The sequence below is a fragment of the Hemicordylus capensis genome, chromosome 6, assembly GCF_027244095.1.
Source record: "Hemicordylus capensis ecotype Gifberg chromosome 6, rHemCap1.1.pri, whole genome shotgun sequence".
NCBI lineage: Eukaryota > Metazoa > Chordata > Lepidosauria > Squamata > Cordylidae > Hemicordylus > Hemicordylus capensis.
Window position 1 is genome coordinate 149,243,747 of NC_069662.1, and position 72,089 is coordinate 149,315,835.

Here is a 72,089-nt window from a genome sequence, read left to right on the forward strand (position 1 = left end):
TAAAAATGAAAGCACAGCACATGCTTCACAGTTTTCACTCAAACCTTCTGGGTTGCAAACCAACTTGAGCATAGTGTGTATGTTGGGTATATGTGTGTGTGTACACACACACACGTTGTTTATTCCAGAAGTTTTTGTAATTATCTGCCATAAAACAATCCACTTGTAGGACTCTTTGGATGGTTTTTTTTTTAATTCCAAAAAATATTAAAAACCAACAATTTGTCCAATCCACTTCAATGTAAATATAAATGTTCCTCCTACTCTGCCCTACATCTCTGCTCAATATCAAAGCCCTATGCCAAGTCATTCCCGGTGATCTAAAGGGTGGGGCATAAAGGGGGATGTTTTACCCTTTTTTATTATGGCAAAGGGCAGATTCCTCCATACGGGGGTGGAATGATGGTCAAAGAGGGGGGGGCCTTCACTTCTGGACATTTTTTCTAATTTTCTGCCATGAAGCAAGCCACTTATAGGACTTCTTTTTGACTTTTTTTTAAAAAATTAATTTTTTAAATTAAAAACCAACAAATCCCCCAATCCGTTTCAAATTAAATATTCCAAGAGGCTATTCTCATGAGCAGCGGGAACTGGACTAAGGGAGCCCAGCCTGGTTCCTACTGATTGTGTGTAGCAACAGGAACTGCACAGCTCCGGTCGGCGGCTCAGCGGCAAGCCTGCTTATGGAGCCCACCGCTTAATTCGGGTTTGGGGTGTGAGAGCACCTGAAAACCGGGTTAAAAGATCATGTGTCACCACAGCATGGCTTCACGCTGCAGCAACTCACGAATACCCTCCCAACTGGGAGGCTCCCCACAAGGCACCATGTGCTTGCGTGGCATCTTATGGGATTTCTGGGTGCCAAGAGGCCCCGAAACCTGCCACGCCAACCAGCTCCATGACGGAGCCGGTAACCCTCAGGGTGGCCAATCTTGCCACCTAGGGAGGGCTGCCAAATCATCTGCAGGGCAACCGGGTCAAGCCCGCTCTCCTCGCAACCCCCCTGTAGTCTTCCCAATCTTACCTACATCAGTGCCTGATATCAAAACCCTATGGCAAGCCATTCCCCAAATATTCAAAGGTGGGGGGAATCACACAGAAAGGAAATCACATTATTATTATTATTATTATTATTATTATTATTATTATTATTATTTTTATATCCCACTCTTCCTCCAAGGAGCCCAGAGCAGTGTACTACATACTTGAGTTTCTCTTTCACAACAACCCTGTGAAGTAGGCTAGGCTGAGAGAGAAGTGACTGGCCCAGAATCACCCAGCTAGAGCTAATACCTCTAATACTAAGCCTGCAGAGTCAAAGGCTGGGCTGGGCAGAGGGTCTGTACAGAGTTGTAGTGGGCATGGGCAGCCAGCACTGGCCACTATGCCTCCCTCCCTCCCTCCCTCCCTCCCTCCCTCTCCTTCCTTCCTTCCTTCCTTCCTTCCTTCCCTGTAGCAGGTAGCCTGCCTAACAGCCAGCAGTGGAGACAGTGGAGAGAGCTTCAGGCTTCAGTGAGGCCTGCAGGAGATGCCTCTCTGGAAGCCCTGCCCACCCACCAAACAGCAGAGAGGGAAAGAGGGAAGGAGCTGTAGCAGGGAGCCTTTCACTAGCAGGCAAGCTTGCATTGCACAAAAAAAGAAAACAAAGAAAAAGATCAGCTCCTGGCTGGGCTGCACGGGGAAATATAAACTGTTCGGACTGGGACTGGGAGATAGAGCAGGGCAGGCTACAGTGTGCTTGTAGTGTGGCACAGTGTGCCCAGAGTAGGGCCTGTGCCAGTGCAGGGTTTGGGGCGATCGCCCCAGTCGTCCCTCCCTAAGGGCGGCCCTGAGTGCCAATATTGCAGGAATGCAGGCAGATGGGCTGTGTGAGTTATCGACTGTTGCTATTATTTAATATATAAACATATGAGAAGAACAGCACACAGCAGATCTCTTCTTATAACCTATTTTTGCTTACAATTCCTTGGAACATCCAATTGCATAAAAAACTTATGTTGGCGAGGGGAGAAGCCAAGCACAACTCATCTCTTGCTTCTAGCCCATCTGGGCCTTGGCCTGTCCAGGCCCCTGCAAAAGATTATACAGGCCCAAGGCATTTGTAGCAAAATTAAAATGGTTCACCCAGTCTTCTCACATGGCCCTTTCATCCCAAGGCCTTCTGGAATGGCCTCTTTAAGAGGCATTACACAGCAGTTATTGGCAATTGTTACACTGTCAAAGATGGGTTGAACAGAAGAAGTTAAAGGGTGGAGGAATATCTACTGGCTTGGAGCAAAATTGCCAGCCAGAAGAAGAAGGAAGGGCAGTCCTCAAATGTATAAAAAACAGAGAGAGGGAGGAAAAGCCTCAGGTTATTGTGACATGTATGTCCAACATGTTACGACAATAATCTTTTTCAAGGGCAAAAGAAACTTGTGCTGTCTTATTGTGATGGTAACAGCTCTACAACAACTTGCTTACAGAACATTCTGTAAAAGAAAATGATGCAATCATTTTTTACAACATCTATTTCTTTTAGAGCGCAGTCTTAACCTGTGTCACTATTTTTCTTTTTCTTTTTGCCTGGTTGGCAACCACAATCAGTGTTTTAGTGGCCCAAGCCAGCTCAGTCACTCAGGGAACTTGGACTTGATTTCTGAAAAACTTTAGCCAGAAGTGCAGTAGGTAATTTTGGACCCCAGACCTAATCAGCTCACATTGCCTCCACCCCCATGTGCGCCCACCCCATTCAAAAGGAAGAACAAAAGGAAGAACAAAAGAAGCATCCTGTCTGTATATATACATTTAACCACAAACCCATAGGTCTAGGCCAGAGTGCATCTGGGGTAGGGAGGGGGAACTACACAACCCCCAAAGGTCCATACATCTTGATTATTCACAAAATAACTGGGACACAACACATGCCCTTTCCTTCACAGTTCTCATGTAGATCTAGTGCATTTGTTAAAAACAAACTCAACCACCACCAATTGTTTGTTTATTCAGATGTAATGGTGAATTCCACTTTAACTATGTACTTTATGGGTAAAGAGAAGTCTTTCTGGCAGCTTTACTGCAGTATGGGAAAAATTCATTAAAAATTACAGGATTTACCTATTTCCTTGAAATAAAAATACACAGGATCCTGTCATTGTGGACTACTTGTGAGTTAGAGTTTCAGAATTCTAAGCCCAGCCATTCTGGAAATGTAAGGGGTTGGCAAAGGGAGGGGGCTTTTTGCACTTAAAAAAAAAAAAATGAAGCCAAAGGTCAGAATCCTTCACATGGGGTGGAATGATGGTCTGAGGTGTGAGTGGGCTTCAGTTCTAGAAGTTTTTGTAATTCTGCATGTACAGAGGCTGGAAGTGGTGTGCCCGCTGGCCTGTGGTGCCAGATTGGGGCAGGGGGATTGCACTGCCACCACAGTTGCCACAGCCACAGCAGGTAAGGTGCTCCCTTGAACCCTTTAGGTAGGGAATCCCTCTTTGCTTTTAAAGGAGAAATGGGATTCCCATTTACAAGCAAAATACTTGAACCACCAATTCTATATCATCTGCTAAGTGGCAGCAGGGTAGGAGGGCTGTTCCTATTACCTCATTGAAGGGCTGGGTACAGCTGCTGGGTAGGAGGAACCCTACTACCCAGTGGACACTTAGCTGACATCATGGGGCATGACTCCTACCTTGTTTTTCACTGGCACATGATCATTCAACGGGCGCCTGTACAGCTCCCGAACTTGGATAGGACATTTGTCCTACCCGATATAGCCCCTGGTGGCGCAGTGGTAAAACTGCCGCCCTGTAACCAGAAGGTTGCAAGTTCGATCCTGACCAAGGGCTCAAGGTTGACTCAGCCTTCCATCCTTCCGAGGTCAGTAAAATGAGTACCCAGAATGTTGGGGGGCAATATGCTAAATCATTGTAAACCGCTCAGAGAGCTTCCAGCTATAAATGTAAGTGCTATTGCTATTGCTATTGCTATTGCTATATCTGATCATCTGAACTGACCTAGTATGTAGAATCAGTGAGTCCAGAGATACCGGAACTGCTGAGGGACAACAATTATCCCACATCATCTGAAACATGGAGGGAGGTAGTCACAGGTGCAGGACCCCTGGAAACATTTGAGGAGTTCCCCCCTTATTTTACTTAACTCCCCCTGCCAATCCTGATAACCAATATTTACTACCCTCAAAACCCTCAAAACATGTTTTTCTTTCTCCCAAAAGTGCCTTTCCTCCCTATAAGAACATTTAAAACAGGAGTTGCTCCTCCAGATTTCCCTCTGCCTGCACCCCTGTTGGTAATGCTGGGGTGATGGGCCTCCCTCCCATTCCTCAGTGCCTTCCCTGGTATTCATTGAACAAGACTGGAGTTCTGTCATGATGTGTGTTCTGTCATGACAGTCGAAGAATACAGATGCTTCAAGTGTCCTCATTTATTATGGATGGTCTCCACATTCTGGTGCCCGTCTCTGAAATATTGCTGTCCCTATGTCTTTTGTTGCATTAGCGCATTTTCTGTCATTGTTCTTCTTAGGATTAACAACTTCCACAGAAGCTAAGTCTTTAGATGGGTGGGTAGATTCATATTGTTGCTAGTATCCATGTAAAACAATGGATATACATGAATGCTATGGATGGGATGGGGATGGGGATAGTTCAGTGGTAGAGCATTTGTTCTGCACAAATAATTTCCCAGGTTCACTCCCTGGCATCTCCAGGTAGGGCTGGGAGAGCCACTGCCAGTCTGTGTAAGCAATACTGAGCTATATGGACCAATAGTATGACTTGGTAATAAGGTAGCTTCCTATGTTCCTAGGTAAGCACATACTGCAGGTGTATGTTTTGAACTAAGGATGTACAAATCGATTCGAGTCAAATCTATCTGAGCTCGAAGCGGGGTGATTCAAGTGATTCGAAGGCAAATAGAATCACCCCTAAGTTGGACACCCACCCACCCAAACAAATTTTTTTTAAAAGCCTGAAAACGGGAAACAGAAAGAGCCTGGCAAGCTGGGCACCAGACAGAACATACCAGTCTACAAAACCCAAGAATTAATCCACCAGGCACACAGACAGCAGCAGCTAAGGTGTCGGGGCTGCACATTTTTTTTTTTAATTTTTTAAAAGGTAAGTACAGCACCCCAGTTATAAAAGCCACTGGAGGATGGCTACAAGCAAGAAAAAGAAATTCAATTTTTTTAAAAAATTCCAAACCACCCAATTAAAGCCACTGGGAGCTGCTGGTACAATTTTATAAATGGGGTGGGGTGGGGATAAAAGCAACTGGGAATGAAAAGATTTTTTACAATAGAGACAGATAAGCCAGCAGGCACACTCTGGCTTTCTCTCTCTCCACTCACTGGGCCAGGCAGGTAGGTAGGCAGGCAGGCCCAGACCACCACCACCATTATCTGCTCTCAGTGCTGCTGCTGCTGTCTCTCTCTCTCTGATTTGGGGAACGGATTAAGTGGGTAGTGTCAGTACTGTAGGAAATGAGTGGTGGGCTTAGATTAGCGAGGCCACAACCACCCCCTGCCCTCCTTTGCCTTCCCTTGCCTTAGACTTGCCCCATTAGTTGCTCACGGTCACTCCCTTCCAAACACCCCCCTCCCCAATAAATCCTACTTCTTTCTTTGGAGGGATTTAATTTTTCTAGTTTCTGTGTGTGTGCACCATAGTACTATAGATGGTGCTGTGTGTGGCACACAGAGCATAAATAAACCATCCCTTAAAAGCCGCTTATTCCTGACCCCCATCAGAGTTAGGGCTTTAAAAACAAAACAAAACCCCAAGATGTCCAGGAGGGTGCGACACAAAACCAGGAGCAGAGTGGCAGGCAGAGGGAGGGGTGATTATTATTATGATGCTGCTGGTGGCTGTGGTGGGTAACAGTGAGAGTGGCCTACTCCTTGAGTCGTCCCTGTCCCTGCTGATGTGGTTGGGGGCATTGTCGTCCCTGGCCCCACTGATCCATTCCGGAGGAGCCTGGCCCTGCAGTGCAGCCACCTGTGGCAGTTGAGGGAGAAGTAGTGGGGAGGTCCCCTGTCAGGAAAAAAGTTCTTCTTCCTGTGGCAGCAGAGAAGGAGGTGTTGTCAGCTGCTAGGCCAGCTGGATCGCTCTCTCCCACCTCTCCAATCCCTGTTGGCAGTGCAATGCCCGCCCGCCCCCAACATCTGAGACTGAGGAGGAGCTGGAACTACTTCTGCTTCCTGGACCTTCTCGGACCCCGATGGATGGAGGTGATGTTGGCCCCCAGAATGAAGGAGCAGCCCCAGTAACACCACCACCAAAGTGGTCCCAGACCGATAGCAGCCTGGTATGGGAACACTTTGAGCTCTGCCATGCTGACCCACAGCACCGTGGGACACAGGTCAGCAGGGAGAAGGACCCTAAGCATCTTATAATGAGGGGGTTGCTGCAGCACCTGTGATGGCATCACCGTGGGGTCCCTACTCCTGATTGCAGCAATAGGCCTCGTATGTGCTCAGTTAGTGGCGGCAAGGCACTCCTGCTCCCAAGCAGCGGAAGTTGCCTACACAGTGGGTGCTGTTGGTGGGCAAGCAGCCTGGTTGCCCAGAGCCTCATCTCATCACCCAGACCATTGGGGAGATGATCACTTTGGACGACCAGCCATATCAGGTGGTGGAGGACGCCGGCTCATGAGGCTGCTCCGACTGCTTGCCCCCGTCTACAAGACCCCCTCATTCAAGACCTTCAGCAGTTGGGTGGTGCCCTCTCTGTACTGGGTGTGCAGGGAGGCCATGTCAGGGCTTCTGTGCGCAGCATCCCCTGACTCCAGTGTGCCCTTTACTGCAGACCTGTGGAGCAGTCCCAGTGGGAGGCAGGCTGCTTTCATGTCCCTTGTGGTGCACGGGTGGGGGCAGGAAAGCGAGGGGACACCGGCTGCTGGTGGTGTGGCCAGCCCCTCCCATGCAGCAAAGTACAGGTGGACTGTGCTGCATGAGGAGGTGCCCGACACTGACCACACAGCAGATGAGCTGTTGGTGGCCATGGATCTCCAGATGGGGGGATGGCTGTCCGTGTTCATGCTCACAGACAATGTTGCCAAAATAACTAAGGCAGCCAAGCAGGGCCAGTTTGTGTCCATCCGTTGTGTGGTGCACACTCTGAATCTGTGCCCTTCTGGGGCTGTAGCCAGGTGAGACATCCCTGCAGCTGGTACTAGGCACCCTCCTGCTGCTGCCACAGCTGCTCTTGTGGAGAAGTGCTTCAGCATGTGTCTCCAAGGACAGCACTGAATGAAGGGTCCTTCATGGGCTTTGGAACCATGGCTGGTTAGGACCCCTCCCCATGTTTGGTTCTGCCTTTTGCAGCACTGAGTGCGCAGATACCTGAGACATGGCCAGCAGATGCACTGGTTAATGGGTGTGGATAGATGGTGCACTCCTACCATGCTTCATGTGCTCAGTGGATATAGGAGGGTAATGCCTGGATCAGGCTAAGGAGTAAAGGTAGAGTGGGCAGAGATCACGGATTGATCCTTGACATGGGAATGGGTAAAGGTTTTATCAGCATGTCACTATTGGATCCGTGGTTCTCAGAGTGCAGTATGTTTTAAATGAAAACAATTATTCCATAAATAAACAGCATAGGGCTGGTTCAGACGATACTTTGTCCATCAACCCTAGCATGTGCAATATGGATGTGCATGCATAGTGAGTGTGCACGTCTTCCCCTGAACTGTGGCAGCCCCCCACTTCTGGAACACTCTGTCTCCTGAGATTCGTAAAGCCCCCTCCTTTCTGTCCAGGCTTTTAGTATTGTGTGTGTGTGTTTGTGTGTGGTGGAGTTCTTCCCCCTCCCCGTCCTTTTCTTTTTTCTCCCCCCCTTCTTCTCTTGTATTTGTTGTTGTTATTTTAATTTATGTAAACCGCCTTGAGTCTAAGGAAGTCAGGCAGTCAATAAATTTGCTAAATAAATATATTTTTTTAAAAAAACCCTACTTCCCGACACATATTACAGAGTATTGTAGCATGTCTGGTGGTGGGGGGATGTATGTGCCCACAATGCCCACACATTTTTATTGTGTGTACTAGGGCCAGTAGATGAAATACTGTATTCTCTTAACTGTATTCTCCTGTTTTCTCCTAGTTGGCCCATACAGTTCCGAACTAAAGCATTTTTATATTGTTTTCATATTTCTCTTGCAACAAGCCGCCATATGAGGCTTTATTGGTTTGAAAGGTGGTATAAAAGTCTTTTTATTAAACAATACAAATGAATTTTCCACCAGATTGACAACTATTTAAATCACAAATTCAGTATACAATGAACAGAATCCATTTCTGTAACGATCCAACGTACAGGATGATATGACTGGGGACTATCGAGATTCTGTTGTAAGTGATTGCAAATAAACGCCTGTACAGTTTGTTGGACTGTATTCTTCCTTACAGGAAAAGGCAGCTGTCCAACCTGGCTTTATGCCATTGAGGTAAGTCACTCGGGGTTCTGGCATACTGTCAGTGGAACATGGAACTGAATAAAGAGTCATTGCTCCTCCCTTATCAAAATCTGGGCTTGCATTATACAGACTTCGTAAGCATATTTTATTCTACTTTTGAGCCTTTTAAAGAAAGTTTAAGCCACACATACACAATTTGACCGCATAACCTGCTAATAATGGTGGCAATTTCTAATGGACTGATAAAGCATTGTGTATACCTCCTTGTTCTGGGAACTTGAGTTACCAGCTAATAGATTTCCTTTATGCTTCTCCTCTGGGAGTGGACTGAAATTAAAATGCAGCCAGAGGTTAGATGATTCGGAGGATTAGTGAACACGTCTGAGGAGTCGGGTGTTCTGCTGGTGCTGCTGTCTGTCGAGATCTGCCTGTTACACAATCTCCATAAAAAGTCCAGGAGTGCCCGAGGGAGATCCAAGACCAAAACAGCAAAGTGACTGAAGGTCAGTATTCAGTGCATTAGCACAACTGGGGGAGGAAACATATGTGGCCTCTTCCTTGCCAGTCTTACTCCTGGCTGATGGCAGCCCTGTTAGCAATTCTATTAAAAAGCATTAAAGCAATAACAAAGTCATCCTCTACTATCTGCTGGAAAGAAAAATGAAAACATAAGAGCTTTGTAGTTTTAGAGTCTGTTGGCTACTTGGGTATCCTTTTGACAAAATAACAACAAGAAGAACAACAACATCAACCACCACCACCACCTTGGGCCCGTGCTAACTTGGCAAAGAGGCAACTTTTAATGCGGTGATTCTTTTTATTTAGCAGGAGGAGAGTAACTGGCCATATCCACACCCAGCACAGTACTTCCAGTGCTGGTGTCTATTTTATGGTGGTGGTAGTGGCTGTTGTTTTTTTTAGTTTGTGAGTCCTTTGGGGACAGGGATCCATCTTATTTATTTATTATTTCTCTATGTAAACTGCCCTGAGACATTTTTGGAAGGGTAGTATAGAAATCAAATCAAATCAAATCAATAAATCAATAAAATCAATAAAATTACAACACATCAACTACAGAAGGCCACACTATTTGGGACAGTGTGAATACTACAACGCTGTCTTTAATTTTTCTTTAGTTATCCTAGACCCTTGGAAAGAGCCCAATGATTAAAGTACCAAATCCAGTCCATAACATCTGGTAAATTGTGTGTAAATAGAATAATGATGATAATGATGATGATGATGATGATGATGATGATGTAGTATTTATATAGCCTACCCATAACAAATTGTTCTCTGGGAGACTTACAAAAGAGGAAAATAAAATATGCAATTAAAAACACACATTACAACAAACAAAACAAAAAGTACCAAATATGACTAAAAAGACAAAAGCATTTAAAAATATTTTAAGATCACTATGTATGTTTAAAATAAAAACAACAACACATGTTTGTTTTATGCTAGTTTAAATTGTTATGGCTTCTTCCAAAGCTGACAGCTGATAGGTGAGGGTGCTGACAGAGCTCCAGAGCTCCCCTCACAGAACTCCAGCTCCCAGGATCCTCCAGGGAGAGGGATGGGTTGTTAAATCAGAGTGGGTCTGTACTAGTAAAGCAATTGTAACTATGGATATTGGCTAGAGCAGGGGTCCCCAGACTTGGGTCAGCAGATGTCGTTGGACTACAGCTCCCATTATTCCCAGCCACAATGGCCAAAGACCATGATCTGGGGATCCAAGATTGGAAATCTCTAGGCTAGATCATTATTAGTCTTGGATGTGGGAGACCCAGGTAAAATTCCAGCTCGGCACTCTGGCTGCTGGATGATCTTGAGCAAACTTCCATTCCTTAGATTACACACACACTGCAGATATAATCATTCATAAAAAGTGCATGAATAGGAATTTCAGTAGCTCAACTTAGACTGAGTCAGTGTTTTTAGTGCACTGATTACAGAGCTGTAGAGTTGCTGACCAGTTCTTGCAAAGGACCCAGATATCTGGCCACTTGGTTGTATTTTTGCTGTTGGGAACTTGCTAACAGCAATATCTTTCTCATTAGAGGAATACTATTTGCCCTCAGCTAGTGTAACTATTGCAAGGGGGAGTGCTGTCTCTGGAATGTGGTGGCACAAGTGTTAAAAGGATCAGTTGGCCAGTACCTATGCATCCCTAGTGACCAACTTCCATGCCTGTGCTATTGTGTATGCTTTGAAAATGTCATATTTTATTCTATAGAATTAACTGAACTTGTGGACAAAGATAATGTGGCACATAGTGCAGAACACAGTGATCTGGAAAATCACAGAGTGAGTTTTGGGCAGTGCTATGTTGGCTGATCCGTGCCCATACAATAAGCATGTCCATGCACCATAAGCTTGCAAATCCTTCCCCCCTTCCAAGGTGATGGGATGCCTTTGCATAATCCTGTGGGGAATGCAGTTTGTCTGAACCAGTCCTCTACATGTGCCACAAATATTGGTTCACATACCACTCAGTGCAATGCACAGCTGCCCATGTAGAAACACTGTTGACGGAGTTGCGTACCAGGATGGCTCTGCTCCTGCTCAACACTGCATAAATGTAGCTGCGCGTGGGAACTTCCACTGGAAATAGTGGGCATCCCACTGCACAACTGTATTCGTGCAACTTTTCACTGGAGTGGAGTGAAAACACCACTCCGTCAGTGGTGTTCACATATGCACTGCAACATGGGTGGTGCTCTAACCAGGGGTGTAGTTATAATTGAGTGGATGGGTTCAAAGAACACAGGACACACAGCTCCTGAGGGCCCCAACTCCACCCCTCACTATTTTTTTTCATTATCTCTCTCACTCCAAGGGGCCATGGTGGAGAGGGGTGAACACGGGCCCCCTTCCCCTAGCTACACCTCTGGCTCTAACCACCTGCTTTGTATTGTGTTGTATGTGAGTCTTTATTTTAAATGGACAAGCCAAGCCCCTATGTAATTAGGGATAGGCACCCCTGGACATTGTGAGGATGGATACCTGGCAACTCCAGGTAGGGCTGGGAAAGACTCCTGACTGAAATCTTGGAGAGCCAGTGCCAATCAGAGTTGACCATACTGAGCTAGACAGACCAATGTTCTGACTTGGTATAAGACAGCTTCTTGAGTTCCTATGTAAAACTTAAAAGTATAGGCACCAGGAGAGTCTTGGGAAGAGCATTCCATAAGTGGGGGCCCACCACTTAAAGGGCCCTTACCCCAATAACCAGCTTCCATGCTCCTGAAGGTGAGGACACACCAAGAAGGTAGATCTCTATTCTTGGGCAGGCTCATATGCATTTTATGTTACCTCCAAGCTAGTATGGCTGGATATTGTGACCTGGGCAGGTCATGAAAACCCCTGGGTGCATCTGTATAACTCATATACCATGCTGGGCAGCTGTAGACTGTCTTGAGTACCCCATATAAAAGTCTCTGTGTGTCCATGTGCGTCTCTCACTGCATATGTCCTTTCCCCCCCCAATAACCCTTGATTATCCAATCTCTACTTTTTGACTCAGTGATTACTGTATTAAGTACTTGTAAAACAACCATATTATGCTTATTTGTGCTTCAGGAAGAAGGAAAAAAACCCTAAGTGTCAATTTGTGGTCTTTTAAATATGATTAAGCAGAGAGAAAGATAGCAATTGCCAGTGTTTGCTTGCTTGGTAAGATGCGTGAGAATTAGCATTACTCTTGAGAGCTGCCATTGGTTAGCTGGAGGGAAAATGGATATCAATTATACATAATCTAAGAAGCCTCTGCATAATAATCAGGCCCAGTAGGGGCTTTGGGGCAGCTTCGTTATTCTCTTGTAAACACAAGAGCCCAGATAGACATGTCAGTCAGGAGTAGCGGCTGCAATTCTTCCCTTTTTCCCCCCTTTTAAAAAAACATCTTCACATTCTATTGCTGCAATATGCAAACAAGGCTGTTTAGCTGAGGGTTGAGGCTGTGCTAATGAGCTCCCCGCACTAACCCTGAAGTAAAAAGGTTCTGTTTCACAGCTGCTCAGAGATGGGTTCCTCTGGGCATGCTCAGGTACTGGGGGAACCCCCCCCCCTTTTCTTTAAAAACTGAGAAAATACTAGTTAGGAAGTCCTATGCATTTTGCCCTTTCCTCCCATGCGTTAATGTAATTACCTCAGCACTTGCAAAGTTTCTGACAACAGAACACATACATGCAGAGTGTTTGTCTCTGAATTATGTATTTTGGCCCCTGACAGGAAAAAGGGCTTGAAAAATGTAGCAGATGTAAAAATCGCTCCCTTTCCTTGATTTCTGGAGACTGCAGCTCAAGGCTATTTTTCTCATTTCCTGCTTAATGGTGGACAGTTCTTTCATCATTTCTCCCCTCAGCATTGCTCTCCTGGTACCATCCTTTCTCTTTCCCCTTTAGTGGCCAGTGTCATTTGGATGACATGAGTGACAGAAGAAGTTTCTAGAACAATGTGGCCAGCACAATTCCTGCTTGACACCAGTGTGCCAAACTTCTGTTGCTTTAAGGTCAGGGATCCTTCTCTCCAAAGCTGAGGTTTTAGGCCATGTTTGCTACTAAGCAGCAAGATAATTGCTCTAGTAGAGGAGCACAAATGGCCACAGTAATCCTTCTACAAATCCCCATGTTTTTTAAAAAAATGACATTTACAAATCACTGTACAACACATGCTCCCCCCATCTTGAATAGCCAATTATTCTCATGAATTAAAGAAAATCTCCTGGTCCAGAATAGCATACGTATCCCCACTGGGCTAATTTAGGGACCACCGAGTTTTTTTATTTTGAACAGGACAAGGTATAATTTTCACATCATGAGTTGCCATGATTTTGTTCCAGGGCCATGGCTTTCCAATGACATGGCATCACCAGAGGCCATGCCCTTGTTGCACAGTTGCATGCAGTGTGTGATGACTTCCACTCCCAGGGCCTGTGAGTGTTAGCACCACAGCTGTGAAGGGAAGACAGACTCACTGTAGATTATTTAGCAGTGAGAGAGGGTGAGCTTTCTTTTACGCTTGGTTTTTCAATGGCTGTCTCTTTATATGACATTCCGTATTATGCAGTTGGTGAGGGAGACTTTCAGCCCTTAATCATTCAGTGCTTCAATTATTTATCATCCTAGTGTTATGGCGCATTAGATCCCCCCTTTCAGACATGCGTTGCCAACTCCCTTCTGCCTCGCCCGAAGCTCATTAAATGGCCATCATGACTGGACAGCCTTAATTGCATTACATCCAAGTGTTTCTCTGTCATTTGGATTCAAACCCAAGTCAAAACAACCTACCCAGAATCTCAAGGGCTATTTGATCATGATTTGGAAAAGGATGAGGATGCCCCACAAGCCATTTGCTTTGGGACCACTGGTGAAAATTTACAGTCGAATGAATTAATGAACAGTAATAGTGATGCATAAACCAGAGGAATAATCATTCTGCAGTACTTTAGCATGCAAAGCTCTTTATCGCCCTGGATGGTTTCATTCTCTGAAATATGAATAGCTCAGAAACCTTCATTGTAGTGGAGAAGATGCACATTATCTTGTTTTTGTGAATGCTTACAGTCTTAAATATGAGCATCACCAGGTTCACCTTAAAAATAAATTGCACCTGGCTTCCCCTTTTAGAAGAGAAGATGGTCTTCTGAATTATTATTATTTTTACATTTATATCCCGCTCTTCCTCCAAGGTCTATCTTGGCCTAAGGTCTATCTTGGCTGGCATTTTCCACCAATGGCCATCCAAATGCCCCAGGGAAGTAAGATATGGCAGCAGGGCCGGCCGTTGTCTTTGTGGGTGGGCAGGCAGTCATCATTGGCCTAACAGGTGGGTGGGTGGTCCCTGTTGCCTTCCTTCCCATCCACTTGCTGTCCTCACTGCTTCAGGGGAGCCAGCCTGCTGCTGTGCATCATAATGAAGTTGCACTGCAATGTGGCAATGTGGTTATAATGCAACGTCGCAGGCCAGCTGCCCAGAAGCAGCCAGCCGCAGCAGGAAAGATGGGCAGAGGCAGTGAGGAGAGCAAGTGTCTGGCTGGACGGGTGATAGGGATGGGGAGCACCTGTTTGGTTGTCTGTTTGGTCACCTGAAGGGTGGTGCATGTGCCTGCCTGTGGGGGGTGGGGGCGCCTGTGCAGGCAAAGGGGGCGGGTGGTACAACAGCACACCCCATAGGTTGCTGCCCCAGATCTGCTTAGCGAGTCTGTTGGCCCTGCTTTCTGCTTGCTGGTTGGCATGTGATCCAGGTCATCAGAACCCCTCCACACTTGGTGCCCTAGGTGACCACCTAGTTGATGGGCTGTCCCTGCATGGCAGGGAAAGGTGACTCTCGAAAAACTACTTTGAGGGAACAAATAAGTGGCAAAGAACATTATTAGGGGAATGAGGATTTGGCATCTGCACGCTGACATGGGGAGAAGGGCATGGTTGGTGTGAGAGAGAAAAAGGAAGCATCCAGCCAGTGAACAAAGTGCTTGCTGATTGGAGAGAGAACGGGGCCGCCCTGCATTTGTATCCGGCATGGGCGGGGGCAACTTTGGACCTGTGTCCCTGTGCAGAGAGGCTGCTCTGAGCTTAGCCAGAGTCTTCCTGAGCAGCAAAGCATGTGGAAGGAACAGGGGAACATTTTTTGCTTCTCCCCTCTGCCTCTCATTGCTCTTTGCCTTCCAAAAACATGACCTTCTGGGACATATTTCTGGAAGGCAAAGAGCACTTACAGGGGCAGGTGAGAGATGTGAAAATCACCCCACCCTCCTTCCATGTGGTCTGCTGGTCTGGAAGACACCAGATGAGTTCAGGGCAGAGGTGTAGCTGTAACTGAACAAGGCTTGGGGAGACAAATGTCCCTGGGCCCCTGAGGAAAGGGGCCCAGCAGGTTCGTTCTTCACTCTCACCCTTCCTCCTCCCTGACCTACTAGATGCTATTGGCTCCTAGGACTAATTTCAGATTCAAAAAAGAGGAGCCCTCTCCAGGAGGTATATATGTATGTTGTAGGTATTTATTTATTTATGTATTGCTATATTTTTATACCGCCTTTCATTAAAACAACTTCAAGGCAGTTTACAAAACACTTAAAACAATATAAAACTATAAAAGTTAAACAATAAAAATATCAAATTGGAAGAGAAGAAATTCAAATCTAATTATTATTATTTTTTAAAAATGTACACAATGAGACCATAAAATACAGAGCAGCAGGAAAAATGAATGAATAAATAAATAAATACTCATATAAAAGCCTGGGTAAAAAGCCAAGATTTTACTTGCTTGCTAAAAACTGTAATGGAGACTGAGGAGAGGATGCCCACTGGGAAAACATTCCAAAGTCTGGGGGCAATAACTGAGAAGGCCCTGCCCCATAGGCATAACAGCCAAGCCCCCCTCATTGTCAGCATGTGGAGCAGAGCACCCTCCAATGACCTTGTCAAGTGGGCATAAATCCTTGGGGGCAGGCGGTCCCTCAGATACCCAAGGCCAAAACCAGCATCTTGCATTGGACCCGGAAATATATATTGGCAGCCAATGTAGCTCTTTCAAAACGGGTGTAATATGGTCGCAGAGGGCAGCTCTTGATAAAATCCTAGCTGCCCCATTTTGCACTAGCTGCTGTTTCCAATTATTCTTCAAGGGCAGTCCCACATAGAGCGTTACAGTAATTCAGCTGTGATGTGTCTAAGGCATGTGTCTAAGGCATAACTGTGGCCAGATTTTCCTTCTCAAGAAAGGGATAAAGCTGGCTCACTAGCTGAAGCTGTGCAAAGGCACTGCTGGCCAGTAGCCACCACCTCCACCTGAGCTTCCAAAAGCAGAGCCGGGTACAGCAATACCTCCAAGCTGCACATCTGCTCTTTCAAGGAGTGCAACCCAATCTAGATCTGGTCAAATCCCCTCATCCTGATTGGCTCTCCTACTGACCAACAGCACCCTCATCTTGCCCAAATTCAATCTCAGTTTATTAGCCCACATCCAACCCATCACTGCCTCTAGCTCCCAGCTCAGGACATCCACTGCCTCCCTAGGATCAGGCGATAAGGAGAGACAGAGCTGAGTGTCATCTGCATTTTGCTGACAACTCAGTCCAAGTGACTGGATGACCTCAACCTCCAGCTTCAGGTAGATGTTAAAAAGCATGGGGGACAAGCCCGAACCCTGCGGGACCCCTCAGACCAATGGCCAAAGTGCTGGGCAGTAGTCCCCTAGCATCACCTTCTGGACCCTCCCCCCAAGAAAGGACTGAAGCCATTTCAAAGCAGTACCTCCAATCCCTATACTTGAATGATGGTCCAGAAGGATACCATAGTTGATGGTATTGAACACTACTGAGAGGTCCAGCAGAGCCAAATAACAGGGAAGCACTCCCTCTGTTAAGGTCCTGGCATAGGTCATCCACTAGAGCAAGCATTTTAAAGACTTAAATAAATAAATAAATTCTGAGCCAGGGGAGTGTTAGTGTTAGTGTGTGTGTGTGTGTGTGTGTGTGTGAAAAAGTGTTTGCATGCATAGGCAGTGTGTGATATTTGCACAGGAGTGAAAGAAAGATGTGTTGAGAATGTTTTGTTTTTTTCCACCATGTCCTCCTATTCTTCTGCAAAAAAAGACATGTGTGGGGGGCAGTTTCACTTTCCCCCCAGCGCCCACTCCAATCTTGCTACACCCCTGGTTCAGAGCAGTCTCTCTGCACAGGGACACAGCTCTGGAGCATCCCCAGATAACCTCAGAAAGCAGACTTGCTGTTTAGAAGGTGATTGGATGTAGTGAGCCCATGTAAAGTTGCCTGGCAGAATTGGTGATGGCAGAATGGATGCCGTTTCTCTCCTCCCCGGGTTTGTTTCCTCTCACTGCCAGCCATCTGGCTGTTTTCAACAAATCATTTCGAGGATTCACAATTTGATTCAAGCTCAAATCAGATCGCAACTTTGATTTGGGCACAGCCCTCATCTCCAGGTTGGGCTGGGAAATACCCCTTTCTGAAACCTTGGAGAGCCACTGCCAGTCAATGTAGACAATACTGAGCTAGATGGACCAAGGGTCTGACTCAGTAGAAGGCAGCTTCCTATGTTCCTTGGGTTCCCAACCCCCAGTTTCTATGGGGGCCAAGAAGTTGCTTTCTTGCTTTTGTTACCATTCTAGAAAGAAGGAGTTAAATGCAAGGGAGGAGCCTTTGAAATCCCAGTTCTTGGCACTCACTGAGATGACTTTATTACACAGTAAAATTGCCTTGCATTGTAATTTGCTTTAATGATGTGCAACTGGTGGTCTCTGCAGGAAATGCAACCTGAGCAGTAGAAAGAGAAGTGTCTAACATCCTTGTAATTAACAGAGCCATAAAGTTAAGGTGTGTTGAGATTAACATGCTTTATTCCATGTAACAAAGGGAGGGGCAGAATTCTCTTGGCCTGGCTATAAACAACTATAGTCTGCATTTTTTAACAGCTCCAGAGACAAATTCTTTGATTCTGCAGCATTTTTCCAGGAGGATGGAATGAGCTCATGATGGTACAAGCTGCCTTGCTTGGAAGATGAATAATCAAAAACAAAAGGACAACTGGAGACATTTTTTTCCTGGCACCTGGAAATTAATCACATATGACAACCTATCTATAGGTTAATTATTATTTCTTTCATTGGATCTGACAGTACTTCACAGATAATGGCACTTCGGTGTTTATTTCTAATGCGCTCTCTCTCTCTCTCTCTCTCTCTCTCTCTCTCCTCACATACCAAATATATAGTGGGAAAGAACTTGCTGGGCAGCGGGAGGGAAGCACAAACACAGGGAATTGTAAACAAATAACAAAAGCCCATTTCTAGAGTAACGTAGTGCAGCACAAATAATTCAAAGGCCCAAACTAGACCACATGGAACATTTATGTGTATTTTATGAATGTATCTGCCCTGTTCACATTTAAAACAAAATGGAGGTCTAGTGTTTTTTTGCATGAAAAGCAGGAGCGGCCCTTTCATGAGGCAAGGTGAGGCTGCCGCCTCTGCCGGTGGATTATTGGGGAGCCAGCATGGTGGCAAAACACCCCAAATGCTGCCATTAGAGAAGATCTTCGGGACCAATATGACCAAGTTAGGAATGCCTGTCCACACATTCCTTGCAAAGTTTGCAAGAAGCTTGAGGAGAGGAGAGGTGACTTCTGGCAAACCTCCATCTTCCTTGTTCCTGTGTGACTTGCAAAGCTTTGAAATGAGGCTGGTCCCCATCAGGGACATGGCGCAGGGCAGAATCTGGCACCTTGCCTCAGATGCTGTAATAATTTGGGTTGCCCTTGATGATGATGAGTGTCTGGGGAACACAGCTGAACTCGCCTTGCTCCACAAATGTACTTCACTGCACTCTGCTACTTTAACTCCCCCGCCCCACAGTTCTCTTCTGGTACGGGGGCTGGGTTGGGGGGAAATGCAACATTCTGGAGCAGAGTGAAGACAGTGTATGTGTGGGGGATAGGTGGGTAGGTTTTGCTTTGCTCTCCAATATGCTCCCTGTTATTTATTTCATTTTTACCCCACTCTTTCCCCAAGGAATGTAAGGCAATGTACATGGTCCATTTTATCCTGACAACAATCCCGTAAGGTAGGTTAAGGAGAGAGAGAGAGAGAGAGAGAGAGAGAGAGAGAGAGAATGCTTGGCCGAAGATTACCCAATGTAACCATGACAGTGGGGATTTGAACCTGGGGCTGCCAAGTCCCAGTCGGACACTCTAACCACTACACCAGTGCAAAGAGTAACTCCCTTCGTGCCCTGCTTTATATGTGAATGGAGAAGTCACATGCAAAGCTTCCCCAACACATCTCATTTGGCCCTGCCGTGTCTGAGCATACTAATCCAGTGGCTGACATACAAAGCAAGGAAGCACCAGTGCAGTGAGAGAACAGGCTAACAGAACTGCAGGGAAGCATCAATTTTTTATGCCCTCCCATTCCCTAGGAAGCCCTCCATGTTAGCTCAAAATATGTCCCTGAGGGCTGCACAACCCTTGAGGACATATTTTCAGCTTCCCAGTGAAGGAGAGGATGTCAAAAATTGCTACTACTACCTTGCTGCACTGGTGCAGTTAGATGGGAAGTGGTGTTAGGCTGCTCCAGGGGTGACTTTAGAACAATTGGTTTGGGGAAGCAAAGGGGTTGCAAAGAATGTTATTAGGGGAGTGAGGGTTTTGCTATACATCAAATACTTGTAGAGGCAAGGTAATTAATGTTTTTAGTTTGTTTTGCCTTATTAATGAAACGTGCCCACATTTTCAAACATATTCAGAAAGGGAATCAGATCTCAATAATATTTTGGGGGATTAGGCCAAACCTCCCAGACTGTTTTTCAGGCTACCTTTCTCCTTCTGTCCCAGATTATGTGGCAGGAAAGCCTGGGGTGGGGAGAGAGATCAATACCAGCCTAGCAGAAATCTGAAGGGGAGATGACCCTGCATCCCTCTGCACACATGGTCTCACCAAGCCCAGTTCCTGACCAGGAAAGAAGCCAAGGGCCTGGTGTGGCTTCTGGGAGGCTGGAGGAGTCTTCTACCTACCTGGCTGCACCCGCTTCTAGGGATGTGCACGGAACTGGGAGGGGGTGACTTGAAGGGGTGGGGGGTAGGACTTTAAGGGTGGGGGAGGGTTACTTACCCCTCCCCCGCTTTCCCCTGATGGCGCTGGAGTTCTGTAAAATCCCTTGGGGCGGTAGCGTACCTCCCTGCTGCCCCTTCCCCTCTCTGGCCGGAAGTACTAGGTGCGTGTGCGCATGCTGGGGGCACACTCATGCACATCAGATGGGTTCAAGTGTGATCGCGCCATGCATGCCTGGTACATCCCGCCACTTCCAGCCAAAGAGGGGAAGGGGTGGCAGGAAGGTACGCTGCCACCCCAAGGGATTTTACAGAACTCCAGCACGGGCGGGGGGAAAGCGGGAGTAGTAGTAAGTGCATTTCCCCCCACCTTTAAAGTCCTACTCTCCACCCCCGCTGAACATTTGAACCAGCCAGTGTTCGAACCTGTTCGGAGACCCGTAAAAGGGCCTCCGAACAGGTTCGAGCACATCCCTACCAGCTTCTGCTACTTGTTCTGCAGCAGAGGTATGAGTGATTGAGGCTTTAAACTACTGAGGCCTTTACAAATGATTAATTCAAGCTATACTATGACTGTGCTGTCTGATGCTTTGGTGTAAAGTTCCAGTTTGATAGACAGGGGAGTGAAAAGGGGAGTGGGAAATATTTGAGAGGTGGGGAAGGGAAGGGTCTCAAGTGGCACTGGCAGGCATTCAAAATGGCTTGGCTTTATTGGATAGGGATAATACCATGCCCACCTTCCTAGAATGTCTGCAACATTATTATGATCTTCATCCCTGCAGCAAAACCCGGAGCTACTAGCACAGCAACTTGAACTACCAATCTCAGACTTGGGAATCTAGCAAAGGGAGACAATACAGGGAAACCTCATTATACGCATCCCCGACACTCGCAGTTCAGTGTATCTGTGGTTGGGCTATTGACACCCAACTTCAGTATATTGAACAAACAAACAAACAAACAAATAAATAAAGGGTTAATTTTCACACATCCACAGTTTTGGGGTGGCCAGAAATGACCTTCAAGGTAATTTCCAGGCACCATTTTGTTGAAAGGAGCCATTTTGTGGCTCTTCAGTTTAAAACAATTTTTTCCCTGTGATTTTTCATGGAAAATTGTCAGAATTGGTGGTTTGGGGGGACATTACTTGAAGCTAAAAATCTGTGGAGGGCAGTACAACACTTTATTTCAATTATTTACTCCAGTTTGGGTGGGGGGGTTGGCCATTTTTCAGGTGCCCTTTTTGCCCTCCAGGAACCTAACCCCTCAATTGCCATAGACTCAATGCCACATTATCTGCAGTTTAGTTACCCGTGGAAATCAGCGGGAATGGAACCCCCACAGATAATGAGGTTCATCTATATCAGGGACAATGTCATTTAGGCAGAAGAGTGAGGAAATAGCTTTATCTCCATGGCTCTTCTAGTAAATTCCACCATCTGCAAAAGCCCTGAACCCCTGTCACGTTTTTCTGGATTTTCAGGTACCAAAGGAGTAAATAGTCCTGTCCTGGGTTCATTTCTATATCTTGTATTTAAGGCATTGCAATCCAATAAAATATAATAATATGTGGGTGGCAGCACCTACAGAGCACACCTAAGAAGGGAACAGTAAAGCTAGGTGCTTCCTGAGAAAACTAATGTTGCATCAACACATCTCTTATGGGAATGTCAAGATCAGCTTGAACTGGACATTCCATTTGTGCAACTCGGCAGATGTAATTAAGATTATGTAAGGCATCAGAGAAAGTAAAACAGTAAAACGTCTTTCATTTTTAAGGAAAGAGAATGGTGAAGCACACAGAATATCTTCCCTCGCTTGCATGCTCTAGACCAGGGGTGCACAACACAGATGGCAAAAAGGACCAGAATCAACCAAGATCAGTGGGCTCTGTGAGTGTGTGTTTGTGTGCATGTGCATGTGTGGGCTGCTGAGGTTAATTTGTGGTGCATTAATTACGGCAGTAGATTTTTATAATTTATTAATCATAAAAATAGGTATTAATTAAAGCAGCTACTAGTTGCTTGTTGGCCTTCCCCCGCAAGAGGCCCACAATGTTAACCAAGGATAGTGGCCAGAAAATAAGCCCTGTTTAGTCAGTGGGGCAAGTGACTGCACCACCCCCAATTCTCCATGATTCCTGCTGTTGCTTATTACCCATGGGCCAACAAAAGGGTCCCCGCAGGCTGGATTTTGGGCCCTGGCCCTTATGTTGTGCAGGGCTGCTTTAGACCAAAAACTCAATATAGGAAGCAGCAGTTGTGTAAGATCCCAGAGGATAACTGGGCTTGATGTAGGAGGCAGCAGCGATGGCACCTCCTCTCCTATCCTCCCCTCCTCACCTAAACATGGAGCAAGGCAAGGTAGATGGCAAAACTTACAGCACTAATAAGAGACCAAAACTTGGAATGTTTTAAAGAAGATTGGAAACCATTCTTGTTGTATTTAAATAATTACTTTCCTACTATGGACTTTACAGCAGGGTTTGAAATTTAGTAAAAAACTGCAGGTTGGGTAGACTAGTTGTGTTTCTAAGGGTTTGAATTTATGTTTTGAATTATTATTATAGCAAGGGTAAATTTTATAGTTGATGATTCACGAAGAGATGTGTTCGGGAAGTCCACCTTTTTGTGTGTATTTGCAATGAGTGATAATATTACTACTGTTAAAATTAATAAAAATTGAATTTGAAAACAAACAAACAAACAAAAACCATGGAGCAAGGCAAAAACAAGACCATCTCTGAAGCCTCTACTTCTTCAGTCAAGTCTTTTGACTGAGAGTAGAAAACCCATGTCCTTCCTCAAAATTGTGGACTGATGATGGAGGTGGACACCCACATCTCCCCACATGATCGAGGAGGACTGCCACATCTTCTGCCAACCAAACCAGTAAATTTGGATCAGATAGCTGTAAGCAAGACAACCAGATTACTGCATAAGTGCTTATGGATATCCAATTTTTGGAGAAGCACCTCTAGAAATTTAGTTCTGACTTTTGCTTATGTTTTGCTCTGTGTTTCTTGTCTCCCATTGTCAGACGTCTGGCTCAGTACACCATGGACCATTGCCACGCAGATATTCCTGCTGTCCCTGTAGTCTACATTTTTGCACACTGTCTTGGATGATTTTCAAACCAAATCCAATCCCTCTGCTCTTGTTATGGTTTGGAAGGGTCTATTACTCTTTAGTGGATAACCAACCCTACCTCCTTCCTGGTGCAGTTTGATGGCAATTGCTACCTTCAAGGTTGAATTTCACTGCCAGACGTTATGACTCCAATGCTGCAAGCAGCTTTGGTTGGTTGGGCCCAATCGGATTCACTTGGGTTTCCTGTTGGTCCTGGATGGGTGCACCCATATGGAACCACTTCTCAGAACAAGTCCTATCATTTCTACAGAACCTATGTTTACAAGGCAAAGTGCAGGTTTTTGGTGAATGTTAAAACATAGGATGTGTATCTATTTACATGTTGAATACTGGCACTGAATAGGATGTGGGATATTTTAAACACAAAAAGTACACTTGAAACTAAGCACATTTCATATTTGCTGTATTTGTGCATTTCATAAATAAGCTTTAGAAGGAAACTTTTGCATACAGATAGTAGAGAATGGAATGGACCACAATTCTAATTTAGATGAGGGGTGTTCAAGCTTCATCCCATGAAACCTTCCTAAACCAAAGAAGCAATACATTAAGAAAGCCAAGAAAGCATTCTCAAGGCTAAGGCAAATAGTTCTTTTACCTTGGGAAATCTAGTGCATAGAAAAGAATAGACCCACAAAGACCCGTCAATTGTAGGCAATCACAGGCTGAAAATGAGTCAGCAATCTGATGCAGCTGCAAAAGAAAAAAGAGAGGCAAATGTGGTTTTAAGCTACATTAAGAGAACCATAATTTCCAAGTTACAAGATGTAATAGCTCTATGTCAGGGTTTCTTAACCTTGGAACCCCAGATGTTGTTGGACTACAACTTCCATCATCCCCAGACACGGCCTTTGTGGCTGAGGCTGATGGGAGTTGTAGTCCAACATCTGGGGGCCCAAGGTTAATAAACCCTGCTCTATGTTATTCCATACTAGTCAGATCTTATCTGGAGTATTGGCTTACATACTGCACAGTGACCCTCTGATGGAAGTGCCGGGTGTGCACCCTGGCTCTATGAGTTTGGAAAGCCCATGTATGCTACTAGCAAATGTGCAAAGCCTTCGTGGCTCCTAAGGATTGCATCACCATTGAAGCAATGCTTCTCCCATTGGGAATATTTTGGAAAGACTATAATCTTTCGGTGGTAGAAGGCTAAGTGTATGTCTCTTTACTTACTATATAAGGAGTCATGTTTGGTAACAAAGTAGGGGATATATGAACAATTTTACAGTATTGGGCTATTTTATTCATAGAAATTGGAGCTGCACTATCCTCTGTATGAATTCTATACAGATATATCACTGAAGAAGACTTGTGTTGAAACACATCTGACTTGAACTAGGTAGAAAGAATTAAGGACATTACCACACTGTCAAGACCCACTGTCAAGACCTATTAGAGGACTTTTCAATACTGTTTGTTCTTGACAGGTTTGAGAAAGTTTTTAGACCATCAAGCCTATTAGGATTTTTACTGGTGTTTTATGTATTAAAAGTATTTCTGGAATTTTAATGTATTAAAATGTTTATATTTATATATACATAAATGTTTATATTTATGTGGATTAAAATCTTGTGAATGGCTATTCATTAGGGCATTTAATTTAGATTTAATTACATGTTCATATTCTAATATTGGTTAAAATACATTGGGAATATAGGACTCATTCCTGATGTTCTACAGTTCTCTAGTTTCATTTGGACCAGGCTTACTCTCTGTTGGTTAGGCATTATCCAAAAGCCACCAGCCCTTCTTCCTGTGATAGATGCAGTGTCATTACAAAATGATGGAGGGAGACAACATATATTTTTCCATCTCATATCTGGAATCTCTCCCATGCTCTGGACAGGTAAATGTTGCTTAAAGGGAGGGGGAGTCTGCAGGACTGTGGTTGGGTAGTTGGGTAGCCCATGAATTCTTCTCTGGCTCAAATTTTACATCCTAGTCAAGGAAGAATTCTGGCAATCATAATACTCACTTCTATATCTCAAGTGTCGGATCCTGTTTCTGGCCAGCAGATGGTGAATGTTGCTGGTATCTCCAGATTGCATGCATTTCATTTTGGGTGCAAATCTGTGGCCAGTTTACTCCATGCAGCAGATAAAATGCATATACAGCCTCTGAGGACTTGTTCCCATGACCCACATGATCACAGTTAAAGGGTAAACTATGATTGCTGAGCTGAGTGTACTCCTAGCTGCCAATGGTAGTTTAATCATAGTTATCTGAGGTGATGGGATGGTAAAGTGTGGGTTCTCATGTCATGCTCTGTGGGAGAATGCCTAAGAACCTCAAATGTGTTATGAAATTTCTGACTGTGTTTTGTTAGTATGTCGATGAGTTGCAAAGTCCACAAGGAGGATGTTATGTTTAAAAATGAGCAAACCATCATTAAACCTATGAATGGCATGATGAGAAATTAGCCAGTGACAGAGAATCATAAGATTATGTACATTCTTGCTGCTATCTAAAGAATCAGAAAAAAGACTTCCCAAATCTGTTTCTGGCACTGCTTCACAAAACCCCTGAACATGGCAGGCTCTGCTGGAACACAATGGAATGGAAGGTCAAGGGAGGGCTCAACAGCTTCCCAAAATACTACCAACTCAATTTGAGAGTGAGCAATGATACGCTCATAGTGCATGGTCTTCTCTGGTTTCTTCTTCCAGCAAGACTGTGCAGTTTCCTCACTTGTGTTTGTTGGCGTTCAGCTTTTAATGTCAAGCATATATTAATTTTGACCTCAGCAGCAACCCATGTGTTCTCTTCAGCATCTGCTCATGCGTAGTCACTGGGGATCTGTCTGGCATGGCTACGTTTGGGCAATTTGTGACACTCTGCAGAGGCTCTTTGGTCTCTAAAGCAATGAATGGATTACAGTGAGTCAATCATGCCGGAATAGATTTCTCTCTTTACTTTACTGTTTTATAGCTGCTTCCCTCATAAATACAAAGCAATCTTATGTTTGTTTAACTAAGACTTTATTCCAGAAACGCCATTTTCTCCGTCAACTTTCCTTCCCTTTTCTTTTCTGACTCCACCCCCCACACTCTCTACAGGATCCCCACTGGGACAAACTTCTAATCAACAAATATAAAGGACTGCTAAACAGAACACAACAATTACCCTTGTCAGATTTCTATTGCAGGCTATATTACTATGCTTAGTTCTTGGAGGAGGAGAAAAGGGTGACATTATGCAATGCATTTCTTCTGAAATAAATAGTTTTCCTCACAAATACTTTTCCTCCCCTCATCCCCCCCCCCGCTTTTTACTTCCATGCTAAACCATGTGGAAAAAATAGGCTTAAGAAAAAAAGAAGTAATGACACATTTTAAAAGGTAGACTCAAAGACAATTTAATACATAAAAGCTAACATTTCAGGAATATATACTCTTATTTATTTATTTGATTTATATACCACCCTATAATTCTTAATCAGGATGAAAAAAAGAGCTTTATAATTTGGCTCCTGAATGGAGTGAACACTCATCATTTTCTGTATTCATAGTCTGATGAAGATTGTGTTAATATATCCCTGGTGTGTGGCCCTTTAAGCATGGGCATAATTGCGGGGGGCAGCCAGGGCACATGCCCTAAGTGCCACTGAGGGGGGCGCCATGCCTGTGCCTGACCCCCACCCCATTGCCCACCTGCCCAGCCCCAGGGTCCCTCAGCCACTTGCTGTCCTGCTTGCCTTGCCCTCCGGCCTAGGCTTCACCTGCAAACTGCAGCAGAGCGCTTCTCTCCCTGCCTCTCAACTGATCGGTGGGTGGGAGGGCCTTACAGAGAGGCCTCTGTGCAGGCCTCTCTGAAGCCTGAACTCGGCAGGCCCTGAGCAAGCCAGGAAGGAGGCAGGCAGGCAGAGTTCTCTGCAGCAGAAGACCCTCTGCCCAGACCACCCAGCACAGCTTTTACCAGGTAGAATGGGAATTTCTTTTTGTGGTTACCCCCACCCCCATATATAGGGATCTGCTTGCCATAGGGCTTTGATATGGGGTGTGGGGGGGAAGACTGAGAAGCCTCTGAATGTTTAATTTAAAACAGATTGGAAAATTTGCTGGCTTTAAAAACAAAAACTGTCTAAAAAGTCCTATAAGTGGCTTGTTTCATTGCAGAAAATTACAAAAACTTCTGGAACAATATTATATCCATCCATCCATCCATTCATAAATGCACTTATGCTCAAGTTGTGTTGCAACCCAGAAGGTCTGAGTGAGAACTGTGAAGCATGTGTTGTGCTTCTTTTATTTTATTTTATTTTATTTTATTTTATTTTATTTGTGTGTGAACTGCTCCCCAATAACTCGCAGGGACTTCAGGGTAAATCTGGCCAACATGTGAATGCAGCACCTCTATTCCAGAGGAGATGTGTGTTAAAGGGCTTTAAAAGCCTTGTGTGAAAAACCTCCTGGAATCAAACTTTACTGAATTTGTTCAGAATTCTGAGAAAACATACATAGGCTCACACTGCATGGTTGAAAGTCTCCTTTGCCAATCTGCAGCAAGGGGGCCATTTTAATAATTAGTGTTTCTAGTGTGTTCTAGGCATTAAAAGTAGCACAAATATATAGTACTCAATTTATATCACTATATATTGTGAAGTGTGCGTGTGTGTATTCAGTTAAATGTATTTCCAGGCAGCATACATATTTTGAAATATCAGACTTAAATCCTTGGGGGCCTGGGGTGTGTGGAGGCCCTGGACTTTGAGGGGCTGGGGGCCCATTTTAAAATCTCGTCTCTGGGCCCATTCCAACTTTGCTATGCCCCTGGCGGAATAGATACATATGTATTGGTCACTACACATGGGTTTTTGCACAACACCTGCACAGAAGAAACTTCCATGTAGAAAATGTGTCTCTTGTAAATTGACCCTGAATTTTCCATCCATGACTGGGATATCTGAGAGTTAGAGTCAATAATAAAAGAACAGCACACTGCTTGTGACAGGAAGGGGCAAATTACAATGATTTCTTAGTCTGGCAGGGGCTGGTTTTGGCCCTGGCAGAACTTGGCTGTCTGCTCCTGTTGCAAATTCCTCTGTCTAGTGTGGCAAACTAATGTAGCCTCCTCCCTCTTGGTGTCAAAGTAAGCACTAGAATGGTGAATGCACATAAACCCCATCATGAGCCAACGGTCATTACAAGACAAAGGCTGGCAGGAATCATTCACTGGTTTATAGACCCCCTCCCCCCACCACCTTCTTCCTCCCCTATTTTGCTAGTGGCTATTTGGGCAGGTGATCCTCTAGGACAAAGTCATGTTTTTTAAAAAAGCATGACATGAGACAGAGAAAATGACACTTGGGATCCTCACATAAATCCTGACTGTTGTTCTAAGTCTTTAACAGAGATGGCTCATGTTTTCAGGTTTTGATCAACAACCATGTCTAGATGGTACAGTGTTCCTTTTAACAGGGATTCCCAGATTTTGTTGACTACAAGTCCCATCATCCCTGTTTGGATAGGGGTGCAATTTCAGTGCTTGCCCTAGGCGTTATTTTCCCTAGATACGCCTCTGCCTTTAAGCTAGAGAAAGGATAGGAAATGAACACTTTGGGGTTGCACATGCTCTGTGTGGTTGTCTTTGTTTCATGGCTTCCTGGTTTCACTTCTGTATATGTGGCAGATGGAGCAACTGGCCTTCCTGAGACAACCTTGCAAGGAAGAGGGATGTTCTTTCATGGCAGAACTATTTAAAACTCTCAACAGCTTGACTTGGGTAAAATGAAGATTAGGAATTAAAAAACGGGGGGTGGGGTTTACATAATTTTGCTACTGTTGTCTATATTTCAAACCTTGCTGCATTTCTCCCACCTTCTTCTGTCTTCTGCTGTGCTACTTCCTTGGAATATTTGCTAGAGTGATATGTGTGGACCCCTACTCTGGCATTATTGTCATTCTACGCAGCATCCCACCCATCAGGAGGGGGTGTGTGCTGGTTCCATCCTTGCTTAGGTGCCACAGAGCCTCTCTGCATTCATTAGCAGCATCGGCAGGCTTTGGAGAAAGATGGAACCAATGTGTGTGCCCTGCTCTTGGACTCGGGGTGGGGTTGCTGCACGGAATATAGGCCACTGTACATGTTATTATTTACATTTTATTTACATTTTATATCCTCCAAGGAGCCCAGAGCGGTTTACTACATACTTAAGTTTCTCCTCACAACAACCCTGTGAAGTAGGTTAGGCTGAGAGAGAACTGACTGGCCTAGAGTCACCCAGCTAGTGTTCATGGCTGAATGGGGATTTGAACTCGGGTCTCCCCGGTTCTAGTCCAGCACTCTAACCACTGCACCACGCTGGCTCTACATACCACGCTGCCGAAAACCACCACCCGAGAAGCCCTCCCACTGATGTGCTACATAGCCCAGCTCCTTGCTGACTAAGGCCTCATTAGCAGTTTTATTTATTTATTTAGCACATTTTAATACCGCCCTAACCCAAGGTCTCAGGGCGGTTCACAACAAGTTAACAGTTAATGGGAAACCGGAGTTGAAGGGGCGAGAGGTTGCCCAACCTGGACATCTGAATGTGTGAAACTCCGGTCCCTTATGGACTGGTTTTTCTTGCCAAACTCCAATATGAAACCTCGGGTTGTAGTGAGTTTTGCTGCCCATACCCATGCTTTGCAGCCGCCTGCAATATGTCTCAATGCGGAACTCCAGGCTGGGCTGGCTGAAACTGGAGTTGAGGGAGGAAGTGCCGCCCTCTCTCCACCAGTTCCTCCTCCTCTCTGTAGTCTCCTTGAATGCAGAGAGTCTCCTGTCCATTTCGTCTGAATGTGGGCAGGTAAGTGTGGGCTGGGGTGGGTTGGAGAGAAAACCACGTGTCCAATAGTTCTACATTATGTGTGAATGCACTCTATGAGTCCATTTATAACTGTTACGTTCTTGTTTTGCTGCTGTTTTTTTCTTGTGTATTGTTGAGTACTCCCAAACCTTCAGTACCTTGTGATTAAGATTTCAAAAATGTATTATTATTTTTTGTTTTTTAAGGCAACAGAGTTGTTACTGTTGAATTCCAGCAGTATTGTTTGGGTTGTTTTATATTAGTTTTTACAAAATCTTTTAAGCTGCCTTGGAGACCCTGATAGGGTCAAAAGGTAGGATATACATATTTTAGATAAACAGATAAATGACTACTTGCCGGATGAGGCAGATTTCCAATAACTTATTTCATGTGCCAAATACATTCATAAAAAGTGTGACAGGAACACAGGAAATCCAGAACTGGCCGCCATCTCCACAGTCTCAGGATGACTTTTCAATTCTGATTTTATCTTTCCTAAAAACTATTCTTTCTTGCTCCAGATAAAGATTTATGGCATGGATCGATTTAGCTTTCAGAATTTCTCCTGCCAAATCAATGCGCTGCATGGCTCCTCTTGTTTATGTCATGCTGTGGCTTGCAGAACACAAACACCAATAAATTATCCACTGAACGAGAAAATGCTACAAATGCAGAAACTGGCTGAATTATGTGAGTGTTCAACAGTTTCACTAGAGTTTAACAAGATATGACTCAGGCAAATGTCTGGAATTTCCTGACTGGGTTAAAGTTAGGGTTAGACTGGTGACTGAACAACCCAAATACTGGATGAACCTTCATGTTTCTCATCCAGCCTTCTTTACCACTGGTACATTTCCACTACAGACTGCACGCCCAGACATGTTGCCAGAACTGTTGTGGTGAGGGGCCCTAAGGGTCAAATTATGCGTTATAAGCAGCACGTGCATAGCACTCCTCTGCTGGGTTTTATCTTAACACCGTAGATTGAGAATACAGGAAGAAGAGGTGTGTTTTCACTCAACTCCCAATCAGTGTTCTCTCTAAGAGGGATTCCCAGAGGTTGTTGACGACAACTCCCAGAATCCCCAAGCAAATGCCATTGCAACTGGGGATTCTGGGAGTCGTAGTCAACAATATTTGGGAATCCCTGTTAGAGGGAACACTGGTCCCAATCTGGATTGGTCCCACTGTGTCTGCTATTTTTAAAGGGGAAAACAGCTTCCAATGGCATCAATGGAAGCTGTCCGCTCCCCACCTTGAGAAACAGCAGCCTCAGAGTGAGTGACTCAGGGCTTGCTCTGGGTTTTAGAGGGACCTTGGGAAACTGGGAGCACCCAGGGGTCCTTCCTACTTGGGTGGACTTCTAGAAAGTTCCTCCATCTCATTGCATGGGGGATATGGGCACCGAGGTGGTCTCAAGGATCAGCAGTGTAATGGGATGGCCCTGGTATGAATCAGCTACAATTTAATTTCATACAGTTTTAAAATAAGTGCAAGAGTGCTTGTCATTCTTCCTAGTACCTTCTCACTCATTGGCCAGAACAATGGGAGATGGGAAGTGGTTTCCTTCTAACTGAGCAATGCATTCTTCCTACACACCCCTTTCCTTATATTTCAACAAGGAAATGAGTTAGACATAGCCCTATTCAGACAGATGTCTGTACACTCATACACATTGTTGTGTGAATGATTGTACTTGCATTCATTTAAAAAGTGGACCTGGGTACAGGTCCCTCAAATGCATGGTGCAGATAGAAAGTGTACTGCTGTACTTGCTTTCAATATAACTTGTGAATGTTTATAGATCTTTACCTGTGTGTACACTGTATATTTGTTGAATATAATATGTGAATAGGGCTACTGATTTCTTTAAAATGAAAGCTGAACACACAAGGGGGGTAGGGTCTTAGGGAATAACCCCATAGCTTGAATTATTATTATTATTATTTCTTGTTTACACAGTCAGACAGGTGTTACTGACTGGTTTGTTTTATCCAGACATCGAGTCCTTCCTAAGGACCTGGGATGGCTGAATTTTAGCATCAATATCTTTGTTGTTATTATTATAGATATCGTCGCAGAACATAGACTGTTCCCAGTAAAGTTGCTTTTTGTAACTGGCTGATGGTGATTTCTGTGGCTCCTATGGTGTTGAGGTGCTCTTCAAGGTCTTTTGGAATTGCGCCTAGGGCTCCAGTTACTACTGGGATTATTTTGGCCTTCTTCTTCTTCTTCTTCTTCTTCTTCTTCTTCTTCTTCTTCTTCTTCTTCTTCTTCTTCTTCTTCTTCTTCTTCTTCTTCTTAGTATTATTATTATTATTATTATTAATCAAACTTATATACCGCCCAAACTTTCATCTCTGGGCGGTTAACATAAAACAAGTAAAACACACATAAAAGTTAAAACAAATCAACCATAAAATTATAACAGACAATTTTAAAAAGCTGAGAAAACTTGGGCAAAAAGATGGGTTTGGGGGTGTTTTTTTAAAATTGCCAGAGATGGGGAGGATCGTATCTCAGCAGGGAGTGCATTCCACAATCTCGGGGCAGCAACTGAGAAGGCCCGTCTCTGTGTAGCCACCAAACGAGTTGGAGGTAACTGGAGATGGACCTCCTCAGATGACCTCAATGGGCGGTGGGGCTCGTAGCAAAGAAGACGCTCTCTTAAATACCCAGGGCCTAAGCCGTTTAGGGCTTCATAAGTTATACCTAGCACTTTGTATTTTGTCCAGAAACCTATCGGCAGCCAGTGTAGCTCCATCAGTAAAGGAGTAATGTCTCTCTGAGATGACCCGGAGACTTACCTGGCTGCCGCATTCTGAACCAACTGAAGTTTCCGGACTATGTAAAAAGGCAGCCCCAGGTAGATTGCATTACAGAAGTCAAGTCTGGAGGTTACCAACAGATGTACTACTGTTTTGAGGTCATTGATCTCAAGAAACGGGCACAGCTGGTGAATCAGCCGGAGCTGATAGAAAGCACCCCTGGCCATTGCCTCAACCTGAGAAACCAGGGAGAGGTGTGAATCCAGAAGTACTCCCAGATTGTGAACCTGTTCCTTTTGGGGAAGTGTGACCCCATCTAGAATGGTAGATCAAAATCGTCTCCAGAGTTCTGACCCCACACAATAAGCACCTCCATCTTATCTGGATTCAGCTTCAGTTTATTCTCCCTCTTCCAGCCCATTACTGCTTCCAGGCAAGCATCTAGGGAGGATATGCCAGCTCCTGAAGAAGTTGCCATGGAAAAGTAGATCTGGGTGTCATCAGCGTACTGGTAACGCCCAGCTCCAAATCCCCTGATGATCTCTCCCAGCGGTTTCATGTAGATGTTAAAAAGCATTGGAGAAAGTACAGAGCCGTGAGAGACACAATACTTAAGCTCAGATTTCGAAGAGCAACAATCTTCAGTCGACACCATCTGGAATCTGCCTGAGAGGTAGGAGTGGAACCACTGTAAAACAGTGCCTCCCACCCCTAACACCCTCAGATGTTCCAGAAGGATACTATGGTTGATAGTATCGAAAGCCACCGAGAGATCCAAATGAACCAAAAGAGTCACACTTCCTCTGTCAATTCCCAATTGGAGATCATCCATCAGGCTGACCTAGGCAGTCTCCACCTCATAGCCCGCCCAAACACCAGTTTGAAATGGGCCTAGATAATCAGTTTCCTCCAAGACTGCCTGGAGCTGAGAGGTCACCACCCTCTCAATTACCTTGCGCAGTCATGGGAGGTTAGAAACAGGCCTATAATTGCTCAACTCTGAGGGATCTAATGCAGGGTTCTTTAGAAGAGGTCTAATGATTGCCTCCTTAAGATAAGGAGACATCCTGCCCTCCCTCAGAGAAGCATTTATGATTTCCACCAGGCTGTCTACAACAGCCTCCCTACTAGATAGAACAAGCCATATTGGACAAGGGTCAAGAGGACAAGTGGTAGTCCACATCCAAGTAGTCCAAGCTGCTTGTCCACATCCTCAGGCGTTACAAACTGAAACTGATCCAGTCGAATCACATAAGAGAAGTTGTTGAGCGCCTCCAGTTCAGACATCAAATTAATTGTGGAGTCTCCATCTAGGTCAGCCCGAATTCGAGATATTTTATCTGAGAAAAACTCTTTAAATGCATCGCAGCGGGTAACTGATGACTCCAAATTCTAGTTCAAGGGAGGGGGAGCAGATATTAGTCCCCTCATGACCTTGAACAACTTTGCTGGGCTTGAACTCGTAGAGGAAATACGGGCAGAAAAGAACCACTTCTTTGCCGCACGTATTATCTGAGCATAGATCTTTAATTGTGCTCTGTCGCAGTCTGTCAGATTCAAGTCGAGTCTTTCTCCTCTTGCACTCCAGTCACTTACCTTGCCGCTTCAGCCCATGTAGATCTTCTGTATACCAAGGGGCCAATTTTGAAGTGGTTCGGAGAGGACGCTTGGGAGCAATCGTGTCTACTGCCCCGGTGAGCAAGTTGTTCCAATTCTCAACCAGGGCATCAACAGGATCACTGGCAAAGCCAACATTTAATCCCGCTAAGGCTTCTTGGAATCTTACCAATAACCTCTTCAGGCGGACCATTCTAATAGGTCCACTGTGGAGGTGGGAAGTGGTTGTAAGTCCAACCTTAACCAGATGGTGGTCTGTCCATGACAATGGGGAAATCACAGGAGTCCCCACCCACGGAACACCACCCTGATCAGAGCAAAAGACCAAATCAAGCGTGTGACCTGCAATATGCGTTGGTCCAGAGACCACTTGGGATAGGCCCATAGTTATCATGGCTGCTATGAGCTGAGCTGAGATTGGTCCCGAAATGAACATTGAAGTCCCCCAGCACCAAGAGTCTGGGAGACTCCAACACGAGTTCTGCGACCAAGTCTGTGAGCTCAGTAAGGGATTCTGGTGGGCAGCGGGGCGATCGGTACACCAACAGAAGTCCCAGTCTATCCCTGGTCCCCAAACTTAAGTACACACATTCAATATGGTCTGATACCCTAACAGGGACCGTGGCAAGGGAGATGTTATCCTTATAGACCACAGCCACTCCACCTCCCCACCTACGTCCCTCACCTGCTCCTCTACAGAATATCCTGGAAGCTTCTGGAAGAACAGGTCAAGTGGTTCTTAATTAAATCCATAGTCTTCACTTCTAGGTTCTCCCCAGTTTAGCCATATGATTGCTCCTCCTGTACCCTCCTAAAAATAGTAGCCAAGGAGACCAGAAAAAAGTATAAGGGGCTTGATCCCCTTCATCCTCTCCTATTCAAGCACTGAACTTCCCTCCTATGAATGTCCTATAGCTATGGTCTTATACTATACTAAGCATTAGATACAAGGGCCCCATTCGCACATAATGGGAAACTGAAGGGGCCAGAATTTGCCAAACCTGAATGTCTGAATGCTTGAAATTCCGTTTCCATATGAAAAGCAACCCGATGTTTTCCTTGCCAAACTCCAATTTGAAACCCCAGGTTGTAGTGAGTTTTTCCATTTGAACCTGAGGTTTCCAGCTGCCTGCTGTATGTTCGAATGCAGAACTGCAGGCCGGGTTAGCTGAAACCGGAGTTGAAAGAGGAAGCTGCTCCCTCTCTCCAGTGTGATTGGCTGTCAGGGCTGTCCTTCATGCAAGAAGGAAGCCTTCAGAACCAGTTCCCCTTCCTTTCTACAGTCTCGGTGACTGCAGTTTGCCTCCTGACTGTTTTGTCAGAATGTGGACAGGAAAGCACATGTGGAGGGAAGGGGGGATGGAACCATGGGTCCATTAGACCCCAGGTTCCATGTTATGTGTGAATGAACCCCATGTTTGCACATTAATGTGTGAATGAACCCCAGTGAATCTCACTGACTTTCAGCAATGTAACTCCATGCAGGAGCGAAGGGAAAGAAGGGAAAACCAATCAAAATAAAAAGTATTAGAGATGTGGGTTTTTTTAAAAAAAGGTTGAAAACTGATCCCCTCCCCACTAGAACGAATATGATACACCCGCTGATTCATTTGAAAGAAAATCAATGCCACATCCTGAAGCTGCTCTGCAAAAGTAAAAGCTCCCTCAGCTGGAACCACCTCAGACCTTCAGTCTCTAAAGTCAGGAAAAGTAGAGTTGGAAGGAAAAACATTGCTTTTGCCATGCCATACTTGGCAAGGGATTTTGAGGTACTACATGTCATATACAACCAGAACTAGACTAAAGGTAACCATTTGTTTTGGCCAACAGTGAAATGGTACAAAAGGTAAAAAGTGATCTAATTGCAGGGAGTGGGAATTGTGCTGGGAATGATGCTTCTTCACACCCACACACCTGTCCCCTCCTTTAAGCTGGAGGGAGTACGATGTGTCATTTTCTCAAACTCAGAGGGCTTTCCTAGTCCAAACATTTCCGAGAGATCTCTGTATCAACAACCCATCTTTGAACACTTACAGTAGCAAACATAAAGGAAATATCAGTCAACCATCCTGGGCCATTAAACAAACAAAAAACAAACAGCTGGTCTTGTGGTAGCAAGCATGACTTGTCCCCTTAGCTAAGCAGGGTCGGCCCTGGTTGCATATGAATGGGAGACGATGTGTGAGCACTGCAAGATATTCCCCTCAGGGGATGGAGCCGCCGCTCTGGGAAGAGCAGAAGGTTTTCAAGTTCCCTCTCTGGCTTCTTCAAGATAGGGCTGAAAGAGATTCCTGCCTGCAACCTTGGAGAAGCCACTGCCAGTCTGTGAAGACAATACTGAGCTAGATAGACCAATGGTCTGACTCAATATATGGCAGCTTCCTATGTTCCTATATACTTCTTTACGACAAAAGTTCCCAAAGTGGTTTGCACAGAGAAAACAATAATGTTTGTTTGTTTAGTAATAAGATGGACCCCTGTCCCCAAAGGGATCACAGTCTAAAAAGAAACATAAGGTAGACACTGGTAGCAGACACAGGAGTGATGCGTCTGACAAAGGGATATCTGGGGAGGAACGGTGGGAGAAGGCTACTTGGCTACATGTCCAACTTCTGGGTTTCCAGTGGTATCTAACTAGCCACTGTATGGAAAAAGGATGCCAGACTAGATAGGCCTTTGGTGTGACTCTTCATACTGCCTCTCAGCGCGCACACACACACACACCCACACACACCTTCTTTTCTTTTTCTCAAATAGAAAGATAAGCAAATAGAGATATAGATAGAGATCTCAATATGAGGTGGGGGTGTCTTTGTGAAGTGATACTTGGCAATGAAGAAACTTTCTGTGAAATTTCCCAGAGATAGGTGCAGTAAAAGAAGAGGCTTTGCTCACAGCAGAATGCTCAGACCCCTGCATTAGGCAGAAGCTGTATGTTTCATTTTGCCAAGAAGCTGGCAAGGAGCCAGATTCCCGCTCTTTTGTTTTACGCAACAAAACGCTCAGCACAGTTCTAGCATTCAGGCCAACCTCTTTGGAATGAAACAGGAGGAAAGGAAGGTGCCGCTGGAGTTGGGAAGCTTGACATTTTAGTAGAAAGTTTCGAATTAACCTCCCCAAAGATGAGTTTCTTGATATTTAAGAAACTGTGCGATAGGCTTTGGTGGCATTCATTCTGATTCATCTTGGGGTAAATGACAGCAAAATCTTAGCTGAAAAGAGTTTCATTAGCCCCATTGATACCAGTCACGTGGATATATACATTGGATTTTATAATCTTTTTGCAGTGATCTTTGCTATTTTTCAAGCAGGGGCCACTTTGGCAAAAAACCTTCACTGTGAGAGCCATTTCCCACTGTGCTGAGCTTTGCACGGTACTGCAATTTTCTCCTTGCTAGGAGGGCCCTTTAAGAGAGAGAGGAGTCCTCTCCCAAAAGCATGAGGAGGAAAGGAAGACTGGGAAGGGTTACACTTCCCGCTCTCTGTGCTAGACTTGGAAAATAATTATTCTACAATTTGATTTCCCCCAAAAACATTCTGCACCTGCAGCAGGAAACAACTGCTATTGCTAAAAGAATAAAGCTGCATCAGTAAATTCTTAACCACAGATATTCTCAAGGACAGCCAACATTCGAATTTGTAAAATCCTATTGCTTCAGGGCACAACGATGGTTCTGTGAAAGGTTAAATCTGTCTTCTTTTACATATGAATGGATACTGATCATTACCAGCAATTAAGAGCTTAGCACCAGTAATTAGTGTCTCTCAGCAGGGGAGGCAGAGTCATGCCTTCTCTGAAAAAAGGCATTTTGATTTAAAGCATTGGACTAGGACCGTGAAGACCCGGGTTCGAATCCCCATTCAACCATGAAATTCACTGGGTGACTCTGGGCCAGTCATGTATCTCTCAGCCTAACCTACCTCACTGGGTTGTTCTGAGGATAAAAATAACCATGTACACTGCTCTGAGCTCCTCAGAGGAAGAGTGGGATATAAGCGAAGAAATAAAATGAAATGAAAATAATAAAAATAAAGAAAACTTTGCCCCCCCACAGCTGTTTTTGGACTAAAACTCCCATAATCCCCAGCCAGAGTGGCCAATAGGCAAGGATTATGGGAACTGTAGGCCAACATTTGCAGGAGGGCTGAGGTTGAGCAGCCCTGTTTTAAGGTATAAGAACAGCCCTGCTGGATCAGGCCCAACGCCCATCCAGTCCAGCATCCTGTTTCACACAGTGGCCCACCAGATGTCGCTGGAAGCCTACAGGCAGGAGTTGAGGGCATGCCCTCTCTGCAACTGGTACTCAGAGGCATCCTGCCTTTGAGACTGGAGGTGGCCTATAGCCCTCCAACTAGTATCCAGTAATAGACCTCTCCTCCATGAAGTTATCCAAACCCCTCTTAAAGCCATCCAGGTTGTTGGCTGTTACCACATCTTGTGGCAGAGAATTCCACAAGTGGATTATGCATTGTGTGAAAAAGTACTTCCGTTTGCTGGTCCTCAATTTCCCAGCAATTAATTTCATGGGATGATTCCTGGTTTTAATGTTATGTGAGAGGGAGAAGAATTTCTCTCTCTCCACTTTCTCCACACCATGCATGATTTTATAAACCTCTATCATGGCTCCCTGCAGTTGTCTTTTTTCTAAACTAAATAGCCCCAGGTGTTGTAGTCTTGCCTCATAAGAAAGGTGCTCTAGGCCCCTGATCATCTTGGTTGCCCTCTTCTGCACCTTTTCCAGATCTACAATGTCCTTTTTTAGATGTGGTGACCAGAATTGTATGCAGTACTCCAGGTGTGGCCACACCATTGTTTTGTATAAGGGCATTATAATATTAGCAGTTTTATTTTCAATCCTCTTCCTAGTGATCCCTAGCATGGAATTGGCCTTCACCACAGCTGCTGCAGATTGAGTCGACACTTTCAATGAGCTGTCCACCACGACCCCAAGATCCATCACCTGGTCAGTCACCGTCAGCTCAGATCCCATCAGCATATACTTGAAGTTGGGGTTTTTCATCCCAATGTGCAATCACTTTACACTTATCAACAGTCAACTGCATTTGCCACTCACCTATCTTGGAGAGATCCTTTTGGAACTCCTCACAATCCATTTTGGATTTCAGTACCCGAAAGAGTGGTATCATCTGCAAATTTGGCCATATCACTGCTTACCCCTGCTTCTATATCATTTATGAATAAATTAAAATGCACCGGTCCCAATACAGATCTCTGGGGGACCCCACTTCTTACTTCGCTCCATTGTGAAAACTCTCCTTTTATCCCTACCCTCTGTTTCCTGTCTTTCAACCAGTTAGCAATCCACACATGTACTTGTCCCCTTATCCCATGACTGCTAAGTTTTCTCAGGAGCCTTTGACTCCTATGGATGTATTGATATAAGAATATTTTTTTTAATTAATCCATTTGGTTTTTGATTAATCTGAGCATGGGATTGGCACAAGCTCGCCTGGCTAGCTTAGTGGGTGAGAAGGAGAATTTGACATGGGTTCTTTTCCCACTGCTCTGAAGATTGTGGTGTGGCCATGCTCAGATTTATACAAAGATATTGATACTTTACGACTCTAAAATGCTATTGTTTCCCTGTGAGTCCCCAGCTGTGGCTGTACCACAGAGCCCATCACCCTATTGCCCATTACAGCAGGGCATGATGGGAGATGGAGTTCAACACCTTCAGGTGGACCAAAGTTGAGCAACCATGAAACAGGTTAGGGGTGGAACCTGAAGCTCGCTGGATGTGGCCAGAGTCCGATGCCCATGGCCCTATTGTCCATCACAGCAGGGTATGATGGGAGCCAGAGTCCCATCAGACACCTGCAGGTAGTTCTAAGTTGGGCAGCCATGCACCAGGAACAGCCCTGCTGGATCAGGCCCAAAGGCTATCTGGTCCAACATTCTGTTTCCCAGATGCTTCTGGGAAGCCCACAAGCAGGAGATGAAGGCCCACCCCCTCTCCTGCTGTTGTTCCCCTGCAACTGCTATTCAGAGGCCTCCTGTCTCTGAGTCTGGAGGAAGCGATCAGGATTGGTGACCATTGTCAAACCTGTCCTCCATGAATTCATCCAGGCCCCTTTTATATCCTGATTTTGTTGCAATGTAAATGGAACTTTTGTGCTCTTTATTTGGCCACTGTCTTGTAAAAAGTTGAGGGATTTCATCTGAGTCTAGCAATTTCATGTCCAGTAGCCAGTCCATAACAGGAAAATAACTGGTGCATCAGTGCTGGGTCACAGTAGTTATTAAGCTGTTTTAAATAGGCAAATTTTCTTCTTTGAATTACTTGCATCTAGCTCTCTATAAATGTGCTTATTCCTTAACATTTTTTGGTTCCTACCTAAACCCTGTGAAGAAAACGAATAATAATGAGAAAGAGGATAGAGATGCCATCTAAAGATAACAACCCATTAATCAGCTGCTGTGGAGCTCATTTGCCTTCAGGTCATCTGTTTAGGAGGGGAAGCCTTCTCATTGGCTGTCACAGGAGGGCAGGACGAATTCTCACTGAGCTGAAGGTTCTTTTCGGTTTCACAAAACTGCTTCAAGTTTGGTACACCTTTCCAAAGCCAGGAAATAAAAGCTAGCTGGGCAGGTTTTATCATGTCCCAGCTATGCTGGGACATATGCTTCTTGGTAACGATGAAGTAGGAAGTGTAGGGGAAGAATGGCAAAGCAAAACCAGTTTGTTGAGAAAGCAGCAAAGCAAGAGGTCTTGAGACAGTTCTTTAGTACTGAATAACTACAAGGATTTATTTTAAGAAAAGGTTACAGATGAATGTGGAAAAGCCTGCATCTTAATTTCAGCTGTAGCTCATGGCTGAAGATAGACCAAAACAAACAGCCCATCTCTGAAGAGACAAAATGGAGACTAACACTGGAAGAACAAATTGAGGAGGAGTCCAGCACTTTTATCCATGACCTTAAACCATCACCCCCAGTGGTCACTATGAGACATTGCAGCCGAGACCTGATGCTGCTGGGGTCCTAGCTTCAACAGGAAGCTGTGGGATTGTGCTTATAGAATGATTGTTGGGGGGCCAAGTGGGATTTACCAAACCTTGCTTGCTTCACAACTCCAATATATAGGCAGGGAGCCTTTGCAGGTGATAATCTGCAGGGTGAGCAGAAATGCTTCACCTTTTCCCTTCGCACTAGTTTAACCCATCGCCCTGGATGTTTTTCTTTTTTTCTTCCCAGCCAGCTTTGAAATGGAATAAGCTTAGCCCTATTCACACATTGGCCAAATTTGGACGTAATAGGAAACTGGGGGGTCCCTTCAGAAAAGAGAACCATGGTTTCCCTCCCAAAACTCCACTCTGAAGCTTTGGTCAGAGTGGAATTTTGCCACCCTTCACTCCGGTTCTAATGGCGCAGCAGGGAAATGACTTGATTATCAAGCCAGATGTTGCTGGTTTGAATACCTACTGGTATGTTTCCCAGACTACGGGAAACACCTATATCGGGCAGGAGCGATATAGGGAAATGCTGAAAGGCATAATCTCATACTGCACGGGAGGAGGCAATGGTAAACCCTTCCTGTATTCTACCAAAGACAACCACAGGGCTCTGTGGTCACCAGGAGTAGAAACTGACTCGATGGCACACTTTACCTTTACTTTAACTCCGGTTCTGCGGTGCCAGTGTTACATCCAAACACTGGCACCACAATTTTGGCCCCATGGAACTGGAGTCGATGGAGGAACTTCCTCCTTCACTCCAGCCCAAATGGCTGTGCAGGCTGTCCTTCAGTCAAGAAGGAAGCCCGCTTAGCTAGATCCACGGCCTCTCTGCAGTTTCAGAACAGCTCTCCATAACCTCCGCATAGGGCTTCTGATTTCCCCAGAGCTGCTGAAGAAACCCTCCATGTCAGGAGATCACGAAATGTTTGCTGCCTGCCTTCAACGGAAGAACAGGGACATTATCAAGGTGGCTACAGTTCATGGTTGGTGGGCAATGAGCTAAGCAGGCTCGCTCTATGTGAGCATTGTTTGGACACACATTTGAATGTTCATAGAGGTGGCAGTGGGATTGCATTCATGGGTCCTTCCCCTTGTGTGCATTCAGTGCAATGTCTAAAATACCCTGTGTGCACAAACTGTATGCATGCAGGATCCATTGGCATCACTGAGGACCTATTATTATTATTATACAAATACAATGAATATTTATATACTGGTTTTCAAAAACAGTTCCCAAAGTGGTTTACATAGAAATTAAATTAAATATTAAAATGGTTTCCTGTCCCCAAATGGCTCTAAAAAAACAACACACAAGGTAGTCACCCATAACAGCCACTGGAGGGATACTGTGCTGGGGATGGATAGAGCCAGTTGCTCACTCAGCAGGGGACTAATAATAATAGTAATAATAGTAAAAGTAATACTGACTAGTTTAACCCATGCAGGGCATCTGCGCACTAGTACTTGATTGCTCCCCTCACCACTTGCCATAGTCCCCCTCACCTAAGAGATCTTTCCACCCTCACCTGAGCTGCACTCCTGCTTCTCCTCCTCCATCCTGTTGCTTCCATCTCCTTAACCCCTCTTGGTCACTCCTCCATCCCTTTACTCCATCCCCTTCACTCCTCTTGGCTGTGGCTACAGTGTTGCTGGCCCCTATTGGCCAATCTGCAGCCCCCTATCCCCAGAGACCTCCCTCATCCAAGCCCCACTCCTGCTCCTTCCCACAGGAGCAGCAGCAGCAGCAGCAGCAGCAGTTGAACAGGCCCTTCCTTGCTGATGCCACACCACAGCTGTTCGTTCCCCTCAGGCCGCTGACAGGCCCGGGCACATCCCTTGCCCGCCTCCCTCCCTCCACCAATGGCCTCGGTAGCCCCAAACAGCAGCAGTGGTTGACTGGGCCCTTCCTTGCTGCCGCCACCATGGCCACTCGTTCCCCTCAGGCCACTGACAGACTCAGACCCTTCACTTGCCCTGCCTTCTTTCTCTCTTCCCCTCCCTTCTTTTTCTCTTTTTCTCTCTCCTCCACTTACTCTTCCCCTCTGTCTTTCTTCTCCTCCCTTCTCTCTCTCTTCCCCCACTTCCTGACCTAACAGATCTTGTTCATCTTGTTTCCTCGTCTAATTCACACAGCCTCATTCTCCTGAAGGGGCTCTTTCCTCCCTCATGATGACCCTTCTCTTCGCAGACCCCTGCCCATTATCCTTTTATATATATGATCGATTTATATATGTTTCTCACTGATTGCAAGAATGGGCAATCTCTCTCTCTCAATCGCTCTCCCCACCCCCCCAGCTTTGAGAACTTGGTTGAAAAGTGTTATATACTTATTCATATTAGTTACAGTACATGGTTCCCCAATTGCATGGATGTCTAAAAGAGCCTATGAGGTCATTCGCACGACCAGCCCTACCTGGGTAGGGCAGCACTAGCCTGGGTAGAGCTGGTCATGAGAACCGTTGTGATCAGGACCAATCCCAGTGCGCCTCAACTGGGTAGTCTGGGTTTTGTACCTGGGCTAAAAGGGAGGCAGGAGAGTGTGTGCTGAGCATTGTGGGATATCTGGAGCTGGGCATCCTTCCCCTGGCCTCTCGATCAGCACACCGCTCACTGCAGCACCGATGCTGTGAGTATGTGAGTGACCGTGCCCGGACCCACAATGATCATGTGAGGTAGGATCCTGCCTTCCCCCTAGCCCTCCCCAACCCCAGCCCAGCCCAAGCAGTCATGTGAATGACCTTGACGTATATTAAATTGTAGGCATGTAGGTTCTACCTGCATGATTGAGGACCTGCTTATTGCATGGATACCCAATGGTTCCCCAATTGCATGGACGGAGTGTGCCCATGTAGGATGTTTCAGACAGTAAGCCTAACGTCTGTAGAGGGTAGAGGCTGCACGTTCAGATGAATGCCTGGAGAGTGCTATGGTTAGGGATGGTGGCAAAATAACTATTCCACCATCACAGAATCAAACACATGCCAAGAAAAAGTGGTGAGCAAGGTCATAACCTTTGAGAGCCTCTTCACAGAGTTCCTCTTCTTCAGTCGTTCCAGGAAGTGCCGTGAGCCAGATGCGTGGATGACTCCCACATCTGGCTAGCTGTGCTTCCTGTAGCACCCAAAGCTGTCGAGTCTCCTTTAGGTCATGATCCCAAGTTCTGACTTGCATTTTGTAGAGCTGGAGAGTTAGTCAGATCTTTGAATTCAGTGATGTTACTTTTCTTTTCTTTTCTTGGCTGTTGTTTGGAGAAATGCCGAGAGCTCCAGGACAGAAGCTTTCTGATAAATTTAATAAAGCCTTAAGCATAGATGGCTGAAGTTCTTTATAATATACGATCTAAGTCATCGAGGCTTACAGGTAAGAAAGAAAACATACACATTTTTGCCTGACAGAATTTTATTACTTTTCAGGGTTTGACATGTTTGTTTAGAATAACTGATTTCAGGTAATGAATGAGGATAAGCATATACAAATCGAAAACCTGAAAATATTTGCATGTGCTATCATTAAAATTCAGCCTAAGCTGATGATACTTTAGTAGTATTAAGTTTCCCCCCAGTTGGTATAGAAAGGGCTGAATGATAGCAATAAAGTATGGTAAAGTATTGCCATCGAGCTGGTGTCAACTCGTGGTTTTCTTTGGTAGAATACAGGAGGGCTTTACCATTGCCATCTCCCGTGCAGTGTGAGATGATGCCTTTCAGCATCTTCCTATATCACTGCTGCCCGATATAAGTGTTTCCCATAGTCTGGGAAACATACCAGTGGGGATTCGAACCAGCAACCTCTTGCTCCCTAGCCAAGTTACTTCCCTGCTGCATCATTAGGATAGCACTACTGGTTTCTTATCTCACTGAAGTGTGAGGATACCATTCCTTTGGTACTGACAGCTCTGATGCATTATCAGCCAGAGGCTAAGGCTGCACTAATATGTAACACAGAACTGCAGTTGGATAGGCCTGTAGTTCTCTGGACATTACGTCTGAAAGCGGGGAACCGGAGTCCGGCACAGCAATGAAACCAAGGGTTCAGAATTGGAATTCCAATCTGAACCATGGGATTGTAGTGAGTTATGTCACCACAACCTGAGGTTCCAGTTAGTCTGCAGTACATCTGAATTCAAAACTGCAGGCTGCTGGCCCTCGAACCGGTGTTGAGGGAGGAAGCTTCTCCCTCAAATTTGACATGATTGGCTGTGTGGGCTGTCCTTCAGCAAAGAAGGAGGCCTGCACCACCAGCTCTCCCGCCTCTCCGCTGTCTTGCTGACTGCAGAGAGACTGCTCTCCTGGATGTCTGAATTCAGATGGGAGAGCAGGGGAGAGGGCGGTTCCGAATTATGTCCAAACAGGCGCGTAACAACGATCGGGCAAGGGGAGGCAGTTGTCTGGGGGCCCCACTGCCTGGAGGGGCCCCCCAGAGGCACCTCACGTGACTCCCCATTGCCCCCTGCCCAGCCCCAAGGCTCCTCAGCCACTTGCCCTGTTTGCCGTCTCTCCAGCTTGTTCTCCTGGCCGGCAATCCAGGCAGCAGACAAGTTGCAAAGAGCTCCTTTTCTCCTGCTTCTCAGCTGATCGGCGGGTGGGCGGGGCTTCCACGGAGGCCTCGTGTAGGCCTCTGTGAAGCCTGAACTCCAGTAGGGCCCAAGCCAGCCAGGAAGGAGGAGGCAGCCAGAGTGGCCACCACTGGTCTCTGCAGCAGAAGACCCCTTGCTGCCCTGCCCAACCCAGCCTAGCATTTGCCAGGTAGAGTGTGAACTCCTTTTTGTGGTTACCTTTCCGCCCCCCCCCCCCGGATATATAGGCATCTGCTTGCCATAGGGCTTTGATATGGTGGGGGGGGGGACTGGGAAATATTTATTTTTAAACAGCTTGGAAAATTTGCTGGCTTAAAAAAAACTATCTAAAAAGTCCTATAAGTGGCTTGTTTCATGGCAGAAAATTACAAAAACTTCTGGAAGAAACAGTATTATATTTATTTTATTCATTCATTCATTCATTTATAAATGCACTTATGTTCAAGTTGTTTTGCAACCCAGAAGGTCTGAGTGAGAACTGTGAAGCATGTCTTGTGCTTTTATTTTATTTTATTTTTCTTGTGTGTGAACTGCTCCCCAATAACTTGCAGGGACTTCAGGGTAAATCTGGCCAACATGTGAATGCAGCACCTCTATTCCAGAGGAGATGTGTGTTAAAGGGCTTTAAAAGCCTCCTGTGAAAAACCTCCTGGAATCAAACTTGACTGAATTTGTTCAGAATTCTGAGAAAACAAACATAGGCTCACCCTGCATGGTTGAAAGTCTCCTTTGCTAATCTGCAGCAAGGGGCCCATTTTAATCATTCATCTTTCTAGTGTGTTCTAGGCATTAAAAGTAAAACAAATGTATAGTACTCAATGTATATCACTATATATTGTGACGTGTGCGTTTGTGTATTCAGTGAAATGTATTTCCAGGCAGCATACTTATTTTGGAATATCAGACTTAAATCCTTGGGGGCCTGGGGTGTGCAGAGGCCCTGGACTTTGAGTGGGGGGGCCCCATTTTAAAATCTCATCTCTGGGCCCACTCCAACCTTGCTACGCCCCTGTGTCCAAAGACAGGGCCAGCTCAACACGGCAAGCACAGAGTGCATCGCAGGGGGCTGCCGACTGTTGGAGGGGGGGGACGCCTACAGCACAGGCGGCCATGTGCTTGATCCCGGCCGCAAGGCAAGAGCCGTGAGGGCCTCCAAGACCTGAGGGGCCCCCCTCCAAGTGTCCCCTGCCCTGCCCCTGCCAGTTTCCATTGCGGCAGCAACCAACACTTGATCTCTCTTGGTGTGGGGGGCAGGGAGGGTGACCATGCGGTCCCAGCCATGGCAGGCAGCTGCCTGCCTGCCTCCTGAATCCCAGGCAGCCGGGTTGCTCCTGGCTGGATGTGTGCTGTGCGCAGAATCCCTCCAGTCTCTCACATGATGAGAGGAAAGACTATGCAGCCAGCCCCACTGAAAAGCACACATGAGGCAGGCAGTGGGGCAAACAAGAGGGAGGGGTTGGCTGGCTGCCTGGCTCTGACTGGAGTGCATTAACTGCTCACTACTACAGAGGAGGAATGGGGAAGGCAGGCAGGCAGGCAAAAGAAACGACATAAACAAAAGTAAGCAAGAGTGAATCAAGTGAAAAATGATGGAGGGAGAGGTTAGGAGAATGAAAGGGGCGAGGGGCAGGCTGATGGCTGGCTGGCTGACTCTCGCCAAAAAGGGGATGAAGATAAAATAAAATAAAATGGGATTTTAAAAAACAAGCATGCAGGAAAGAACAAGTACAATGTGTGTGAACCAACTGAGAAATCAAAAGTGTGTGTGTGGGGGGGGGACAAGGGACATGATGAGGAAAGGGGTGGGAGGGGTGGGCTTCAGACTCTCACCCCAAAGGGGATGAAGATAACATAAACTGGGGTTTTTAAAAGCAAGCATGCAGCCAGAAGAGAGAACAAGTGCAATGTAGGTGAATTGAGAAGACCAGTGGAAAAAAGAGGGGGAGATCATGAGAAAGGGGGTGAGGTGGGTGCTCGGGGAGGCAAGGGATGAAATGGTGGATAGAGGAGAGGGAAGGAAGGAAAGTGGGATGAAGAAGGACCTAGCAGGTAAAGAGGGATCCAGCTAGCTACAACAAGGGCGGGGGGGGGAGGGAAAACATGGCAGAGGCAGGTAGCAGTTCAGTGGAGTGGGGAGGTTAAACACTGGGATCGTGCAGGCCGAGTAATCCATTCGATAAGGGGCTTAAGCTGCTGAATAAATGGTTCTTTTTCCTAAAAAAAAGAGAGACTTGCATCAAAATAAGACTGTGTAAATTTGTTGATGGGGATTTCCCTCCGCTAAAAGTTGCCTTTGTCTCCTGCAGCTTAGCTCGAGTTTCTTTCATGTGTGTGCGGAATGAGTTTTGTTCTGGATGGCAGTATCAAGGCAGTGCATGTGCACATGCATTCAGAACGGGGCCTTCATGATTCAGCCTGGAAGGGATTTAATTGGCTGAGCTGACATCAAGAAACTTGTGTGCATGTGCACATGCAAAAGCCTGGGGGGGAGGGGTAATAGCCTGTATTGATGAGGAAGGGGGGCACCAATTTTCAGGCCTGTAGCCAGCCTAGAAATGTTGGGGTGGAATCACAAGAGTGTGGGGGGTCAGGCTGCCTACCTATTTTTATTTATTTATTTAATCATATTTCTATACCGCCTATATGTACGCCTCTAGGTGGTATACAAAATTTAAAATATTTAAAAGTCACAAAATAAAATACATAATACAAACAAAAGAATAAAATAGATATTAAAACAAATTATTAAAATTAATTCTAATTAAGAGCTTGCGAGAACAGTAGAGTATTGAGGGTCTTTCAGAAAACAAACAGAGAAGGAGATGCTCTTATTAATCATGTGCACGGACCGGTTCAGAGGCCATTCTAAAGGCCTCCAGACCGGTCCGGACACGGGTGGTTTTGGTTCGGGTGGGGGGTTCCAAAAGAGATCGGGGGGGGGCTTTACTTACCCCCTCACGAATGCCGCCGTATTTCTTAGAGCAAGCGGGCGGCGTACCTCCCTGCCGCCCGCTTCATTCCCCCTCTCGGCGCGGCTCTCCTTTTGAATACTGAATCGGGCGGCAGGGTATCTCCCAGTCCCTGCCTCCCTCTTAAATGCCCCCGCTTGGCTGGCGGCCGCCCCCTTTAAGCCCCCAAGTCCCCTGCCACCCCTTCCCTTCCCACCGCAACGAGGGGTTGGCAGGAGAACTCCCCTGCCGTCCCCGTCCGCTTCCCCGGCTGGCTGCAAATGGCTTCTAGGAAGGATTTTTTTAAATTTAAATTGGATTTTTTTTATTTAAATCGGATTTTTTTGATTTAAATCGGATTTTTTTTTATTTTTATCCACCCTGCTAGTGATTTAAATCGTGATTTAAATCAGTTTGATTTAAATCAAATCCACCCTGGTTCCCCCCTCCCCCCGCTGGCCTTCCTCAGCCAGGCCAGGCAGAGGCCATGTGCGCAGGCACACAGCCTCCATAATGGCTGCTGGGCCACCAGGTGAAGGCTGAAAACCAGCTGAAGAGTGGCCGAATCGGCTGAGGGGGGCATGAGGAAGGTGGCAGGGGGAGGGGGAACCTCCACAGGCCCTCCCATGGAACTCATCCGAGGGGAGTTCCCTCCAGGAACTCATCCGAGGGGAGTAAAGGTTTTTTTAAAAGAACAATGTGAAGCTTGCGAATCCCCTGAACACCGGGGAGTGTTCGGTCCAGGGTCAGACCAAACAGGGGGTGGTTCTCTAAAGTAAAGTGTGCCATCGAGTCGGTGTTGACTCCTGGTGACCACAGAGCCCTGTGGTTTTCTTTTGTTAGAATACAGGAGGGGTTTACCATTGCCTCCTCCTGTGCAGTCTGAGATGATGCCTTTCAGCATCTTCCTGTATCGCTGCTGCCCGATCTAGGTGTTTGCCCCACAGTCTTGGAAACATACCAGTGGGGATTCAAACCAGCAACTTCTGGCTTGCTAGTCAAGTCATTTCCCCACTGCGCCATTAGGTGGCTTTTAACAGAGCCCTTAAGACACATTTTTAAAGCCAGGCTTTCAATAATCTGTGAATGTTTTAAATTGTTTTAAAGTGTTTTAACTGTTTGTCTTATTTTGTTTTTATTGTGTCTTGTTTTTGTGAACTACCTAGAGCCTTTGGCATCAGGCGGCATATAAATAAAATAAAATAAAATAAACTGGTGTTGCACTGGTACAACAGGGTGCGCTTGCGCAACCTATGGTGAGCCTCCTGCAATTTGTGGCTGGGGGGTGATGAGAATTGGAGAGCCAAGGTTGCCTGCCCCTCAGGTTGGGGAATCACAGGCTCATTGACTGTGCCACGAGCTGCCGACCAGAGAGGGGTGTTCTTGTGGCTTCTGAGCCACTCTGCAGCCTGCCTGTGCTGCTCCTGGCAGTGGGGCTGCTCCATAGCTACAAAGGAGTGCATCATGACATTTCTGATGCTACTCTCATTGAGAATCGTGCACTCCTTAGTAGCCACAGAGCAGCCAAGCATCCTGGGTGGGCAGAAGAGTGGTTCAGGGGCAGCAAACACAGCCTTCTCCATGATCGGCAGCCTGCTTTGTCAAATGCTGGGTATAAAAGATGTATAAGACAGCGCCTACCTTGATTTCCTTCTACCTCGATTCCACGCAGTCACTTCTCCTTCCTCCTACCTAGTTGTTTGCTCCCACACAACCAGAAATCGGGAGCACGCACAGCTCCAAAACCTGGGTAGGACACTTTTCCTACCCATTTTCCAGTTGTGTGAATGGCCTCACTATCTGTAACCTCGTTTTGATAAACCCTGGTTTGCCCTGGGATGAGCTACAGCCTCTGGATGGCTAGCATCAGTCTCCCTCTCAGGCGTGAAGGAAATGCAGGCACTACGACGACGACGTGTGTTTAGCATGTTAATTGCCAGACAATTTGACCCCTTAATTCAATTCCTCTTCCTAATTAAAAATCTCCTTATCACACACAATTAATGCAAAATACATTGAATGGGGGAGTGGACTGGGGAGCGGGGGGAGGGAGAAAGCCTCAGGTATGTTTGTTTGGAGCAGCCCGAGTCTGAGATTACTGTGCTTGCCTGGGGCTGAGTTAGCTGTCAAGAAAACCCCTGGAGCACCTGCAGTTTTCAGGCTGTACAGCCAATCATAATCAATAAAAGTGACAAGTCCAAGCTGGGGGAGGTGAATGAAGACATGCTGTTACCGTGACCAACAGAGAACAAAACAGCCACTGCCCAGTGCAGTGCCGAGTAATCATCACCTGCTACGTAGGTTAAAATGCACACTTGCTCCCGTTTCAAATAAACATAAAGCAATATAAGGAGCATTGATCACAGTGACGCATGAGCTTCCTATAAACTTGCTGTCTCCTTCTTTGGGGGTCATGTAGTTGTTGTGCCATTTGAATCCCTCGGGAACTGTTGCATCTCTGTGCCGGGACAAAAATGACTTACAATATTAACTTTGCAAAAGGTTTAACACTTGTTCAAGAGAACACTTTAACGCTTAACACTTTTAACACGAGCGTAGGATAGGTTTCCCTCCTTCCCAGAGGGAAGGAAAACGTCGCCTGGGGGCAGGGAGACAGGGACAGCCTAACATCCTCCCTCGCTCCAAGAAGGACATGATAGGGGTGTGCATGGAACCGGCTGGTCCGGTTTGGTTCGAGTCCAAACTGGACCTGAACAGGACTGGGCCAGTTCAGTCCGGCACCCCCTCGAACCCTCCCTCCAGTTCATTTTGGTCTGGGGGAGGGGTGTTCACGAGTTTTTTAAAAAATGTAATTCCCCCCCCCTTACCCCCTCTCGGGGAGTTGTCTGAGGCAGTGGGTGTGTGTGTCTGCAGAGGTTACCGCTGCCCCACCAGCCTCTCTTATTGAAGAAATTGGCTGTTTGGCAGCTCTTTGGCCACTCTTCGGCCTTTCCCCCTCAGCGCGGTGGCCATTTTGGAAGTTGCTGCGCCTGCACAATGGGCCTCTGCATGGCCTGGGTCAACGTCAAACCTGTTGTACATCCCTACGACAGGACAGGGCAGCCTCCCTTTCCTGCTGATAGGACAGGGGAATGAATGAGAGACAGCCGGGGTGTCCGAGAGACAGGGCAGGAAGGAAGGAAGGAGAGACAGCTGGAGAGACAGCCCTCGCCCTCGAGAGATAGCCCTCTCCCGGCTGTCTGAGAGACAAGACAGCCTCCTTCCCTCAAAGAAGGTGCCAGGACAAAAATGACTTCAAATATCAACTTTTCAAAAAGTTTTTGTTCGAGATAACACTTTAACACTTAACACTTGGGAAGGACAGGCTTCCCTCCCCAGCCTTTAACACTTTGATACTTAGTTTGAGATAATTTGAAAACATTATGTGAATTATGGAATCTTTTAAATGAAATGTGTACTTATGGTCGACTTCATTTAAACGGTCTGTGAGCCGTGTTCCCTCTAACAGGGATTCTCAGATGTTGTTGACTACAACTCCCAGAATCCTCAGCCAAAGGTCATTGCAGCTGGAGATGCTGGGAACCGTAGTTAACAACATCTGGGAATCACTGTTAGAGGGGACACTGCCTGTGAGGTGGGAGACTAGATCTCACCATTTCCCCAACCAACTCCCTTTCCCTTGGGTATTGGTGTGCCAGTGCTGATCCATGGATCCAAGACAGAAGACAGTGAGGTTGTCCACACCACCTTTGAGAACACCGGCGAGGGCGGGAGACGGGGAAGGCAGAATAGCACTTACCTTCCCCCTCAAACAACCCAGTGCTTTTGCGAGCCGTTCAACGTTCTGGAGGCCTTAAAATGCATCCTAGTCTCCAGATATCCCACAATGCACCATGCAATGAGTGCAGTGCATTGAGGGATCCTGCCATGAGTTGAGCGCTCTAGGTGCCCAGCTCTGTGTCTGCTCAGGCTGCATACAACATGAGCATTCACAGAACCCTGTACACTCTTGTGCCCTTTTACCCAGGTAAATGGTTGGGTAAAAATCCCGGGCAACCTGGGAGGACAGCGCCGGGATTGGCCTCGATCTCGATGCTTCACATGAGCATTCCTACCCAGGCCTGGGTAGGGGTGCTCATGTGAACAGTACTTTTTAACATAACATAATTGGTATATGAATTCAGTGACACAAAATGTAGTAATGGCCACTAGCTTCAAAAGGAGACTTGACTAATGCATGAAGGAGAACTCTGTCCATGGCTAGTGGCCATGATGGCTGTATAATAACTCCTCAGGAACATAGAGTTGGATGGAATGTCTTGTAGTCCAGCCCCCAGCTCAGTGGAGGAAACTCTCCAGCCTCTGATTGAAAACTTCAAGAGAAAGAGAACCCAACGCTGCATGAGGCAGACTGTTGATGTCCCTAGTGGTCAATAGAAGTTACTGGTGTGAGAGTTGATGCCTATGGAGTGACACCAACAGTTTTCCACACAAGGGGGTAATTTTTGACTATCTCTCCTTCCCCTGGAAGTGGCCATGCCACCCAAAAATGTGTCCCTGAGGGCTGTGTCCCTCAGGGACATATCTTCAGGTGGTGCAAGGCACTTCTGTGGAAAGGAAATCTAGAAGAAAATTGCTTGACCCTATCGTGGTGGTGGGAATTCCCTGCCTCATATGATAACCGCTGTGGAGCTATGGAATATCTCCACAATGGGAACACCTCTTCCTAGCACGCAGGCACAACAGACTTAAGAATGTTGAGGAGTGTTTCCTTGACCATTATGCAGGTATTCTTCAGCAGCTGAAGTGATGTGGAATGTCTTCCCTGAATGTTTTGAAAAACACTGTTTTAATAGGTTGTAATCTACAAGTTTGTTCCTCTTGTTAGAGCTTCCTGAATCATGCAATAAATTACTAGGCAGTCAAAGTGACCCACGGGAGGCTGTTAATGTTATCATAGGAATGCTAGCCAAGATGTCTCTACCTGAAGCTGTATGTGGAAATAAAAATCACAGACTCAGCAAAATAGCACAGGCTTTACCAGATGATAGATTTACAGTGGTATAACTTGAATGGGCTTCTCCCCCACCCCCTTAAGATTTCAGGCCACTGGATACTTTATCTGATTGTAACACATCCAGTAATATAAAGGCAGCTCATAGAGTGTATGCATTTGTCAGATGCTGTAATACATCTACTGTCAGGTTCTGTTTTTGGCTCAATAATTACCAAATGAATATTCCAGTAATTGTCTTTGAGCAGAATGCTAGGCATTTTGCCTACCAGTGAATTATTAGTTTAAGTTCCTGGGATTTTCTAGCAGTGCACAAAATGCTGCCTGGGAACCTGTTACAGTCCAGATATGCAGGGTTTTCATTTGAGTACTTCCAAAGTGAGGGGAAGGGGTCATAGATCACAGTGCCTGCAGCAGGAAGAACAGTTCACTAAGGCTGGAACTAGACAGTCAATCAAAAACTGTCTCCTCTACTCCCCGCCCCTTGAAATAAAAGACAAATGAACTTGTACCATCACAATGTGAATTTCCCTCCCCTGCTCCACTCCACTGGCTGCTGGTTGTGGAGCAGGCGAAAGCTGCAACATGGTGAGCCGGTAGGAGGAGAGCTGGTCTTGTGGTAGCAAGCATGAATTGTCCCCTTTGCTAAGCAGGGTCTGCCCTGGTTGCATATGAATGGGAGACTACATGTGTGAGCATTGTAAGATATTGCCCTTAGGGGATGGGGCCACTCCCTCCCATGCCTGGGAGGGAACTTGGAACCTTCTGCATGCAAGTATGCAGATGCTCTTCCCAAGCATCTAGGTTCCAAGTTCCCTGCCTGGCATCTCCAGGATAGGGCTGAGAGAGACTCCTGCCTGCAACCTTGGAGAAGCTGCTGCCAGTCGGTGTAGACAACACTGAGCTACATGGACCAATGGTCTGACTCAGTAGAAGGCAACTTCCTCAAGTTACTAGTAAACAGCCACTAGTAACTCAGCCATTTCTATGGGAGCCTCAAAAAATTATTTCCTGTACTTTTTGGAAATTTCCCCTTCAAAATATTTATTGCCTTCTGCTCCAGACAGCCATTTACATTAGATGTTTATACATTGGTTTGTTGTTTGCAAAGTGCTCAGTTTCTCACTTGCAAAATAAAGAAATGTTCAAAACTTTGGCACAAACACCCAGAGACCAATTTTCCGAGCAAGGAGGTACTGCACTGGATGAGTAGAACTGATGGGACAATGTTTGCATTTTATATCACTTACCTATTTCACAACATTTTGTGACCGACACTGCAGTTTCTGAAAGTAATTGTGTAGCAGCAAAGGAAGTTTGTGAGACTATGATTGTCACAACAAAAGCAAAACAACCACGTTTGAACTGCTGACCCTGTAGGAAAGATCACATGACTAGGACATGAAATGGATGTGGGTATCATTTCACCATTATGTGATATTATCGGGGAAATTATACAGCATATACTTCCCTCTCCATGCCTTTCAATACATTCTGAATGGAGAGATTGTGAGGACCGCTGATTTTAATCTGGGAATCCACTTTAAAGAGGCTCAGGAGAATAAATGCTACCAGAGAAGCTAGCAGATAACAAAACAGCATTTTAGTTGCCCGAGCAAATGGGAAGATGGTAAGTGAGAATCCAAAGATAATACAGAAGAGGAAATGGATCCTTCCCCCAGAGATAACGAATGGAGAGTATAGAAAGAAGCTTGATGCCATCTCGGAATGCCTTTTATCAGCCAAATGCATGGCCCTTCTCTGGACTGGAACGCCCAGTTCAAATTGAGGAAGAATTTAAGAGCCAGAAACTCAAGATGCTGCTAATGTGAGCAAAGTTATTTACATAGGTAGTACTGTATATTTCCAAATTTTGTTGGATAACAAACACAACAAACAATTGTTGTTTTCAATAACAAAATTGAAATTAACTGTCGGATTGATAGTCAAAGAACAATACAAAGTAGCTGCATTGTTGGCAGAAACAGTTTTTGTTTTGATTTAAAGAACATTCAAGCCCAATCTTCAATTCCTTACATTTTAGAAAGCATGTTTCTCTAGCATAATATTAGACCAAGAGCCCAAATACTTTTGTTTTCAAGATTTCAAAGCTCAGCAGGTTTTGCTCAGCCATCAAGATTCAGGGCAAGAGCTAGAAATGAAGGCCACAATCCAGCACATAGCTCAGTGTGGTTATGCCTATTGCAAAATGGCTGGCTGGCAGCCTAACAAAGCACTGGTGTAATGGGAGAAGCACCGGTGCTTCTGAAAGGTTCAGCTAACTCAGCTCCACAGCTGATTGCTTTTGATTGTTGTCCTACTATTTTGTCAGTCCAGTAGAGACATTTGTAGAGCATGCCCGGGAATATGGTTGGCACATTGGCTCAGAGGCATATCTAGAGAAAATAGCGCCTAGGGCAAGCATTGAAATTGCGCCCCCTGTCCAAACATCTGACACCCATCTTTCAGATAACTTTACCATAATATCAGCTGAAAAATACAAGTCTGAAGGTCACATACAAGTCACATATCTGAATATGTGTACAGTGACTTATATTATATTGTGTGTGTTTTTTAAAAAAATTACCTGTAGCCCCTTCTGGGGCTTCCTAAAGGCTGTGGCTGGGGGTCTGCAAAGGTCCCCCCTCCCCCTTGCTGGCCTCTAGGCTCACAGGGACCATTTGACCATTTGAAAACAAAATGGCCACCATGCATGCTCAAGTGGCCTCTGTGAGGCCTGGTATGGTCTAGGACCTCACAGAGGCCATTTGAGCATGCACAGTGGCCATTTTGTTTTTGGCAGGCTTTTTTTTTTTTTTAAATTAATTTTAAGAAATGGTGCCCCCTTCAAGTGGTGCCTGGGGCATGTGCCCTGCCTGCCCCACCCTAGATACGCCCCTCCATTGGCTGACTGACCAGTTGTAGCAGTTGTAGCAACCTAATAGCACAACAAGGCTTTTCTTTCTAGTCCCCGGCCAGAACTGCAGACATCTCCCAACAGGATTAGGAATACAAGCAGTCATTTGTGGCAAAGGTCACTGCCTAGGACCATCCATGATTCCGTCTTGTTTGCTGCTGGAAGTAACTTTTCCAGATAATCTGTTTGTTCTGTAAAGCTACACAGGAATACAGGAACCTAGGAAGCTGCCTTATACTGATTAGGACCATTGGTCCATCTAGCCCTGTACTGGCTACACTGAGTGGCAATGGCTCCCTAAAGTTTCAGGCAGTTGTTCTTCCCAGACCACCCTGGAGATGCTGCCAGGAATTGAACCTGGGATCTTCTGCATGCAAAGTAGATGCTCTACCACTGAGCTTCAGCCCCAAATTTCCCCTAAAGTTCCTGTGAGGGTTTGACCCAGGTCTAGGAAAACAGGAGCCGTTGAACAAATGGGAGGCATAGTTTGAAGTAAAGCATATAAGATATGGCTGTGGGTAAGAAAGTGCTCTGGGACCAAAATTTCTTGTCAATTTTATTTTGGGGTTCCTTTCAAGGGGAAAAGTGAAATTTGAAGAGAATGTCAGAGTTCCTCCCAAGAATTTCTTTTGGAAAACTTTCTCAGATGGTTTCTCCACAAACTTAAATGATTACATTAAATTTAAGTCTGTTTCTCCACAGCCTCAAATTAAATTAATGTAATTAATTAAGTTAATGCTGGGAAGGCCAGCATTTTGTTGTTGTTAGTCTAATGAAAAAGTTCTGCTTTTAAAATATCTGAGCATAATTTGACAATGAGGCTGTTCTCATGAGCAGCCTAGCCCACACAACCTCACCTTGCTCCTAAATCTGGCTCTGCCGAGGTTAATGGATCAAGCGCTCCCATAATCTGGCTGCTGAGCTCATGTGTCTCCTTGGGCTCCACAGAGTCTGAGGAGACACAGAAATGGGCACCTAGAGTGCCTGTCTGATGGGGGATCCTGTCAATGCACTGCACTCATGGTGCGGTGTATTGTGGGATCTCCAGAGTCCAGGATGCAGATCATCTGGGAGCACATTCTGCATTCCCAGCAGGCTTCTTGTCAGGAGTGGAGCCACCATTGGGCAAATGGGTTCAAAGAACCCAGGCCACCACCAATAAGGGGCCATGAGCGTGGCCCCAGACACGTCCCCTGCATCTGACGTCAGACGAGGGGGCATTATTTCGATCCCAAACGGCTGTGTGGCCCCATGTGGAGCTGAAACTAGCCCACATCGCATTGGCAGCATGGCCGGAGTGACTCTCCCTGCCTTAAAGGCAAGGAGAGCCGCTTCTGGTCTCATTGCCAATGCAGCAGGGCCGATCAATCTCCCACCCAAACAGGGCCGCACAGCCCCATTTAGGAGAGAGATTGGCCCGTGCTGCCCCTTAAGGCAGGGAGAGTCACTTCAGCCCACACTGCCCAACACAGCGCAGGCCGATCTCCCTTCCAAATGGGGCCTCATGGCCCCATTTGGGAGGGAGACCACATCACCCGCGTCTGACATCAGATGCGGGGGCATGGCTAGCTTGGCCCCTGCATCTGACATCAAACGTGGGGGCCAGGGCCAGGCGGTTGCACACGGGCTGCCGCCAGCCCTCCTATGCTCCTGCTTCTTGTGATTGTCTGGGGAGGAGGTGAGTTGAAGCAACCTCCGCACTGTGCACCCTCCCCCCCACCTGCCCGGTTGTGTGAATGACCCCAATATCTGAGCTAGCTGATCAATACGTTGGCCAACATATTGTGCAGCATCTTTCATGTTATTCCAGCACCATGGGAGGTGCTTGTGAATCTGCATTCATGCAGTTATGCAAGAGGGCTCAGTGGTCTGGCCAATGGAAATAATGGACTGTTGCAAAACTGTGTTCACAAAAGATCCAGCAACAGCACACAGGAACTCCAGTAGTAATGGAAAGGCACATGGGATGCTGAGTGTTATGTCAGCCTCTGAACACTGAAAGTGTCAACCACCTTCTCATCCTTTGCGCTCACAGAGATCCTAGGTGTACAGCCTATTGTTGCATATAAAGAACTGTGGATCATGGCCATAGGAGAAAATAATAGGAATATAAGGCACTGGGTACGATCTACTGACTGAAAACATATCTGAGCACCATAAGACTAGGGAAATGGGAATTGTTTAGAATTAAAGGGACCTGGTCTGTATATCATGGTGTACATCTGGTTGACTCATGGCAAGCATACTTTCGATCCAATGCGATCCAGATGTGCTGTGCCCACTAGTAACCATTATTGGTACTGATAGTCTTGATAGGTATAATTGCTGGGTTATGTGTCTAGCTACTTGGATTGGTCTGACTTGAAAAGAACCACCATTTAAAAATAATAATAAGAATTTGAATAAATTATTCTGTAAAAAGAATAATTGGATTTGATTCTGTTTGTCATGTTTTGGTATGTGGTACTTCCCTGAATAAGGGAGCAGTTGCCTAGCAAACTTTCATCAGATTACATCTGAAACACCAAGTTGTTAGCAGTAATAACAATTAATACAGTAGACACAATGCAGGTGGAAAGCACATTTGCTGTGAATGAGCCCAGCTCTGTTTTCACATATGGCCCCTGATAACTGAGCAAAAAGGCACCTTTTTAAAGTGGCGATTTTCTTTATTTAGCAGGGGGAGAGCAACTGTCCCTATCCAGTGGCTGTTGCTGGCGTCTGTCTTATGTTTCTTTTTTAGATTGCGAGCTGTTTGGGGACAGGGCAGCCATTCTCTCTCTCTCTCTCTCTCTCTCTCTCTCTCTCTCTCTCTCTCTCTCTCTCTCTCCATGTAAACTGCTTTAGGAACTTTTTGTTGAAAAGCAGCATATAGATATTCGTTGTCAATAAGCCAGCCCTGGCTACCTCATAATAAAAGAAACATTTGTGCACAGAAATAATAAATAGGGATCGCTCTGATTGGGGTACAGGGGTTTCTTTGGAGTAGAAGTCACTGGTGAGTGCAGTTCCCAAACTAGAGTTGGAGGCCCCTCCTAGCCCCAACCCTGCCCTTCACAGCTTGGGGGAACACCTAGATGAGGGATCCTTGGCTCTCAGCCTGTGCTCCCTGTAACAGGAATTCCCAGATGTTGTTGACTACAACTCCCATACTCCTCAGCTAAAGGCCATTGCAGCTGAGAGTTGTAGTCAGCTCAGCACCATCTCGGAATCCCTGTTCAGGGGAGCACCTAGGTAATTTTGGTGCCTGGAGGTGGTAAAGGGTTCCCAGGTGCTACTCAGCTGGGCATTGGCGTTCTGGAACAGGAAGTGCTACATCGGCTTCCTGTTCAGGCTGGGTCTTTGCTTATGCGATAGTCTTTCCTGGCTCTGGTTTTTTTTCTTTGGCTTGGACTCCCTGACTCCCACTCTGTGGCAACCTGTGGTTCAGCTCTGACAGTTTCTTAGCACTATACAAGCTCATTTTCAGAGCAGATCCAGTTTTCAGAAGAGCATTTAAACAAGATGTTCTGCATTAAGATTGTGTTGTAAGAGGGAGGGAGGAAAAAACTACTAGAAAGTGATAGGTAGACTCAGATGGGGTGTTTCAGAAAGATAAAGACTACACAGCAATGTTCAACTTTATTCTCTTCAGGTTTAACATTCTGATTTTAGAACAGCATGACTAAAACAAAGAAGGAAAACTCACCAACATCAACTTAATCAAGTTTTGCAGAAGCAGCTTCCTTTCACATTATCCTATCTGGAGAACAATCCCATTGAAGTAAAAATAGTTTTAAATCAGGTTCTCAGTAGTAAAACATTCTATCAGAAACTTAAAAACATTCAACAGTGCAATCACTTGGATCAAAGGCATTAATTGAATATTGCTATAATTTAACCAAGGTTTGGCTTGTGGAATTGCTGCTTTAAGCATGCTATATCTTGTTTTGCAAATCTGAAGAGTGGAATTTCACTATGTGTTCCTGGCTGCATTCTACAATTTGTGAGTTGTAGTATGAAAAGAGAGCCAGACAACCAAGCTGGAGATGCATGCTGTCAGTTTAGAACTGTTAGTAAAAAGAAAGGTACTTTATGTATGTATGTATGTATGTATGTTTATATCCTGATCTTCCTCCAAGGAGCCCAGAGCGGTGTACTACATACTTGAGTTACTTTTTCACAACAACCCTGTGAAGTAGGTTAGGCTGAGAGAGAAGTGACTAGCCCAGAGTCACCCAGCAAGTATCATGGCTGAATGGGGATTTGAACTCGGGTCTCCCCGATCCTAGTCCAGCACTCTAACCACTACACCACGCTGGCTCTCTTATTTATTATATTTATAAACTGCCCCATCCAGAGGCTCTGGGCGGTGTACAACTCTGGGTGGTATATTTGGCTGGTCGTTTTGCCAACTTCTCCCCAACGTACTGCAGGGAGCAGAACTCTACCCAGTAACAGAGGAAGGCCAGTGGTGGCCCAGGTTCTGCAACCGCCACGGCCTCCCTAACCCTGCCCCCTGCATCTGATGTTAGACATGGGGGCGTGGCTTAGCTCCCAGACAGTGCCACGCAGCCCCGTTTGAGAGTTAAATTGGCCAGTGCTGCATTTGCAGCACGGCCTGGAGCAGCTCTCCCTGCCTTTAAAAGGCAGGGAGAGTCTCTCTGGCAGCACTGAGAACACAGTGCTGGCTGATTTAACTCTCAAACTCTGTGTGAGCTAAACCACACCCTCACATCTGATGTCAGACACTGGGGGCAGGGCTATAATTTAGCTCCATTTGGGAGCTAAATCACACACACACACACACCCGTGTCTGATGTCAGATGCAGGGTCTGTGTGTCGGGGGCCCTGAGGGGCCGTGGCCTGGGTTCTTTGAACCCGTCCGCTCAATGGTGGATCGGCCCCTAACTCTACCTGTGCTGCACAGACAGTGAAGGATCAAAAGGTTAAAGAAGGCTAGAGAAACTGTGATTTCGGAACATAGGAAGGTGCCTTATACCAAGTCAGACCATTGCCCCATCTAGCTCAGCATTGTCTACACTGACTGGCAGTAGCTTTCCAAGTTTTCTTTCTGAGCCCTACCTGGAGATGCCAGGGAATGAACCTGGGGCCTTTTGCATGCAAATCAGGTGCCCTAACATTGAGCTATGGTCCTTTCCCTGATTTCTCCAACTTTCACATAACTGGTAGCAAATTTCCTGTAAATGTTACTGACTCATTTGACAGTGACTACGGGCACTTTAAAGCACCAAGAAGGAGAAGAACAAACCTGAGCAGTCAGATGTGAAAATATGTCACAAACAAAATGCCTCTGACCAAACTCATTTTTACTTCCAACCAGTTTAAAAGAAAACGCTTCCTCAATTGAGAAGAGATAGAATTAATTTCATAGTATTGCCATGACAAATCTGAGTCTGGAAGTGCTTTTAAATACTTTTGAATCAATCATTAGAATTTCCTATGCTTGGGGATTTCTATAATGCAGGTTAGGATTCATAAGGGAGCTCTGGAGGCTTTGGATGTGGATTATCGGCCTCTTCGCAACGGAAATTGGAAAAAATGTCTCTCAAAGAATTAAAATCAAGGTGTAATCTCAGACCAGCAAGACTTATTAGCACTGAAGGTAGCCCCTCAACCATATGCATGTAAACAGTTTGGGCCCAGGGTATTTAAGAGAATGCCTTCTCCATTATGAGCCCTGCCACCTGTTGAGATCTTCTGGGAAGGTCCATCTGTAGTTGCCACCAGTTTGTCTGGTCGTTACTCAGGGACTGGCCTTCTCCAATGCCACCCCAAGGCTTTGGAATGTGCTCCCTGCCAAAATAAGTGTCTCCCCTATCTGGCAGCTTTGAAAAGGGCTGCCAGGACACATTTATTCACCCATTTATTCTTTAATGAGACTGATCAAATCGATCGTTTTTCAATTCTTTTAATGTTGTAATGCTTTTAATTTTTCTTTTAATCGGTGTTGTTTTTATTTTAAACCACCCAGAGATGTGAATAGATAAACTAGCTAGCTAACTAACTAACTAACTCAAGCTATTCACATGCGTGTGCAAAACCGGGCTAAGGGAGCCCAGCCTGATTTTGCATGCACATGTGAACTGCCAGGATCGGGCCGATCCTGGTGGCAACACTGTGGCAAACCTGCCAAATAGCCACCCAGTAAAATGAGTTTAAAGGAACAAGTTTAAGGGAACAAGCACTCCCTTAACCTTGGTTTTTTGCTTGTCTGGCAGCCACCACACTCGCACAGTGCATCATGGTGCATCCAGGGGCCCAGGACAACACATCCCAGCCCCTGACCCTCCCCGCTGCCTGGGCACATGGGCAATTATCTGGGCATGTGGGGAGCACACCCAGCAATGCGGCATGGATCATCTGCAGGGAAGATACGTAAGTATAACCTACCTTCCCGGCAGCCCGCTCTGGAGCCCTTCTCCCTGATCGTGAGAAGAGGCTCACTACTAACCAATAAAATGCATCCGAATTTGATAAGTCTTTAGATGTAACTATTTGCAAAGAACTACCAATGGGGGGAAGCCACTTAAAGGCACAGCGGGGAAATGACTTGACTAGCAAGCAAGAGGTTGCTTGTTCAAATCCCCACTGGTATGTTTCCCAGACTATGGGAAACACCTATATTGGGCAGCAGTGATATGAAAGGCATCATCTCATACTGTGTGGGAGGAGGCAATGGTAAACCCCTCCTGTATTCTACCAAAGACAACCACAGGGCTTTGTGGTCGCCAGGAGTCAGCATCGACTCAATGACACACTTTATCTTTACCAATAGGGGAAGGCAAGGGGCATCAACAGGGCAAACCCTACCATGCGGCAAGGTGAAGCGAACTGTTTTAGGTGGCAAATTTGGGAGAGATAGAGATTTCCTTAAATGAATCAAATGAAGAAGCAGGGAAGCATGTAAAAGGAAGCATCATTTATTTTTCTTTAGTGGGATGTAACTCCCCCTCCACAAAAAAGTAGGAGCAAGTTACACAAACTGTAAAACTGCTTATATCAGTCCATCTTTACACACATGGAGAACCACAAAATTAAGTGTGTGTGTGTCTATATAATAAATTATATATACATGCAATATGTAATAATACATACATATTTATTTTTAAATGCATGAATAAAATTTCAAAATCTAAATGGAAGAAATATATACCAATGCCTTTAAAAAAGTAGGCCAGCCTGGATTATCAGTAGCATTACATTCTTTAAGGAATCTTCTGTTTTCCCTTCTCCCACGGTGTCATTTCTAGCGTCAAGACTCCCGCAAACCACGTCGTTTCAAGTGCAGAAATATGATCCTCTGAATTCTGGATGTATTCCCCAGTGGTTGCTCGTGTTGCTTTTAGTTATTCACGCACATGTTTTACAACTTGCTTTGTCAGAGGCCAAGGGCTACAAGCCTGTTTGTTCTTCGCAACATGTAGCCAGAAGCCTGCTGTTTGAATGAACTGTATGAATGGAGTGTCTCGGGTTCTAATGTAGCAGAGACCCACTGAGGGAGGGGGATACCACTTGTGTATGACATTGTCATCAGACCTTCCCATTATTTTACACTTAGAATGCATTGCTGCAATGGAAGGGGATTCTGTTTAAGAAAAAGAAGATTCCCGTACAGCTCTGAAATTTTTGGCTGTGTGTGTGAATTGGGAAAAGAGTACCTGAAAAGAGAGGAGGAGCAGCAGCTGAAGTAGCCCTGTCAACTACTCTTGCAGGAAACTTATCTTGCAAAATGCACATTTTTGGACATTCACACTTGTGGGGAAAGCAGAAATGCAAGTGATGCATCTGATTTTTCTGGTACCTGATTCTGTTAAATCATTTGCTGCTGTGTTGTCCCTATTTTGAAGGACAAAACAAAGCTGTTTAAAAAACAAAACAAAAAAACAAAAACAGCATTGGCCTATGGAATTTAAGAGAATAGGGCCTTGTACTCACTCCTATGGGGGTGGTTTTTGCAGGGTGGGGTATAAAGAGCTCCTATCCTGGTCTCTACAGATAAGGAGACTCTCTGATTGGGTCTGTAGTCTCAGCACTGAGGCGACCCAGGCAGCAACGGTCTCCATTTTTAAAATTGAGAACTGATTCCTCTGATAATTGAAAGAGATATCCCGACATGCAATGTGCTACCAGGAGACCAAGAGCCCTTATTATATCATCAGCTGTCCCCTGATTGGCCACACATGGGCAGGAGGCAGGACCAGCCCTACTGAAGGCATTGCAAGTAGAAGATCATGGGATGTGCAAGCCAGCTTGCTTCTAGCCAGGCTCGACATCAAGGAGGCCTGTTCCAAGCAGTCCTAGTTTGAACTGGACTGGCCTTCCAATGGGGGGTGCCGGTCCGAGTTCAAACTGGACTGACCTCCGGTTCAAAGAACTGACTCACAAGCCGGTTCGGGGGGTATACTTGTAAAGGGGAATCTGGTGCGGATTCCCCTTTATGAGTAAAGGGCATTCCCATTAAATTTGGGGTGGGGGGAGCAGGAGAAAGGCTTCCTTTTACCTTTACAATGCAGGCACCAAGGATGGTGGGGATGGCAGCAGCGTTGGATTCATTGGAGGTGGCAGGGACTCCTCCAACTCCCCTGCCGGCCTCCCAAATGACAGCTCGGGCTGGCTGCGGCCCAGTTCGGCCTGTGCACACACATGGAGGTGTTTTTCACGACCTCCCCGCATGGGCACAGGCCATTTGTGTCACCACGATGTGATTTGCCTCTTTTTTTATGATTGTGTGAATGGACTCAATGCCTCTTCATTATGAGCCCCTCTGCCTATTGATCTCTTTCAGCGAGGTCTATCTGGGGTTGCCACTGGTTCATCTGGACTGACTCCTTAGCCCTGTAGAGCTTATTGGGCAAAAAAAAAAAGGGCATCTTTTGATAATCGAAAGATGATTTGAGATTATCTCTCGTTCCCCAGAAGTGCCCTTTGCCACCCCCAAACATGGCACAGCCTCAGGGACTATTGCATTGCTATTGTATCCTCTTTTAAATGTGTATGAGCTTAGCTCGTGCAGAGCTTCTGCATGCTAGTACTTGATTGCTCACCTCACCCCTCGCCTCAGCCCCCTCACCTCAAAGATCTCTCCACCCTCATCTGAGCCGCACTCCTGCTCCTCCTCCTCCACCACCCCATGGCTCCAGCCTCCATCCCCTCACCCCTCTTGGTCATGGCTGTGGCGTTGCCAGCACCAATTGGCCAAGCCTCAGCCTCCTAACCCCAGAGACCTTCCCATCCTCACCCCGCTCCTGCTCCTCCTTACAGGAGCACCAGCAGCAGTCTAGGCCCTTCCTTACTGCTGCTGCCATGGCCGCTCATTCCTCTTAGGCAACTGAGAGGCCCAGGCCCATCCCTCGGCCTTCCTTCTTCCTCTCCTTTCTTCCTCTCTCTTTCACTTGCTCTTCCCCCCACCCATTCCTGACTTAACAGGTCTTGTTCATCTTCTTTCCTCATCCAGTTCGCACAGTGGCAGCCTCCTTCTCCTGAAGGGGCTCTTTCCTCCCTCACAACCCCTCTCTTTGCAGACCCCTGCCCACTAACAGTTGCATTCCAACTGAGCTTCACCATCACAGGCTTCTCCTCCCTATCTGCATATGGAATCTCCACTGCCCAATCACCATGGTGTTTCTGCTGTCACAGGCTCCTCCCTCTATTTGCATATGGAATCCCTTCTGCCCAATCAGGTGCTTTTGCTCACAAACTCTCGCAAGAGCTGCCACGCATGAGATTAGCCACGGGTATGCCTTAGCGAAATATATATAAAGAAGATTGTTAGCCATTTTGACGTTGGATGTGAGAAGCGGCATACAAATCGAAGAAATAAAATAAAATCCTTGACCAACCACATGCCTTTATTTATTTTTACATTTATATTCCACTCCTCCTCCAAGGAGCCCAGAGTGGTGTACATGGTTATGTTTATCCTCACAACAACCCTGTGAGGTAGTTTAGTCTACAAGCAGAGCGTGTTGAACTGGGTCAAACCTGTTCAACCCGGTTTGACCGAATGCACCAGACCACCGGCTGATTCGACTGAACTTTTTTGCAGACAGGCAGTTTGATTCTACTTCAGTTCAAATTTGAACTGAACCACCCAAACTGGTTCCGTGCACACCCCTAGAACAAATGTCTCCACTGGCTGGGTGACAATTTGCATTTTGCTTTCCCCCTCATGCCTCTCTGAAGGTAGGTGTGTGTGTGTGTGTGTGTGTGTGTGTGTGCGCGCCCCTTTATTAAATAAGTATTATAATTACTGTACTAAATAATGAGAATGAGACACATAAATGAGTGCCCCTGATTTTACTTTTGAGATGTTGGATGGCATGAAGGTTAATGTTTTAAAAAGTAGAATGGCAAAAATAATGTATCAGGGGTTTGTGTGTAACTGTGTGTGTGTTCTGTATCTCTGGTTCTATCCAGGCTCCTCTAGCAAACAGTTAGGACAGACAAGTAGCACTGCCTTAGAAGAACATAAGAACAGCCATTCTGGATCAGGCCCAAGGCCCATCTAGTGCAGCATCCCATTTCACACAGTGGCCCACCAGATGCCGCTGGAAGCTTACAGGCAGGAGTTGAGGGCATGCCCTTTCTCCTGCTGTTCCTCCCCTGCAACTGGTTCTCAGAGGCATCTTGCCTCTGAGGCTGAGGTGGCCTATAGCCCTCCGACTAGTAGCTGTTGATAGACCTCTCCTCCATAAAGTTATCCAAACCCCTCTTAAAGCCATCGGTTGTTGCTGTCACCACATCTTGTGGCAGAGAGTCCCACAAGTTGATTATGTGTTGTGTGAAAAAAATACTTCTGTTTGCTGGTCCTAAATTTGCTGGCAATCAATTTCATGGGAATGAATGATAACCTAAACCAGAGATTAATGGAGAATCTCTCTCATAAAAAGGGACATTCAAAATGCACAAATATTAATTATCTACCAGCTGCTTGTCTTTTCCACCCAGTATGGAACAAAATGAACATTCTCCAAATGCTTTGGCTGTATGCCCAAGCCCAATCTGCTGTTTCTATGGCAATCTTCAATATTTGGAGAATGGTGAGGAAGTAGTCAGAGAGTAATGAAATCAATAGACCTCGGTAATGAGATCTGTCCTATGTGGCCCTCATCCATTATTTAAGAAAAAAAACAAGACGTTTATCAAAAATTGCCATGCTGCATCAAGTTCTCCAACCGTGTTTTGTATGATCATTCTTAGCAACAAGGGCTTGTGAGAAAAAGCTCTCTCTCTCTCTCTTTCTCTCTGCTTAAATTATCATTCATCTTAATTTCATATTCTGTCAAGGACTGATTTAATCAGGCTCAGAAGGGTATGTCGCTTTTGTGAAGTGATAAACTATTCCCAGGTTTGCGCACTGAAGATATCATCTCGGTTTCACTAAGAGGACACCTAGTTTCTACACCGTTAATCGCAAATCTTAAAAACATAGTCATTTGGGTTTAGATAAACAAGATTAACTCTTTTAATATGAACATTTCTTTTTGTCTTTTTGTCATGTGGCCCAAAGCTACATTTGAAAATGCTGCTGTTGAGAAGTTGTCTAGTAACCAGGTTATGTTTCTGTTTGTGGAGAAACAGAACATTTGGAACAGGGAAGCACTGCCTGATATTTACCTCTTTTAATGTCCTTATTTCTGCATTTCTGTCTGAGGAGTCAGTTTTATATAGCGTCGGTTCTCACAAACATTCTTGCCGCCAAATGTCGGGTGGCGGAGGGAGGAGGACACATGTCTACTCTCAGTTCCCCGTTCCCGAGGTGACAATGACTGGGAAGTGATCATGTGTGAGAGGGCAATCATGGTTGGGCAGTGTGGTCAACCAACGCTGGCAATCTTAGATTTGGAATAGGGTGGCCAATGTTGGTTTATTGGCCCAACTGCCCAGTCAAAACTGCCCTCTCTGAAACGATCACTTCCCAGTCATTTTCACTTTGTAAGTGTGCCTTCTTGTCCTTCTGTTGCCTGACATTTGGCAGCATAACTACAATGGCCAGATCCAGTTCTTTCCAGCTTACTTTCTACAGTTCATCTAAACCTGCTCATAGTGGAATAGGACTGGTTCACACGACCCAACAGACCATGGCTTTGAAAGCCCATGGAGTTGTGGTTTAACAAGCCAGGATCCTTTAGTCCTTCCACAAAGAGGAAAAGGAAACCAGAGTGAGAAGGAATGGGACTACAGGTGCACCACCCCTTCAGTCTGCACTATGGATCCATTAGTCCATGACAGTTTGACAGTTCTAGTACTCTAAGACCAATGTATGTTCATGTTGTAGCTCAGGACCTAGTACATTCATGTTTAAGCAGATATTCAAACACTGTTCTTCTCTTCCTGCTAGAGAGCCAGTGTGGTGTAGTGGTTAGAGTGTTGGACTAGGACCGGGGAGACTTGAGTTCAAGTCCCCATTCAGCCATGAAGGTGACTGGGTGACTCAGGGCCAGTCACATATCTCTCAGCATAACCTATTCTCACAGGGTTGTTTTGTGAGGGTAAACATAACCATGTACACTGCTCTGGGCTCCTTGGAGGGAGAGAGAGAGAAATGTTAAATAAATAAATAAATAAAACTGGGCAAACAAGTGGCTTTTAAAGTGATGGCTCTCTTATATTTAGCGGGAGAGTGGGGAGCATAGGGTCTCTCTAGGAGCTGTTGTTAATGACTTCCTTATGTCTCTGTGGCTGTGTGGCTGTGGCTTTAAAAAAAGTTTCTGAAACCCTTTGGGACAGCAAACCATCTCATTCTTTTTCTCACTTTCCTTTCCCTTTTGTGGAAGGGCAGTATATAATAACAGTAATAATACTCTTCAATAATAGAGTGGTTCCTTTGACTGGCTTTTCTTGCTTATAACCCTCAAACACCTGTGATTTCCCAGCTTGGGTCCTGTATACCTTAAGACTTTCAGTAGTTCATCATAGGAGCTACTGGGTTGAGTAGTAAGAGTCAACTTCTCCACTCCAACACTGCTATGATCCTTTGACACACACACACACACACACACACACACACACACACACACACACACACACCCAGCCCGGTCTTTCTGCTTTTCTTGTGATGTTTATGAGGTTTATGAAAACCTCCCATAAAAGGACACAGAAGCCACAAGGGATCAGTAAGAAGCAAGGCTATATTCTACAAGAAGGTAAAAAGAAGAAATCACATGGATTGGTTGTTCTGCCGCTGCCTGAAACAAATTGAAGATCAGAGCTATTATTTTTCACAGAGGCATTCACCCATCTCCAGGATCATTTAAGATGTGCCTACTCGCTGTTTTGCTCATGTTTCGATCACGTCTATTCCTGTCACTTTGATTGAAACAGGCAACTGACCTCATTATCCTGACGATCACCAGGGTGCATATCGCAGCTTGTATAGCGCACAGCAGTGCCCATGTCAGTACATGTCTCCGATTAACAACTACAAGATGGGGTCACCTTCCTTGCATTCCAGCCTTCCTTCCTTCAGAATGTAGGCCTTCCTAATTAAATGAACAGTGTGAGCCTTGCAGAGACAGGGGCTCAGCAGTCCTGGAACAGCTTTCTAAAAAAGCTTGGGGAACCACCAACCTGAGTCACAGCTCAGAAGCCTCATATGGCGTACAACAAGGGCTTCACTAAAGCTCTTGCTTGTGTTCTCTGTTTGAAAACAGGGACTGCAATCCTGACTAATGGAGCGCCGGAGCAACGGGAGAGGCATCAGTGCTTCTGAAAAGTTCAATTAACTCAGCTCCACTGCTAGATCAGCAGGGGGAGCAAATTCCAGTGACTTTGCTTCCCCGGGAAGCACTGTGGTCACTTAAACCTATGTCCTTGAGGGTTGTGCAACCCACAGGGACATATTTTTGGGTGACAGAGAGGGTTTCTGGGGAGAGGGGAGGTAACTGAAACCACACATAGATACAGACACACAGACTAGCACTCTTCAGAAGCATCAGTGCTACACCCGTGTTTCTCCCAAACCAAAATTTAGAATAGCCCATACTGCAACACAGACAATTATCCCAGCCCAAGAGGTTCTTTAAAAAGTCAAGTTGCCTGACAAAAGGTGATCAGCAAAGCTGACAGATGGGCCTCTCTGGGGAGGGCCTTCTTAATCCATCAACACCTGAGAGAGTCTGGTCATACATCCCCACTTGCTAGACTTCAGATGGTGGAGGAAGAGTCAATAGGGCTTCTGTTGTTGAACATGTTGTCCTAAAACAGGCCTGCTCAATTTAGGCCCCCCCAGCTGTTTTTGGACAACTCCCTTAATCCCCAACCACAGTGGCCAATAGCCAGAGATTATGGGAGTTGTAGGCCTGACATCTGCAGAAGGGCTGAAGTTGAGCAGCCCTGACCTAAAGCAACAATAGATGACCAAGAGAGAGGATTTTGGTCATTATCAAACATGGAGGCTGACATTCCAAACATAAAAGTATGCTACACACTGTGGTGGGGGAGGTAGCGATGTTTGCTGCTCTCCCCTCCCTTCAAAAGTACGTTTTGACTTCAGAAATATGTCCCTGAGGGTGGCTTCAGTGCAAATATGTCCCTGAGGGTGGCTTCCATTGCTACATACTTCTAACACTGCTTGGAAGGTCAGTCAATATTCCTGATGATGGTTTAATTTAGGAGTTCCCAAATTTACACACTGATACTCACAGCTTACTGAAGTGTTTAATGGGAGTACACAAGGGGAAAAACTCCCCATCCTCTTTATATAAATACGGTGGCTAACATGATGTGCAGAGTTACAGAACTGTAATGCTGTGCCCTGCGGCTGCTGAGGACTTCAAAGGCAGCCCCGACGCTGTTCTGAAGCAGTGGATGCAGAAGCAGTGTGTCTCAAGATTTCCTAACAGCAACAATGGGGAGATCTGTAAAACTGCTACTTCTACATCTGGGTCTTCAGATCAGTGTTGGGGCTGCCTTTGAAGCCCACAGCAGCACTGGGGCACAGTGTTATGTCGCTGAAACTCTGCACATCATATTAGCTACCAGCCTTCAACCAGAAGCACAGAAAATCTCCCTGGAAAAAGATAGCTACTTTTCTTCTGGGATAGCCTGAACAGGAAGCTGTTGCACAGACTTCAGAGCAGTAATGGCCTAAGATAGCCCTAATCAGACATAGTAGCATCATCCAGATGTTATAAAGTCACTCCGCTGCTGCCGTGTCCAGTGAGGCAAAGGGAGAGGAAGTCCCACCCACAGAGCATCAATCAGCAGCATGCTTTGCTGCACATGCTTACAGTGGGGCTTGTCTGAAGAAGGAAGTGCCTAAAGTGTGATGGCGGGCTCTTCCTGGGTGCAAAAGGTCAATGCCCTGGAACTCCACCTCCAACACTTCCGTGATTGTGAAGCTGGATATGGCTACAAAGCCTGGATCAGGCTTTATAATGCCTG

General features: G+C 45.8%; 1 long non-coding RNA gene across 2 annotated transcripts; it reads right to left on the reverse strand.

Moving 5' to 3' along the window:
- Positions 1-17,756: 17,756 nt before the first annotated feature.
- On the reverse strand, positions 17,757-35,480 carry LOC128328777 (uncharacterized). Of its 2 annotated transcripts, XR_008309394.1 has the most exons (5): positions 35,310-35,480; positions 23,729-23,823; positions 23,189-23,383; positions 20,719-20,819; positions 17,757-17,985 (listed from the first exon to the last, which is right to left on the reverse strand). It is a non-coding gene; the product is annotated as an uncharacterized LOC128328777 (long non-coding RNA). The 2 variants fall into 2 exon arrangements; XR_008309393.1 differs by lacking the exon at positions 23,189-23,383.
- Positions 35,481-72,089: the final 36,609 nt, after the last annotated feature.